Raw genomic sequence first — 72089 nt, 5'->3', positions numbered from 1 at the left:
CAGCAGTGTTTCTACTGGGCTTATACCCCAAAGAGATACTAAAGAAGGAAAAGGGACCTGTATGTGCCAAAATATTTGTAGCAGCCCTATTTGTAAAGCTGGAAAATGAATGGATGCCCATCAATTGGAGAATGGTTGAGTAAATTGTGGTATATGAATGTTATGGAATATTATTGTTCTGTAAGAAATGACCAGCAGGATGAATACAGAGAGGCTTGGAGAGACTTACATGAACTGATGCTAAGTGAAATGAGCAGAACCAGGAGATCATTCCTCAACAACGACACTGTTTGAGGATGTATTCTGATGGAAGTGGTTCTCTTCGATAAAGAGAGCTAATTCAGTTTCAATTGATCAAGGATGGACAGAAGCAGCTACACCCAAAGAAAGAACACTGGGAAATGAATATAAACTGCTTGAATTTTTGTTTTTCTTCCCGGGTTATTTATATCTTCTGAATCCAATTCTCCCTAGGCAACAAGAAAACTGTTCGGTTCTGCACACATATATTGTATCTAGGATATACTGTAACCTATTCAACATGTAAAGGACTGCTTGCCCCATAGAGGGGGGTGGAGGGAAGGAGGGGAAAAATCAGAACAGAAGTGAGTGCAAGAGATAATGCTGTAAAAAATTACCCTGGCATAGGTTCTGTCAATAAAAAGTTATTAAAAAATAAATAAAATAAAATAAAATATAATGTTTGTGCTTGTTAAAGTCATTACCATATAACCATATTATTAAAACTGAAATAAAACAAAATACAATTGATGGGAAAAGTCCCTAAAAACCCGACATGTCAAGGGAAAAAAGAAACTTATTAGAACCATTTGTTTTTATGTCAACATAAGTAGTATTAGGGACATGTTTATGGTCCCACTGTTGCTGAACATAGAAGACATGAACTCAGGGATAATGGCTTAATGTCTACCCCTAATATAACTGGTGGTTATGGATGTTCCATTAACTTGTATTTTAGGGTTTTGAGATTTCCTCTTGCTGCTTTGGACTTTGGAACAGAAAATATAGTTTACAGAGAAAAATAATGGGGCAAATAGGAAGGGCCATTACAAAATAGGACTCTCAAAAACCTGCCTCACCTCAATATGAATCTACTACTTATAAAATGAGACAGTTGATCAATAAATCCTCAATATGAAAAGACTGTCTAACACATGTTCAGCATTGTACATAAGTCTGTTAAAAGTACAGAAATAGAAAAAAATAACACCTGACTTGTAGTATTTTACATTTTGTTGGGGAATAAAGGGTAACATGTAAGTAATAAAATGTCAAGATATAAAATAAAATGAAATTAAGAATCAAATTATATGATCTTTTCCCTCTCCTTCATACAGGACTCTAATTGTCTATCCCATGGATCTAGAACACAAATTTTTCCTCTCCTTTCTCCCTACCCCTACTTTTCTTCTAGCTTCATTTTAAACTCCACATTCTACATGAAGCCTTTCCTCACTTCCCTCAACTTCCAGTGCTCCATATTCACCATTAGACTATAAATTCACTAGAGAACAATGACTATTCTCACTTTCCTTTTTTCATATATTACTTCACACACTGCCTGACATATAGTAGATGCTTAATAAATCCTTCTTAATTGATAGATGTATTATAGACTGTAGATAATGAAGCAAAGAAAATTGTGGCCAGTGTTTGAAGTAGTTAAGGAAAGCTTCATAGAGAAAAGAAACAGAAATTTCTCAAAGAAGAGGGTACATTTAGGTGTTCTTGCTCTTTTTTTTTTTTTTTTTTTTTTTTAGAGATCATGAGCATTCACATGGGCAGAGTGATGTAGTTATCAAGTGTAATTCATAAAGGTCCTGCACCCAGCCCATGTGAATTATGTGATTCATAAAATCCTATCTAAAAATTTCTCATAAATTCACAGATTTTAAATGTTCCTAGAATTGTTAGATCTTTAATGGAATGAATACTGCTTGCTTTGCAAGATGAGTGACATTTCTTAGTAGATAAAGAGGGGAGCCTCAGAGTCAGAAACACCTAGATTCAAATAATCTTCCTGTTTTCAAATCTCAGTATGTTATCTTTTTGACATCTCAACCCCTTTTCTCTCTTCCCCCAAATTCTTTGGTACTGATGATATAGAACAGGTGTTTATGTGTATATTTTAGTATAAGTTGTTTTTGACCAGAGTTGTTTATGGCAAAGAAATAACTAGTCTGGTCCAAAATACACAAAAGTTTGCATATTCTTATAGCTGGTGTGATGTTAACTCTACTCTAAAGAATTAATCATTTGGGGTTCTGTCTTTTTACATTATATTTTTATTCCCTTTTAAGAGATGTCTAGCAATAAGGGGAAAAAACACATACCTAGTTTTGCACCAGGTATAAATAAGGCAAGTTAGCAACTAAATATTTTCCCTTGAAACATCTAAAATATACAACCACCTATGTTCAGATTGTTAGTTATAGCACTTATAAATCAGAAAGATTACTTACTATTTGCTGACATGTATTTTTCTGACATCTAAGTACTTCACAAATCAACTTGCTGTATACAAATCAAAAATTATTGAATTACCATAAAAAATATCAGATGCTATATAAAATGTCACTTAATGTCAGGATTGGGATGAGGAAATAATTTGCCTCATTAATTTAATTAAGGAAGGAGGTAACCACATTATTTGAATATACTTAAAGTAGTTTAGTGCTATTTTTAATAATAATTCCATTGGATTTTAATTAGGAAACTCATCTAAACAAAATTCCCCCCCCAAAAGAGATATATGAGCAATGTTTATCAAATAATAAGATTTCTTCATTATTACAAGTAATTTTTAAAATAATTTTTATCTTCTATTTTAGAATTTAGAATTTCTTTTATTATCTTTGTCCCTCTTCCATTTGAAGGCCATTCCATATAGCAAAGAATACTTAAAAAAAAAAAGTGAACAAAACATGAAAAAGTCTAAAAATGCAATGTACTATACCTTTGGACCTCTAACTCTGTAAATGAATGGGAAATGGGTGGCTTCTCACAAACAGTTCTGCTTTATATAAATTCACATTATGCAAATTAGACTTCATGTAAAGAATTCTGAAATAAATCTGTATTCCAAAAATACACCTATGTTAAATTTACAATAGAGCACTGTATTTGCTCTCTTCCTCTCCTTTTCCCTCTCCCTCTCTTTCTTCCCCTCCCTCCCTCCTTTCCTCTCTCTCTTTCCCTCTTTCTCTCCCTCTTTTCTTCTCCCTCTCTCTCTCTTCCCTTCCCTTACTCCTTTCTTCTCTCTATCTCTTTCCCTCCCTCTCTGTGTCTCTGTCTCTGTCTCTCTGTCTCTCTCTGTCTCTCTCTGTCTCTCTCTGTCTCTCTCTGTCTCTCTCTCTCTCTCTCTCTCTCTCTCTCTCTCTCTCTCTCTCTTTTTCCTGCTCCCCAGTTAATCTTCTAGGCCACCTTATCTCCAGGCCCAAAAACCTTTTTTACAAAAGAAACTCCTAAAATTATCCCATCCTAATGAAAACTTAAGAATGGATGGTCAGAGATACCAGCACCAGATAGGGTGCTAAACTAGAGATCTCTGGTGTTGAGAGTGGAAACCTTTGCCTCATTGTCTATCTCACCTCTCTCTGAGCTGGGACAACAAATTTGTGCTCATCGCCAGGGGTCTTTTGACTTTAGTGTGGGAGAATCCTCCTTCCACTGCATGTGATCAAATTCCTGTCTATTTCCTTCCTTCTCTTCCCCATTTCCACAGGCAAATCTGTATTACATACAAAATGCTTTACATAGAGGTCTGTGAAAAGGTCCACTTAAAATAAAGCAAGAACAGTCTGCATATGCTTTGGAGTCATGCTTATTCGTTTCAATTTTGTTATATTCACTTTTGATTATTTTGTGGTTTTCTCTCCATTTACATTGCTCTGATGATTGTTTATATTTTTTTGTGAGTCAACTTATTTCACTCAGTATTAGATTATGTATATCTTTCTTGTTGAAAGGTATTTCCATATCTTACAACACATTAATATTCCATTAATGTCACCCATTTTGTTTAACCATTTTCAATCTAATTTACTTCCAATTATTTGTTATCACAAAAAGTGCAATTATAAATATTTTAATATTTAAAAATTTTAACTAATTAAGTATAATTTATAATGTTTAATGTTTTTATTATTGACTATTTTGGTATATAAACTTAATGTTAAGAAAATGGGCATTATAAATATTTTAATTGCATAATTTCAAATAGCTTTCCAAATTACTGTTACACAAGTCCACAAACAATGCACTAGTGTGTCTATCTTCCCTTGCTCTCTTCAACATAGATTATTTGCAGCTCTTATCATGTTTGCTTATTTTCTGGGCATGAGGTGAAACTTTATAGTGCTTTTAATTTGCATCTCATTTATTTTTAGTGATTTAGAGCATTCTAAATATAGAATATATGATTGTTAATAGGTTACAATTTTTTTTTGACAACTGTTTGTTGCTATTCTTTAATAACTTACCTATCTACTTTTGGCTAGACACACACACAAGCAAATAGGCTCATGTATGTATTCATATGTATCTAAGAATTCTCATTATATGCTAGATATTAAAGTCCTCATCTGAGAAATGTGACATAGAATTTTTTCTTCCAATTTCACCCTTCCCTTATATCTTAGTTGTATTGAAATGGTTTGTGCTGAAGCTTTTGAGTTTCATACAACCTAAGTTCTTTCTGTTTCTTTTTTGGAATTTCTATCTCTTTTATCTCTTGTTTGGTTAAGAATTCATCTAACACAACTCTGTGAAAGGCATATGGTCTGCTTTTTTTCCTATATTTTTATAATGTGACCTTTAATATTAAGGTCAAATATACATTTTGAACTAATTGTAGAATATGAGTAAGTTGTTACTCAAATTTCTTCCAGACTTTTCCTGTTTTCCTCAGTTTTTATCAGAAATTCTTTCCTTAATAACTTATGTTTTCCAGTTTATTGAAAATTCTGTTAAAAGCAACAGTTTCTGATTCTGTTCTGTTCATTCTATTTTTAAGTGAATATAAAAGTTTTGATAACTAGAAGTCTGAAAATTATATTGATTCTTCTTCTCTGCCTTTTTTCATCATATACAATCTTTTGTCACTCCAAACAATTTTTTAGATTCCTTTATCAAGTTATGGAAAATATCAATTTTATCCTCTTAACTTATCTTAATATCTCTCATTTCTTTTTCTTGTGTGAGTGCTATTGCTATTATATCTGTAATTATAGCTATTAATCAGAAGGTGAGTAGACATCTTTGCTTCATTCTTATATGCAGTATATAATTTTCTTTCTCCGTTTTCATCCTACCTGGTTTAGATATCAGTATCATGTCTGTGTCATAAAAGGAATTTGGTAGGACTCCTTCAATCCCTATTTTTTTCAAATAGTTTATATAGCATTGGAGTTAATTGTTCTTTAAATGTTTGGTAGAATTCACATATAAATCCATCTGGTCCTGGGGATTTTTTCTTTGGGAGTTGATTAATAGCTTGTTCTACCTTCTTTTTCTAAAATGGTACTATTAACCAATTTACTTCTTCCTCTCTTAATATGGATAATCTATATTTTTGAAGGTATTCATCCATTTCATTTATCAAGTTTATTGGCATAAAGTTGGGCAAAGTAATTCCTAATTATTGCTTTAATTTCCTCCTTATTAGTGGCAAGTTCTCCTTTTTCATTTTAAGACTAACAATTTGATTTTTCTCTTTCCTTTTTCTAATCAAATTTACTAAGGGTTTATCTATTTTGTTGTTTTTTTTTTCATAGAACCAACTCTTAGTTTTATTTATTAATTCAATAGTTTTTTTTTTTAATTTTCAATTTCATTAATCTTTCCTCTTATTTTTAGAATTTTAAGTTTAATGTTTGAGGGTTTTTAATTTGCTCTTTTTTCTGGCTTTTTTAGTTGCAAGCCTAATTCATTGATTTTCTCTTTTTCAATTTTAGGGAAGTAGACCCTTAGAGATATAAAATTTCCCCTTTTTACCACTTTGGCTACATCCCACACATTTTGGTATGTCGTCTCAGTATTGTCATTCTCTTGCGTGAAATTATTGTGTCTATGATTTGCTGTTTCATCCATTCATCCTTTAGGATTAGATTATTTAGTTTCCAATTATGTTTTGGTCTATTTTCCCCTGGCTTTTTGTTGAATGTAGTTTTATTGCATCATGATCTGAAAAGGGTACAATTACTATTTCTGCTTTTCTGCATTTAATTTTGAGGTCTTTATGTCCTAATATGTGGTCAGTTTTCTTATAGGTTCCATGAACTGTTGAGAAGAAAGTGTACTCCTCTCTCCTTATTTAATTTTCTCCAAAGATCTATCATACCTAAATTTTCTGGTATTCTATTTACCTCTTTAACTTCTTTCTCATTTATTTTGTAGTTTGATTTATCTAGTTCTGAGAGTGCAAGGTTGAAATCTCCCACTATTATAGTTTTGCTGTCTGTTTCTTCTTGCAGTCTTTTAACTTCTCCTTTAGGAATTTAGATGCTATAGCACTTGGTACATATATGTTTAGTATTTCGATTGCTTCATTATCTATGCTACCCAAGATATAGTTCCCTTCCTTCTCTCTTTTATTAGATCAACTTTTTGTTTTTGCTTGATCTGACATCATGATGGCTGCCCCTGCTTTTTTGACTTCACCTGAAGCAGTAGATTCTGCTCCAGCCTTTTACCTTTACTCTGTATGTATCACCCTGCTTCAAGTGTGTTTTCTGTAAACAACATGTTGTAGGATTCTGGCTTTTAATCCAGTCTGGTATCTGCATCCCCTTTATGGGGACGTTTGCCCCATTCACATTCATGGTTAAAATTATTAATTCTGTGTTTCCTATCATCTTATTAACCGCAAATTATGCTTTTCTTTTTCCTTTCCTCCTTATCCCCCTCCCCAGTATTAAATTTGTGAGCACCACTTGCCTCTCACAGTCTTCCCACTTTAGGATTCCTCTTCCCTCCTTAGACTCCCTCCCCTTTTCTTAAACCTTTCAATTTTCTAAACCTTACAATTTCTGTATGTCCTTCTATTTAGCCTACTCCTTCCCTTTTTGCTTTTCCTCTCCCACTTTTCAATGAGGTGGTAGCAGTTTCTTTGTAAACGAAATATGTCTAATATTTTCTTTTTGAGTCAATTCTGATGAGAGTAAGATACACACTATGTTCATCCCCCTCCTTTCTTTCTCTCAGATATAATAGGTTTCATTTACCTCTTCATGATATGTAGTATCTCGACTTTTCCCTTTTCACCAATAGGTGATCTATGAATTCTTTCAAAGGCTATTTTATCTTCTGTTTCTATAACATCTGGGCAGTTCTTTTTAATGATTTCCTGAAAAATAGTGACAGGCTCTTTTTTTCATCATGATTTTCAGGGAGTCCAATAATACTTAGGTTATCTCTCCTAGATCTATTTTCCAGGTCTGTTGTTTTCCCAAGTAGGCATTTAACTTTTTTTTCTATTTTTTCATTTTTTTGGTTTTGCTTGACTTATTTTTGGTGTGTTCTTAAGTCATTCATTTCCATCTGCTCAATTCTGATTTTTAATGAATTATTTTTTTCATTTACTTTTTTATTTCTTTTTTTAATTGTCCAATTGAGTTTTTAAATGAGTTGTTTTGTTTTATGGAATATATTCCTATACTTTATAGCAAAAATTTATTTTTCAAAGACTTTTTTCTGCTTCTATTGTGATAATCATGTGATTTTAGATGTTTTTAGATGTTTTTTGATATTTTGTCTTTAATATAATTGTATTAATCCCCCTATGGTTGAACCATCTTTAAATCTCTGTTATAAATCTGACTTCTTCCTATTTATTGAATTATTGGATAAATTTCTGTGGTTTCTTTAACATAATTTTATTTTTTTAAATTTTAATCTATATTAATTAACAAAATTGGTCTACATCTACAATTCTCCTTCTGAACTTTGTCCTTCCTCATTTTTTTCTATATTTGGACTATTTACCTTATAAAAATGGTTTGGTAGAATATTTTTATTTCTGAGACTAGTTTATTTAATATTGATACTGATTAATCTTTGAAAGTTTGATAGAATTCTTATGAATCTATCAAGAGGAATAGTCTGTGGGGTTTGTTTTTCCTTTACAACTAATCCTTTTTTTGAGATTAGGTGGTTTAAGAAGTTTATTTAGTTTTCTGTGAGCTTAGGTATTTTATATTTTTGAGGGTATACTTTCTTTTTTTGTCTTCTCATTTCTATAAGCATACGCTTATGTATGCTAAGTTCTAATTCTTTTTTATTTCTTTGTTGTGACTTCACTTTGTTCATGTGCTATTTTTTTGACTTGATTTTCTGCTCTCTTCTTTTTAATCATATTAGCTAAAGTTTTATCCATTTTGTTAATCTTTTCAAAAGAACTGCTTTTAGTTTTATCATTTCCAGTCTTTCTCATTTCAATGTTATTAATTTTTCCTCTAAATTTCACTATCTTTTTTTCTGTGTTTCTTTGGATTTGCTTAATTATGTTGGATTTTTATAGTACATATCCATGTCCATATGATTCTCTATAGATGTAGTTCAGAAGGAGACATGAATGGATATCTCTGGATCCTCTGTTACTGATAGGGGAAGCACAAGATGATTGTCAGAAACTGGTTACTCTACTCTCCTCGGCATCTAGAAAAAGGATACCAAGCTATGTTTATTTGCTGACCAGCCCTCTCTCCAATACTTTTAGTATAAGGGGGAAAAAAAGTATGGTTCAAGTCGTGCTCCTCATTGCTATCCCTTAATAGAATAGTGCTCCCAAGATATATATCAAAGATGTGAGTCTCTTCCCACCAAATACCATTTCCACAAATAACATAATTAGATGATGCCAAAGAAATCCATTTACATAAGTTAAGAGCAAACAGAAATCAGAGAAAGTGGAAAGTATTAAATAGATCAGATGATGGAGAGAGTGAATGAATTTTCCCATTGGGAGCAAGTTATTTCAGCTAAATCAAGAAAGAGCAAACCTGATTCACCCAATGGGAAAGTTTCACAAATTTCTTGTGTAATAAGCTGGGAAAAGTTATGTGATGAAGGTTCCGACCCTTCTCCATGTTGGCTTCTGAGAGTCTTTCTCTCTCTCTCTCTTGGATCCTGAAAGGAATCTGAAAGGAAGTGTCATTTTTATTTTTAGTTTTAGTTGAGGCATTTAGGATTAAATGACTTGCCCAAGGTGACACAGGTAGTAAGTGTTAAGTGTCTGAGTCCAAATTTGAACTCAGGTCCTCCTGACTTATGGGTCCATGCTCTATCCACTGCACCATCTAGCTATGTTATCATTTCTTTTGAAAATGGAAGATCAGAATCTCTTCTCGGAAGCTCTAAGCACTTTCCCCTTCAAGTAGTCTAAAAGAATTAAGTAATTAATCTCCATCAAAGAAAAAACCTCTTTGAGTCAAGGGATACACTAACTTTACAAAATGCATATTTGGTTTATTAACATTTTTTCCTTTTTCTTATTCTATATATTTCTTATTCTATATTTTTGGGGTGTAGTTTTCACCATAAGGACTGCTTTAGGCACATTCCAAAAACTGTCAATTGTTTCATCTTGTCATTTTTTTGTACATTTTTTTTTTATGATTTGGTCTTTGATACATACATTCTTTAATATTTCATTAATACATTTTCATTTTGTTTCTGTTTCTTCTTTTTTGTATTCTTTGAACTGATGATTATTTTATTGCATCTGTAAAAGCTGTATATTGTGTCTTCTTTTTTACATTACTTTGCAGTATATCTGTCTTTTAGTACACAGGAAGTTTTAAAAAGTTAAAGTGGAGCTGAAAAATTCTGTAGTAATTCTATTTAGAATAAGATCATAAGTCTTATCTAGTTTCTCCAGCATTTAATTTTTTTTATGTTTTCTTTATTATCGATCTTATGTTAGATTTGATCAAAATTTAAAAGAGGGTTATTAAAGTCCCTGCTATAATTATGTAGCTATTAATGTCTTCTTGTAATTCATTATTTTCCTTTGTGAATTTAAATGCTAAGATATTTGGATCATATAAATTTAACATTCACACTGTGATAGTTATATGGTATATGGTTCATTTCATTATCATTTAATTTCATTATTCATATCTTTATGTAGTCTGATAGCATGATTTCAACTCCAGGTTTTTTGAATTCAACTGCTCTATAGTAAATTTTATTCCTGCCCCTAATCATTATTTTGTGTTTTTCTTTTTTAGTTGTGGTGTTTTGATATTTAGATTATGTTTTTTTGGTTTGGTTTTGATAAGTAAAAAATGGTAAGTTTTGTTTTCTTATCTAATTTTCCACTTTTTTGTTTCATTAGATTTTTTTATTTCAACTATTCACTTTAAAAGTTAAGGTTGTCAGGTTTACTTTTTTCCATTTGTCTCTACTATTCTTTTCTGAATTATGTATGTTTTTGTTCTAATTCTGTAAAAAAAAAAAAAAAAAAAAAAGTCCTCTCCCACAGGTTGCCTTGGTTGTCTTCTTTTATTCTCAAGTCCCTTTCCTCCTGTCTCTATTTTTGGAGTTTTACTTAGCTAATTATGTTTTTCATTTTTTTCATTTTATCTACTTCTTTTTTTCATGACCCAGGAAGGAAAGATTCAAGGAATAAGCCAATAAATAAATGAGTCAGCCCCTTGATTATGTACATAATTTATTGCCTTTCCCCCACCTTCTCATTCAAGTAGTTAAGTAAAATTCTCCATTCTCACCTACTTCAACATCTTCTTTTTTTTTTTTCCTTTATCCCCAAATCCTCTGGACCTGGGGTTAAGGGACGAAGTGGAGCATTCTATGCTTGTTGCAATGTAATGATATGGTATGGGCAGCATCTAGAACTTCTGCTGTCACAAGCAGGGAAAATTGCTGAGTGATTTCTGATCACAAGCCTCTGACTTTCATTATGTAGTATGTGTGTGTGTGTGGGCGGGTACTATTGCATATTAGAGATTATTGTTTCAAAGGATTGCATTTAATTTATTTCAGATGGATTTTTAAGGATAGGAGACGGAAATGAGGAAGGGAGAAAAATGGAACATAAAAGTGTGTTCACAAAAAATGAATATTAGAGATTAGAGATTCTACTTGTTTATTTATCAGGTTGTGTTCATGGTTTGTTGAAACAGCTGCAATTTCTCTAAGTCTTGCAAAACATAAATTTTGGAGAATTTTTAAAGGATGTGAGGAAGGGAGAAACTGTCTACTTCACTATGTAGTTGGCCATGTGACCCAGATATGCTCTAATTCATTGAATAAAGAAGACTGGTTTTATTCTTGCCAACTTTATCTAGAGAGTTCCAAATACATATGAAAATTATAAAGAGGGAAAAGACTGTTCCTTTCCTTTCTATCCTGATTGTCCCATCTCATGGTTGTGGGGATGGGAGAGAGAGAAAGGAAGAGACCACTGAGGGATGAGTATATTCCCTTTGAAACTTTGTCTTATGTCAGACTTGCTGTGCTTGTTAAAAAGAAACAATCACATTAACGTCAGATAAAGATATTATATAGGTCTGCTCTGGGGTCACTTTTCCTAACTAGCAGATAATTTTAATAACTACTTTTCTGGGAAATAATATTCCCACATGTGTTATTTTGAAGTAGTGAATCTCTAATGGTAAAAATCTGAGGCCAGATTTCATTATTCATAAAGTAAAAGTAATCCCAACAGTAGATCAGCAGTGTGGATAAAACTGCCTGAACAAAGTGAAACCAAAAACAAACCCAGAAATTTAAGATTCAAAGAAAGTTTATTGAGTTTTCCAGCAAAGGGGACTAGTGTACAGGGCCAGAGACTCCTCAAAGGAACAAAAGGACAAGGATTTATAGGTTTTAATTAGGCAGGCAGGGTAGAGGGCACCTCTTCATTGAATTAGGCTTCTTAGTGGGGGATTAGGGATAAGAATGGGGGCGTATAACAGAAATGGCAATTGATTGGGTTAGCTCTTTCTCCTAAACCACAAAAAGGACTGTTAGCTTACTTGCTGTTTTAGCGGAAAGTAAAGTTGCAGACAAGGTAGAGAGAGATGAAATACAAACATCACTGGAGAAAGATAGGAAAAACTGTAGACAAAGTGGATTTGCTTCAGTTTTCTTGGCTACCTATAGTAGTACAACATCTTTCGAATTATATCAATTATACATGTGGCTTTCTACTCTCTGTAATAAGAAAATATTACTGAATAGAGATAGCCATAGTTTGGCAAATCACTTTTCACTTTGTTGTGAAGGAAAGTTATCGAGCTCCTACTGTCTAACTTTCTTTGTGATCTTGGGAAAGTTACTTTCACTGAGCCAGTTTTTTATTCACAAAAAAGACAAAGATAAGGTACCTTCCAGATTTTAAAGATAGAAATGTCTATAGGGGGAATTTCATTTTTACTCTTCTAACCTTAAAGATTTTAGACAGCATGCTTATTAACCTGCTTAATAACCCAAAACTTGCCTTCCCACCTATTTTCCAACTGGATACTTCTGACAACCTTTATGACATCTCAATTTGAATATCTGGCACTTAACTCAATGTCAATATGCTCAAAATATTCATCTTCTCTCTCAAATTAGTTCTCTTTCCAAGTATCTCAGTTCTATCTATCTATCTATCTTTCTATCTATCTATCTATCTATCTATCTATCTGTATCTGTATATATATATATGGAGATCTACATCTATTACAGATATATATCTTTGTCTATCATTTATCTATCTATCTATCTATCTATCATTAATTTTCCTGGTTTTGCTTATTTCACTGTGAAACTATAGTGATTTTTCTCCTTTTTACTCTTTCATTCTTTTCCTTCATAACTGCACTTATCGTTATCTTGCTTCTCTAATTTGTAGTAATTTTGAGTAGAATATCCTGTTTCTTTGTTTTCTTTTGGGGAAGGTAACCCAAAATTTGATTATATTCAGCTTGATTACACTATCAGATTCCACTTTTCTTTGATTTCTTACAATTAATAATACTACACCATTCCAAGTTATTTTCTTTATTTGACTTTTATTTGGATCATTGAGGGATGGTAGGGCACTGAAATTCTACATATTGAAACACCATACAACTTTTAAACTTGAGAATGCCTTTCTCCTAGTGATCTGTGATGCATATCAATATTTCATTTTGTTTCTGGGTGAATTTCTTGCTTTATTTGCTATAGCTTAATATCTAGGTTTTTATAAAATCATGATTTCTTTTTTTTCTGAGAGACATATGATGCTTAAATTATCTTGATGTATCCTGTCTTTAATATCAATTGCTTAAACTTATATAGAATTTACATGTTCATCCAGATCTATTGTCTTTTGTGTTCTACTATTTTTTCTTTCATCTTTATATTTTTTTAGTTTAAAAAGTATTATTCTCTTTGTTTCTAATATGTCAGAAAGATTCTGTCATGTATTTTAAATTGTTTTCCTTAGTGAAATTTTTTTCTTTTCTTTTCTTTTCTTTTTTTTTTTTTTTTTTTTTTTTACTGAGGCAATTAGAGTTAAGTGACTTGCCCAGGGTTAACAACTAGAAAGTTTTAAGTGTCTGAGCTCAGATTTGAACTCAGGTTCTCCTGACCAGGGCTGGTGCTCTATCCACTGCACCACCTACCTGCCCCAAATTCTTCTTTTAAATTTCTCATTCTGAATCTAATTTGCCTCATAATTTCTATCTTAAGATTTTTTCCCCTTTTAAATCATCCAGAATTAATTGTTTGCCATTGTTTCATTTTTTTTTGGGGGGGGGGGATTGCTACAGAATTATCTAACTCTCTTGCACATTAGGATGTTTTGCTTTATTTTATTTTATTTTTTAAAGCATACCTTTTTCCACTGCCTACTGCCTTTGAATAGTTTCATGCCTTGTTTTTCTCCCCACATTCCTGGCCTTTGTTTTTTTCCTGTTGGAAGGCGGAGTCTCATTTTCTAAAACGTAAAAAACAAAACAAAACAAAATACCTAGAGAAAGACTGATTCAGCTGATTTTATAATTCACATTTCCATAGACATGGAAACATCTGCATTTCTATCTGTTTTTGCCTCTTTGTTGCCTTTATCCTCTGAGAGTTGTACCCTCTTTCTTTCATTTAAGTGGAAAGAATCAATGTTTCCCATTTTATTATATTATTATAGGACATATTATATGTCCCCCATTATTATTATAGTATTACATATACATATTATAGGACACTGGAAGTTCTAAGTCATTATTATAAGGGTAAAAATAGGGGATATTCTGTCTGAATCACAAATTTACTGCGTTATTTGCTCTATATGCAGAGCATGTGGGAGAGCAAAGCATATAGAATAAGATTTTGTTAAGTGAGAAGTATGTTCTACCTTCTGGCCTAGATTTAAAAAAAAAACATATTGAAACCATCCTAGACACTTGAATCTAGGCTAAAAGTTCAACTGGTGATATTGCTTCCTACACTCCTGAGTGCAAATAGATATGAGATTTTTAACTAATACTAAATAAGTACTTTGTTAAATATCATATATTCTACAAATCTTTCATTTTATTCCACTTTAAACTTAAGTTATCTGAGGACTGGCCTGATTTAGACATGATCCACAACAGAGCTTTAGGGTTCAGTCTAGTCAATTCTTCAGTGAGGTCTTTAATATTTAAATTAATGACGACAACTAGCATTTGTATAGCATTTCTGTATTTGCAAAGCACTCTATTGTAACCTAAGGATGCATGAGATTGATGAAATTGATTCATTCACTACAAGACAGCTCCATAATTGGGGGGCTCCGAAGGAAAAAGTGGGAGAAAAGACTTCTAGGCTGCCTATCAAATTGATGGTCTACAGAGTCCTTATGCTGACCTCAGTGCTTTATGTATGTGAAAACTGGACAGTCTACTAGCACCATGCCAAGAAATTGAATTGCTTCCATTTGAAGTCTTAAGATTCTGGAGATCACCTAGACAGATAAGGTACTGGACATTGCATTTCTTTCATTAACTAAATTCCCAAGCATTCATCCTCTACTACAGAAAGCACAAGTCTGATGGGCTCCTCAAGTTATTCAAATGCCATTGAATGACTATTTTTACAGGGAAAACACTCAAGGCAGATGCTGCCATCATGGTCAGAGGAAGAAATACAAGGATGCTCACTGAAACTTTGGAATCAATTGTGAGACATGGGAAGCAATAGCAAAAAATCACCCAGCACAGTGTGCCCACATTATAAAAGATGTTGTTTTATGAGTAAAGTGGAATGGGAGTAGCTAAAACTAGATATGAAATGCACAAATTTAGAGACATACCTACTCCAAATGTTCATATGACTATTTGTGCCCAAACTGTGGTACAACCTTCTGAGTTCCTATTGGTCTGATCAAAGGCCAGGAATGTGGGAAGAAAAACAAGACATGAAATTATTCGAAGGCAGTATGCAATGGAAAGAGGTATGCTTTTTAAGACAGACAGAAATCCTGAGGTGGAATTCTGGTGCTTTTGTTCTCTTTCTGTATAATCTCGACATTTGTGATCCTACTTGAGAAGGGACACCAACCAACTAACCAGTGTATAAAACAACTCTGCAAGTTAGGTATATTATCATTCTCTTTTTACAAATGAAAAAAAAAATCAAGAGTAAAATTAACCTGCCCAAAACCATGCAGGTATCCAGCATCTGAGGCAAGATTCAGAATCAGATCTTAAGTGCAGTATTCTACTATGTAGATTAGTTGTTTTCATATGTGACTTTTTTTCTCTTGTTATTTTGTTTTATTCATTTGCTCTTCTCCTCAAATATTCAGTCATAATATGACTCAGAAATACATACATTACTGTTTAGTGGAAATAGATTTAGATAAAAAAAAAAACTTGAGATGGAATTCTGGTGCTTTTGTTCTCTACCTGTATATCCTTGACCAAGTATTTAACTCTTCTGGACCTCAATTTCCTCATCTTTAAAACAAACATATTGGACTAGATTGTCTCCAAGATCTCTTTCGACTCCAAATCATAACTACTCCTTCCAATCTCATTCCCCCTCTTTTTATCTGTAGCCAACACTTTGTCTCTATCTGTCTCTCTCCTCTCCTTTTTTTTCTCCCTCTCCTCCTTCTCTCTCTCTCCCCCCTATCTCTCTCTGTCTCTGTGTCTGTGTCTCTGTCTCTCTCTCCCCTGTCTTTCTCCCCGACCTTCTCCTCTTCCTCCCTCCCTTTCTCTTCCTTCATCTCTCCTTTCCTTCCTTTCTCTCGCTCTTCCACTCTTTCTTACTCTCTTTCTCTCTTGTATGCTTCCTCTTTCCCATCTAATTTCAAGATATTGCAATTTGTGTCTTAGTCTAGTGCTTAAGGACTTAAGCATGACTCCCTTTGCTTATTTCATCAAGTACAAAACTCTTCATGATCTAGTTTTCCCTTTCTTCTAAAAACACAGTAGTCATTTTCAATTCTTCGACTTTTGTTATTTTTGTAACTGTAGCAACCTCCATTCTTGTTCCTGCTTAGATAAATCTAATTCATCCTCCAATATTTAAATAAAGTTTCACTTCCTGAGGACTTCTGCTATTCTACACTATTGCTAGCAATTAAAATAGGGGCAAAGGAATACAACTGAGACTTTATACCAAAAGTAAGATCTAAAAACCTCTACCCACATATGGGTCAATGAAGAAAAAATATTTAGAACAGCAATTTAGTAAGTACTATTTTACAATGATTATTCTGATCTATCCTGTGGGAAAGTTATGATGAAATACATGAAATTAAATAGAGGTAAACAGAGAAGAACTCGGTGAGACTTCAGGGACTAAACTTAACTGATATGGTTGTCCTTTGTATCATTACCTTTGAAGTCTGACCGTTGTGGCTGATGATAACTTTTTTCTTTGTTTTAAAATTTTAATGGTATTTTATTTTTCAAAATACATGTAAAGATAGTTTTCAACATTAATTTTTGTAAGAATTTATGTTCCAAATTTTTGTTCATCCCTACTTTACCTCCCTCTTCCCCAATGTCTTAAGTTAAATATGCACAATTGTTTTAAACATTTCCATATTTCTCTTATTATACTAGAAAAACCAGACTTAAAGGGGAAAAACCATTGAGAAAGAAAACAAACAAACAAAAAAAACGGTGAGATCCATATTCAGTCTCTATAATTCTCTCTCTAGATGTGGATGGAATTTTCCATCCCAAGTCTAATGGGATTTTGAATAATTGTTATTTACAATTGGGGGGATATAAAACATTTACCATTATCTTTTGCAATTATTATCTTAGCCAATCTAAGAAGTGTAAAGTGGCACCTCAGACTTGTCTTAATTTGCATTTCTCTAATCAATAGTGATTTACAGCATTTCTTTTCATATGACTAGAAATGGCTTTAATTTCATCTCAAAATTGTCTGTTTATATCCTTTGACCATTTATCAACTGGGACATGACTTGTATTCTTATACATTTGGGCCTGTTCTTTATATATTTAAGAAATGAGGCCTTTTAAGATGACAGTTGGGAAATGGCTGAATAAGTTATGGTATATGAATGTTATGGAATATTATTGTTTATAAAAATGATCAGCTGAATGATTCCAGAGGGGCCTGGAGTGGACTTATATGAACTGATGCTGAGTGATATGTATAGAATCAAGAGAACATTATACACAGCAATGATAAGATAATATGATGATCAATTCTGAAAAACTTGGCTCTTTTCAATAGTGAGGTTGATTCAGACCAGTAACAATGCTCTTGTGGAGAGAGCCATATGTACCCAGAAAGAGGACTGTGATGACTGAGTATGGCTCACAACATAGTATTTTCACCTTTTTGTTATTTTTGGTTACTTTTTTTCTTTCTCATTTTCTTTCCTTTTTATTCTGATTTTTTAATGCACCATGATCATTGTGGAAATAAGTATAGAAGAACAGCATATATTTAACATATTGGAATACTTGCCATCTAGGGGAGGAGGTGGGAAAAGGGAAGAAAAAAAAAGATGGAACGTAAGGTTTTGCAAAGGTGAATGTTGAAAACTATCTGTGCATGTTTTAAAGGTCCTATCTTGATCTTTCTCTCCTATGAATTCCTGTTGCATTATAAGCCAATACCATATAGTATAAACTACTAATAGACCAATAATGTCTTCTTATCCTAATTGTTTCAAATTTTCTTGATGTGAAGAAGCATATAGGCTTTTTTTTAACTCTACAGTATCCAGAAGAATCTGATATGCATAGCAGTAGTTCAGTAAATGTACACTCTTGATAGCAATTTGATATTCCTTTTGGTTGATTAACTGAAGATTAAAATTCTAAGATATCTTTGTGAAGAGACGCAACTTCCTTCCAGGGATCGCTGTCAGAAAAACCTCAAAGCTTCGATTAATTGAAAGATAGTTTATTAGAAAAAATTTCCCTTATCCCTATTTTGTTTGATGATTAGTTTGGGTGCTGGAGTTTTTTGTTCTGTTTTGATCCCATTTCCAGGTTTTTTTTTTTTTTTTAAGTCGAAATAAAGTTTACATTTATAACTCTATATAATTACCTATCACATTAAACATTCAAAATTATGTTGACTTATTTCAGAAATTGACCCAAAAGTGACAATGAATTTTATTTAGACCAAGAGGGATGTTCAATTGAGCTCTTGTAAAAGTCTATGTAGTAAACATACCTCTGCATTTGATAAATGTTTATATATCAAATTTATTTATATAATGTACAAGCTTCCTGGGCACAATTATAGTGTTTCAATTATACTTTAACATTGCTTACAAGGGTTTAGGCAGTGTTTTGCACATAGATGGTGATCAGAAAACTTGAATCAAATAGGCATATTTTGAAATTTATGGAACTTTATGAATAATCATCCCTGACAAAAGACTCACCGTGTATTTCTTGGAATATTATCTGTACAATATACAATGGTGAGAAGGTTAGAAAATTAAGAAAGGTAAGTGCTTAAGTTAAGTGGAATGAGGTTCTCTATTAAAATCATATCTCCATTCTGTTTCACTGAATGTCACTAAGTCACTGAAGTAGAAAATGAAAACATCTCACATTAGACCTTCTTTAGGAGGTCAGGTCTTCAGTATACTCAATTTCTCAATCGATATATTCCCATATATTCTATGGTTTGGAGAGAGAGACTGGACAAAGAGATGAATTCTTGCTATAGATTCTAAAATTTCTCTGAATCCTTTAGATGCATCCAATGAGCATGCAGCATGCCTCAATAAGCAGCAAAATGCTTGTAGGTTAGTGAATAATTCATTCCTTACAGAGAAAAGGTCACAAAGCAGTGGAAATAAACTTGTCAGATTTTCCTTGAATTAATATCAGTCAAATAAACTTCAGAAGAAAATATAGGCTAAATTGTGGCACTAAGAAGCTGCAATGATGCCATCACATCATCTAAATAATAAATAGGGGAAAGACAAGTAAAATCTTCAAGTAACAGAAAGTCTCCTAATATGCCCAGGTAGATGGATGTCTTAATTGATCCTCCATTCTATTTTTTAGATTTCTGCCACAGAATGGAAAAGAACATACAGTTTATACTTTCAAGAGTAGCAATATGGCAAAGCAACATGTTGGCAAGAAAAAAAAAGAATATATATGTAAATCTGAAATCACTAAAATAAGTCAATACCCAAACACGTTCTTTCCCACTTTTCTAAGTATTATTAATAACATTCTTTCAAATCAGACACGGAAGATCTAGCTTTTTTATATGTATGTGTACACACACACACACATACGTTTACATATACACTAGTAGGAAGAATTCTAGAATTGAATTTGAAAGACCTAAATTGAATCTGATATATTGTCATTTTAAGAGAGATAAGAGGACAAATTGTTTTATTATCTGTAGGCCTTATTTTCTTCATCTGAAAATTGGGAGAGATAAATTACAATGATCTTTATGTTCCCTTATAGGCTATGGTCTACATAGTCTTTAGCACTCTTCTAGACAGCATACAAGAGGAAACAAAATACAACTTCTCAAAAATTGCTACAATCTTTTTGTATCAAGTCCCCACCCAGAACACAGAAACACAAGTCTTTTCTTCCCAAAACTGCTGAGTAATACCCCTTTAATAATTTTGTTGTTCTCTAACTCCCTACATTATATTAAACAAATAGAAATAATATTTTTTGTTTGATTTTCCCCCCAGCTATCTGACAAATCATGAAAAAGTGTTGGAATGATAAGAACCCAGGTATCTCCTAATTAATGTAGTTCAGTGTGGTTGAAAACACTTATTCTTAATGCCTTGATGAGGAATGGTCAAAAAAATCAACACGGCAATAGCACATTACCAATAAAGATAAAAGAGTTAATATGAAATTAAGAACCATAATAACAAAATAAGTCAAAAACTGTAATACAGCTCTCAATATCACATGGATTTAAGCTTATGTTGGGCAAACTGGAACCCTGAAAAAAATTCCATGCAGTAAGAAATCTGATATATTTAGTGCTTAACATAAATTAGCTCTATTCCCCACCACACTTATTTGAATGATCTATGATTCATGTATATGTCCTATACCAATGAAGATTTTTAAAAAAATAAAAAAAAAACCTCTACCCTGTCTTTCTTTCAATTCATGTTCATGATCAAGTCCCTTACAATGTATCCAATATAGTGTAGAGTATATCTCCTGTTATATTTTCTTGATCACTAATATGGTATTGAAGGTATCCATCCCATTTACTTTTCTAGTCATATACATCCTTGGTCATTCTTTTTATGAAACTTCTGACATGTAAGTTATCACAGTTGTGTCCAACTTAAGAACCCCCATGCATTATTCCATTCTTCTTTGAATTGCTTGTAATTTGCATTACTTTGAAAGACTACTGTTAGAGAACATTACCAGAAGAATTGATATTTAAATAAATTAGTTTTGTCCTATCTCAAACCTAATTGTTATGACTGAACCAGGGGCACTAAAGTAAAAGCAGAATGAAGTCCCAAAGGCATAACAATATACATAAAAATATAGGAAGCCCCCCAAAACACATAACCTTTAGCAAAATGGATCCATTCAGCTCTTCTGATACCCTATAGTGGATGATGATTGTACACTCACTCAGCCCCTGAATCACAGATGTAGCAGATCAATTCTCTGCTGCTTGTGCTAATTTTAGCCTGCCAATTAGCACCAAGAAATAGGTCCTCCATCAGCCAGTACAATTCCATAGGTGGAACCAGTTATACCAAATGGAGAAGTTTGGAACGCCGTGGATTATAATGTCCGGACTAACTCTTGGAGTGTCTCAGGATCAGTCAGAGTCCTGATCAATCAAAGTCCTTGGTCTTTAGGGGAAGAAGTTGTTATGGGCCAGAACTTGAAACAAGGTACTAAGTGGAATTGAGGAGACAATGGTTAAATATAGGTTAGCATTGATTTAATTCTATAATAAACAGTGGTTTCCTACTGATATAATGATTGGTTTATACTCAGTGTGGAACATATAAGAGGAACTCACAGCCACATTCATTCATCCCATCTCATATCATCTGGTGGCAGGCTCTCCTCCTTCACTTCTCCCTTGAAACCAAGACTCTGGAAGGCCTCCAGAAAACTAACTGAGCCTCAAGTGAAGAAGATAAGACTTTGAAAGAGAAAATAAAGGATTTGGACTCTAACACCTGCCTGTACTTGTGTTGATTACTGAACTGAACGGAAGGTTGCTCTAGAGACCCCAAGAAAACTTAACCAAGGAGAACATTTCATTTTGGTGCCTGAACATGGGACCAAGAACCTACATCTGTGAAATTAGGATGAGTACAAAAATAGACAAGGAAACTTTGTTAAGGGCTAAAGTAGTATTCCAGCTAAAATGGGACAAATATTTAGAAAAGACATTTCTCCATCAAAAGGAAAATGTATTGAAAGCTTGGTCAGACTGATAAAAAAACAAGGTTTGATTGTAACACAATCAACACTATCTATGAAGCAGCTTATGAAAAGATTACAAAAAGCACTGGTTAAGGCTAAAAAAGGACAGGATATATTTTATTTTTATTTAATAAATGCATATCCTGTAATTGAAGAGCTTGACTCTTTGGGTCAACACAGGAGAAGATACACTCCTTTTGATCTGGAAAAAATTAAGGATTTGAAAAAGGGTTGCACTCTTTATGGGGCTACATCATCTTATGGTAAGATGTTATTAGAGAATTTGGCTTATGAAATTTTAACTCCCAGTGATTGGAAATCTATAACAAGCACATGTTTAGAACCTGGACAAACTTGTTATGGCTTTCAAAGTATAGTGAATTATGTAGCATTCAAGCCCAACGAAATAAGCAAACTGGAGTTACTACTCCAATCACCTTTGACCAACTAGCAGGTGAAAGTCAGTACTCTGACAAATTCATTATGTTTTCATTCAGGACAATTAATTCAGGACAATTAATTACCCCATAGCAGTGTATGAGCAAATTGCTACTGCTGCTATAAAAACTTGGGGTACCCTCCCAGTCTCCCAGTGTGTGTGTGTGTGTGTGTGTGTGTGTGTGTGTGTGTGTATATATTTTTTTTTTGTTAATGTCTACAAGAATATGCAATAGGTAGAACATTACACATAACCCTTTATCTAAAACTCTCTTTGAATGAAGAAGTATCAGTGGAGGAAACAGGAGACAGAAACACCCAGAAAAGTCTAGATATTGAAAAATTTTTTCCATGTAGAGTTAAGTTGAAGATGACCATGAGAGATTTGCCTTGAAAATTATTCCACTAATACCAATTTTTGGTCACTTTGTGTGAAAATTCTTTGTCCAGTCAATTCATTTTTATCTATGTAACTTGTATAGTTTGGAGTAATATATTTTTCTTTCTTTTGATTTTCTAGTACTTTTTATTAAAATTGTTTTTTATATCAATTGTTTCATTTAATTTTTATTTTATTAGAAAAATGAAAAAAAATAACAGAAAAGGAAAACAAACAAACAAACAAAAAGTCCAGAACATTGTTGTGTGCCTAGCAGAACATCAGGAAAGATGCAAAATATATAACATTAAATTTTCAGTTCAAGAATGGATATATAATAGCAGAAGAAATTATATTAATGAATATCTTTTGTTTCCATGTAGATTGTTCTTTTGTTCTTTGCAGGTACTTTTTTTTGAACTTTATTCTTTTCCTTTCTCTCCCTCCCAAACAGAAAGGGCATATTTATGGAAAAAAAAATACATGTGCCCCTCCATACACACACACCCCTCTTTCCTATCCTTGCTCTTTGATTTAATCCTATTCCTTAACTTGCCTTGCTATTAACTTTCCCCAGTTTAAGAATCTTTCCTCTTGTCTTCTTCCCCCAACTTTGCTTTCCCCTTCATTCATCCCTTTCCCCTTATTTCTTTATAGGTTTTTGAGGATGCTGTACCACTTTATGATATTGCCTTTATAATCCATTCCCAATGTGAGTAGGTTTTCAGAACTATGAGCTCCCTTTTTCCCTCCAGTTCCTCTGTCTACTCTTCCTTTACATCTCATTTATAAAACATAATTACTATTTTGACCTTAATCCTCCTCTTATCTTTCTTCTTAACCTCTCTTATTGCTGATGTAAATCTTAAACATAAGGTATATATTTTCCATATTAAAAAAAACATAAACAGGGGCAGCATTAATGGGTGTAATGCATAGAACACCAACCTTTAAGTCAGGATGAGCTGAGTTCAAATCTGCCCTCAGACACTTAACACTTGCTGGCTGTGTTTACCCTGGGCAAGTCACTTAACCCTCATTGCCTCAGGGGGAAAAAAAAACAAACAATTTGTCCATGTTAAGTTCCTTGAAACTTATCATTGGTATTGACTCTTATATGTTAATTTTTCTATTATGTTCCAGTTTGGTTAAAGGTCCTGAAAATCTGCAAGTTCATTGAATGCCCATTTTTTTCTTCATTCATTATGAATAATTTTGTTTCATATGAATTTTTTGGCCACAGGCATAGTTCTTTTGATTACCATATGACTCTAGGACCTGTGTTTTGTTTTGTTTTGTTTTTTTGTTATTGTTGGTGCTAAATCCTGTAAAATTCTAATTGTAGCTCCAGCACATTTGAATTGTTTTTTCTTGCTTTTTGCAAAATTTTCTTTGATGTTGGCTTCTGAAATTTAGGAATATGCCTATGTGTTTTCCTTAGAGGATCTCTTTGAGGTGGTGAACAGTGGATTTTTTCTATTTCTACTTTCTCCTCCCATTCTATAACTCCAGGATCATTTTCTTTTATTATTTATTGTATTGCATTATTGTCTCAAAATACTTTTTTGGGGGGTCACAACTTTCTGGTAGTCCAATTATTCTTATATTTTTTCCTTCTTGATCAGTTCTCCACATCTGTTGTTTTCCTTATGTTTCACATTTTGTTCTATTTTTTTTTTTCATTCTTTATGTTGTTTTGTTATTTCTTGGTTTCTTATGACTTCACTGGCTTCCCCTGACCAATTTTAATTTTCAAAGTAGTTTTCTTCTTTAAGCCTTTTTATCTCCTTTTCTAGTTGGTTAACTTTTTTTTTTTCATAATAATTTTGGGAGGGTTGGATAATTTTTATTTTAGTTTTTCCTCAATGCCTTTCATTTGATTTTTAAATTCATTTTTTGATTTCTTCTATGAATTCTCTTTGGGAAAGGAGTCATTTCATGGTACTCTCTAGGAGAAAGGGTTTTTTTTTTTTTTTTTTTTTTTTTAACTGTAGTGTAATACTCTGAAGATGAACCTCAGTCTTCCCTGTTCCCACAGTAAGTTTCTATAGCTGGGTTGGTTTTCTTTGCAGATTTTTTTTTTTCAATTAAGAAATGTTAGTGTAAGCACCTCTAATCATGGGGTGGGGTGGTGATCCCTCCAGCTTCACCTTCAGCTCTCCCATCTGACCTGAAAGTCCAAACCAAATGCTCTCTCCTCTTTCAAGTGCTTGCAGCCAGCAGCATCCCTCCCCTTCTGACTCTGTACTCACCTGATGTGCTGGCTCCTTCTTGACAAAGGCTACTTCTCTGAAGCACAGTTGGGCTTAGAGTTCCCAATTATTCAAGATTCCCTTGTTAAGTGAACAAGGTAGTCAAAGTTTGACTTAAGACTCCCAACTCCACAGCAGTCCAGAAGGTAGAAGTTCTTGTGATTCGTCCTGAAACTCCAACCAAACTCAAGTCACCCCAGGATTCCCTACTTGGTGGTTCTGCAGAACTAGCCTGGAGTATTTGCACTTCCCAAGAATTAATTCCTGGCCTGGGGTCTTTCTCTGGTAAGGAAGACCCTTGCTCTGCCCCAAGTTTTCTTGATTTTTCATCAGTCTATGTTTATCCTGAGATACCAGTTTGATCTATTTGTGGGGAAAATCTGAAGGGCTTGAAATTTATTGACCTACTCTTCCATCTTCCCAGAATCCTTGCTCATATCAATTGTTTCTTGGCTGAATAAATGAGAACAGGAACTTGCCCATAAGCAAGAAAATCAGAATGACTCTGGAGGTAGGACATATTGATGACTATAGTTGTTCTGTTTCCAATGACAGATCAGGTGCAAACAGAGAGGTATAAACAACAGATTGAGTCAGGACATAGTAATAATTTGTGATAACAAAGGGGATAATTCAATAATTCTTGAAAGTTTGCAAAATACAAGCTTATTCATTGTGTAAGGTATGTAGTAAGAGCTGCTATTATTTTAGTTTTATGGATGGAGTAGCTTAGGCTCAGAGCAGTTAAAGTGTCCTGGGAAACATATCTAAGAATGATCAGAAGAAGAGCAGATATTATACTTTTCCCACAATACTACAAAGCCCCAACATATACAGAGTAAGCCCTATTATTCCGTTGGTAAAGAACACTCCCCATAACAAGATTGGTATTCTCTTCAACTTTACAATTTAAGTGACTTGCCAAGGATGACACAGTCACTATGTATCAGAAAAGTTGGACACTAACCTAGGTCTTCCTATTTCCAAGACCATATCTCTATATTAGATTTTTTTTAAATCTATCTCCTATATATGATTGAAGAGACATTGATAAATGTAATCAGTTGTATTTAAAATTTCTGATGATATATTTTGCTTGGCACTGATTTAATTTTACCAAAATAGGGGAAAAAAGCCTCTTCTCTCAGAAGGGTTTTAACATCAGGTTATGTTCTTGTTTGACTAATAGCTTTTAAATGAGGGATAAGGGTAGACTGTATTAACTCAGAGTCTTTTCCAATTTTATGACACATAATTAAATTATTCTAGTCACATAAAACTTTTGAGGGAGAAAGGCACGGAGTTGTGCAGGTAGGAAAACAAAATCCCTTTTAAAATAAATGCCTCATTATTGATTTAAGAAAAGAAATCCACTAGATTTTATAGTTAAAGGTTTTTTTTTTAAAAAAAAAAAAGCATCTCACTTTCCTTTCACAAATATGACAGAAGAATGATGCAAATTATACATAAATGTACAGAAGATTTATAACCTAGGTGATAGAATCAATTAACTCAGGTAAGGAAGATCTCAATTCCAATCCTGCTTTACAAACTAGCTCTGTGATACTAGATAAGTCATAACTTCTTTCAGCCTTAGTTGTATTACTTGTAAAATAAGGATAATAACTTCACAGGGTTTTTTGACAATCAATTGAGATAATATAGGTTAAGAGTTTTATAATCCTTGATGTGCTATATTGTTTTAGCTTTTACTACTAAAATTGATCAATTTAACTATCTGAAAATTCTTTTGAGCTTATTCTAAGAGAGGAACCTCTATTCTGAAGCAAATATAAAACATTTCCCTCTGTCTGCCAGCATAAATCATTGCCTCTTTCACGGTTACCAGTTATATAATTATGAATATATAAGAATGAGGGTGTCTTTGTGTTATTTTCATTATTATTTATAAAATTTCAAACATCAAATGATGTAAGTTTTAAGACACAGTCAAACATAATTGATCCAGACCAAAATTTTATTTTCTATAATTCCCAAAAGGGGTGTCACATCACACTACTGACTTAGGTTAAGCTTACAATGTGCTAAAAACCTAGATCTTTCAGAACAGCAGTTGCATGCCTTCCTCATCTTAATCTTGTGAAATTGATTTTTTATTTTTAAGTATAAGAATTTACACTTATTCCTACTGAATTTCCTCTTAACAGATTCTGCCCAATAATCTAATTGTCAAGATGCTTTGTAACGTTACTATCTATCACTACTTTGGGGAAATTTTATAAGTGTAACATTTATCCCTTTATTATAGTTTTTGGTTAAAAATACTAAACAGTACACTGCCAATGAGAGATTTCTGAGATGTATTAAGGATCCTGTTACTTTGAAATTGAATAGGTACTTTTTTAATTTGGTCAACCAACCAGTTTTGACTTCATCTGACTATATTATTGTCTAATCCATATTTCTCCATAACTTTCATAAGAATGAGATATGGTCAACTTTAGCTCTAGCATTCCCTTCATCTATTAGTTTAGTAATCCTATTTTTTTAAAGAAATGAAATTTGTCTAGCATGCCCTATTTTCAAAGAAGCCATATTGGCTCTTTGTAATCCCTAAATCTTCACCATCTCTTCAATGATCCAATTGTGAACCTCTCCAGTAATACAAGTCAAGCTAACTGGACTATAATTGGCAGACTATTCTTTCTTCTTTTGAAAATCGATCTTGTGGTACCTCTCCAATTTCCCCTATCTTTCAAATACTACTGACAGTGGATCAGCAATTACATCTGCCAATTCTTTTAGGACTTACAGATGTAGTTTATCTGAGGCAAGTGATTTTAATTTATCAAGGGCAGCGAAGTGCTCTCTTCTAGCTCCTTATTTATCTTGGGAATTAACTCGTTAGTCATTTTTATCCTATGATTTCCAGTGCAAAGGCCACTCTCTTTCAATAGAGGAAAATAGAAAGAAAATAATTGAGGACACTATCTCTTGTTATATTTTCCCCCTTTAAGCAAAAGTCCTGGCACTTCTAAGCAAAAAGTCTTGCCACTTCTTTCTCTCTCTCTTTCTTTCTTTCTTTCTTTCTTTCTCTCTCCCTCTCTCTCTCTCTCTCTCTCTCTCTCTCTTTACTGTATACCTCTTTAAAAAAAATTTAAAAAAAAATCTATTTGCTACCCTTGTCTTTGTCAGGCTCAGTTCATTCTGAGTCTTAACACTACTGACTTTTTATTTTCAAAACTCTGTAACACTCCTATATTCATCTTTATTTTTACCTAGTCTTGCTTTCCATTTTCTGTGCCTTTCTTTGTAACATCTAATTTGGGTGGTGAATTCCTTGTACATCCTCACTGATCTCTTTAGACATATCCCATTTTCCTCCTCAATACGATTTTCCTTTATTTCTTCTGAACTTCATTCCTGAACATCTTCCATCCTTATAGACCTGACTTCTCCTACAATATTTTGCTTTATGAAAACTTTCCTATCATATCTCAAAACATATTGGAATCTGTTTCCCATAGTCTAAGGGAATATCACAGTATATTCCTATTTCCTTTCTTTTTATGACAAATTCTAGCATAAAGTCATTACTTTCCTTTGAAGATTATCATCATCAATAACCTCTTCCAAAGAAAGCACTTCAGTTTCTCTGACTTCCTCATATCCAATTTTTTTACTTGCAATAAAATTCCATTAGAAAATTTGTACAGAACTTCCCAAACAATAGGTGTTTATTTTCTTTCAAATTGTTACAACAAAAAACAAATAACTTTTCTTGTTAACTTCAGCACTCAGATTATTATTCCTCTCTTAACCTATTCCCTATCACTTGCTGTCACCCTGATTGATAAGTCTCCCTACTGAGGACCTATATGAAAGTCTGATGCAAGTCTTTTATCCTTCTTATATTTGTCTGTATCTCCATTTCCATATATTAGTTATCACCACAGTAAGACCTTAGACGTCTTTATCAGTTAAATTTGACCTCTAATACCAATTTGCTGTGCCCCAACTCTGACCACCTCCTTTTTACTTAGTACACCTTCTATTTTCACACTTCCCAAACCATTGGTTTATCAGGGTTTCTAATTGCTCGATGTCTATCAATTATTTACCTAAGTACAGTGGATTTCCTGTAAATTTGACTTCCTGGGCAAACCATTTTAATTTTTCCCTCACTAATTTTCCAGATTCCACTGGAATTTTATGGTACATATCCCCAAGCCTAAATGGTGGGATATTTTCAGGGTTTTCTGCAGTATAGTTCAAGAAAAATTGGTTCAATATATGTATACTCTATAGTTTCTTTGCTACCCTCAATCTTTCTTTTCCAAATTATCTGATACTTGCTTATGTCCACTACATGTCTTGCATTGTTACATAATGGGTGTATTATATGATTTTGCATATGTTTGTCTTTTCTGCCTAATTACATATTAAGAACTTTGAAGATATATTTTGACTTAAAAATAGGTGACAAGTACTTTCCCTCTGAATTCTGCAATAGATAATCTGACTACTATTACTTTCATTTTACAGAAAAAGAAAATTAGGATCAGAGTAATAACACAATTGTGTAACCATGAATTAAAAAAAACTAAACATCAAAATGAGAATTTACTAATTTATAGACCAAACATGGTAGTTCTTTCCTAAGGGTGCTGTTGTAAGGATGAAATAAGGTAACATTTGTAAACTACCTTGCAATCTGTAGCTTAATGTCAGCTTCATTGTTTTATATTTTTAACTTTCAAAGTCACATAGATTGAAATGACAGGATAGGGCTAAGAGAAATATACTGTATGTTTTGATTGAAATTCAAGGATTTTTTTTCCACTAAATTATATGGCAATACTAGGAGAATCCCCAATCTGTCAATCAATCAACTGGCTCCAAAGCATTTATTAAATATCTACCATATATCTGGGGTCTGTTTTAAGCTCTGTGGACACAGACATTATAAAGTCAAGCCTCTATTTTCAAGAAGTTTTACATTCTGCCAAGGACAAAATATTGGAAAAGTCCTACCAGTAGCTTTTTGAGTAAGATATCTTACATTACATATCTTATGATCCAACTTTCTCCTTTTACAAGGGAGGACCCAGATAAAAATGTGATTTGAGGCCACAAAGCCACAGGAACACTGAAACCTGAACTGGCTTTTTCAGGAGCCATGGTTTCTACATCAAGACTAACTGCATTTTCTAGGTCTACCCATTTACTCTTTTTTAAAGACTTGGATTCTAGCCTCATTAAAGTAAATAAATTGCACTTACAAATTCATCAGATCATTCCTTTAAGAGGTTCCCTGAGTTTATTCTACTTGGGCCTTAATTTTAGTTTACTCAAATGTGAAATTAGGGAGTTGGACTAGCTGACTTGAGGTCTCACTGGGAATTTTCATCTATGCCAATTCTTAATCTCAGATTTTTTTTTTTTATAAAAGACAGATACCTGTATTTCAGAATAATAGGTTTCCTTTGAATTCCTATGTATTTTATGCATTTGCAAACATTATTTTAAAAAGGGATCCACGAGCACCACAAGCCTTCGAAAGGAGTCCCTAAAACACACATAAAAAAGGTTAAGAAGCCATGCTCTACTCAAAGAGGCATCATATAGATTGTACAATGTTTTAATATTGACTAAAAAGCGCACACACACACACACACACACACACACACACACACACACACACACCTGGAGATAACTTGAGTCAATGAATTCTAAACGAACTTCTCTGAGCAGTCTCCTGGCACATCTACTACTCCGCAGTGCAGCTTCATTATAGAGTGGTTCAGTTTCCAGCAAGGGAAAGGCGGGAGGAGGCTTCCAGAGACTCATACATGCAGCCGCATTAAGTAGTTCTGGTTCCCCTCCCAAGAAGGCGGAAGGAGCGCCGCCCAGGCCCTAGCACGCCTCCCGGACAAAGGCGCGCTCACCTGCCGGCCCGGTAATTCACAACAGCACTAAGTAAAGGCGCGCGCGGAGGATTCCGTTGAGGCGGCGGCGGCCGCGGCGGGGAGTGAAGCGGCCCCGTCACGCGGCCGCGGCTGCAGCATCAATAGAGGCGGAAGGGACGCCGCGGGGCGGGGGTGGGGAGGGGGCGCCCTCGAGGCAGAAGGGGCGGAGAGCGGCGTGAGGCGGCCGAGGTGTGACAGGCGGGGGAAAGCACCTCGGTCTCCAATCCCGGGCCGGGCAGGATGGAACTTCGCCCTACCGTGAGCAACGGCTACCAAGTGCTTCGCAACGAAGAGAATGACCCGGAGTCCCCGGCCTTGGAGCAGCCTTCCACGTCCACGCAGATCACACCCCGGCCGACGCCGACGCCGACGCCTTCGCCTTCTGCCCCCGCACTGTCCTTCTCCAAATGGAGCCCCTCCCCGCCACCCTACGGCCTGGGCTCCCCGGAGGTGGAGACCGCCTCGGAAACCGAAGATCTCTGCGAGCCCTTCCCCGTGCCGCCCCCCTATAGTGTGGCCACGTCTCTGCCCACCTACGACGAAGCGGAGAGGGCCAAAGCAGCTGCCCTGGCCGCCAGCGCCGTGGCCTCCGGGGAGCCCACGCAGAGAGAAGACGACTTCGCTCCCAGAGACGACTCGACCGCCTCTTCGGACTCAGACCAGCTGCGGGTGGGCAACGATGGCATCTTCTTGGTGGCCTTCTTCATGGCCTTCATCTTCAACTGGGTCGGCTTTTGCTTATCCTTCTGCACCACCAACTCCATAGCCGGTAGGTACGGAGCCCTCTGCGGTTTCGGCCTCTCTTTGACCAAGTGGATCCTCATCGTCCGGTTCTCTGACTACTTTACTGGATACTTCAATGGACAGTACTGGCTTTGGTGGATATTTCTTTTGATTGGCCTCCTGCTTTTCTTCAGAGGATTTTACTGTTACCTTAAAGTCAGGAACATGTCTGAAAGGTTGGCCACTGCCAGTAGAACAAGATTTATCTTCTCGAATTAAGAAATGCATTGGGCCAGTCATTTGTTTCCTCTGATCTGTTTCCACTGATATCTCCAGATGATCTGTAATTCTCCAACTTAATGGGATGGAAGACTACTAATAATAGAAGATGGAAGAAATAGAGGCTTCAAAATAAATGACAGGGTGGTTGATGCTTAAATTTCAGTTATGTTAATTGTCTTAAACATTTTATCTTTTGGTTTTTGCTTTGTTTGGCATATTAGCTTAGTTAAAAGGGAGACCTGACATTAAATACCATGATATAAATGATGGAGGAAAAATGCAGTAAGACTTTGTTAATAAGAAAGTTATACTAAAGTGAATGTTAAGTCTTTTATGATATGTGTAACTTGTTGATCGTATAAAGGAATGGTAATCATAAGTTATATATCCATATATATATAAAATACTTGATACTGCAAAACTTGTTGAATTTTTTTCTACATTATCAGATAATTTCAGATTAATTAGGTCAACTAAATATGCTCACTTTAATGGATTCTAATCCATATGATAAGTATGCATATATAAAATAATGCATATATGTATATAGATATGTGCATAATTGGTTTTTTAAAAAGTATTACTAATTTAAGGAAGTTTATGGGAGGGATTAAACTTGGTCCAAGGTGTTGTCACACTCCAAATGTAGCAATAAGTATGCATATATATAAAATATAACATATATATGTGTGTGCATAATTGCTTCAAAGAAACTTGTAATATTAATTAAAGGAAGTTTGTGGGGAGGGGGATTTAACTTGGTCCAAGGTGTTGTCACACTCCAAAATTACTTCCATGCATAATTTCTTTATCATTTTCCAAAGAATTTTGTCCAAATAGTCTCCTCTAACTTGGATTCCGGTTATTTTTAATATAATAAAATCCATATGTATGTATTTACAACTCTTGAGGTGTTTAAAAATAGGACAATTTTTATGAGGTTAAAGGTATTTCAAATGGTCTTTTCAAGAAACATTTTTGTGATAACGTTAACCTAAAAAAGGTACTCACTTTCTAAATTTCTCCCACTATATTTAAAAAAAGTTTTTTTTATAGCGACAGCTATTGATTTAATCAATTCTTTGTAAAATTATTTTTCTAAGTTAATTAGCTTTTTTCAATTAAAAGTAATGTTTTGAGTTCTAAATTCTCTTTTCCTCCCTTCCCCCTCCAAGACAGCAAGCAATCAAATGTAGGTTATACATATACAAATATGTAAAACATTTCCTTAGTAGTCACTTTGTACAAGAAGACTTGGATGAAACAAAGTAAAAAAATAGCATAATTCAGTCTTTATTCAAACAATATCAGTTCTTTTTCTGGAGACACATAATATGTATCATTAGTCCTTTGGCATTGTTTTCAATCATTTTATTGCTGAGAATAAGTCATTCACTGTTCATCAAATAATAATGTTTCATCAAATGTTCTGTTTCTACTTATTTTGAATCCGTTCGTGTAAGTCTTTCCAGGTTTTTCTGGAATTACCCTGCCTGTCATTTTTGATATCACAGTAATACATAGCTTGTTTAGCCATTCTCCAGTTGATGGATTTCCCTTTATTTCCAATTCTTAGCCACCACAAAAAGAGCTATAAGTTAATTCACTCTTTAAGAATCTTCTTTAAAAAAAAAAAAAAAAAAGCCTCTTGATAGACTATACTACAATCATTTCCTGCCCTTTGGTAATTTTTATTTTATTTATTTTCGTTAACACAGAACTATATTGTTAATGTCTTACTGCTTTACAGTGATGCAGTTATTTTAAGAAAATATCTTCTATATCAAGAAGGTGTAAAATCTCCAATTTTGATACCATTTACTTATATGCTATATACCACAGTTTAAAAATAGATCATTTTAACCACTGCTGTCATAAATGGATTTCAGAAACTAACGCACTTTGTGACTTCTCAGGAATTTGTTTAAAATTACAATTTTTACCTAACAGCAAAAAAAGATCAATGATTTTTTTTTTAAATTAAACTACTTTGATATATCAATATGAATAATAAAGTGCAAAAATAGGTCAATTTTTTTTTGATGATGTTGTTGTTGAAATAATAACTAACCTCAAATATCCTTGAGGAAAAACAATCATTTTAACTTGTTTTTGTGAGTTAAATTTTTCTAGATTTTTTTTTCCATCTTTATTGAAGTGGGGGGGGTCATAAAAGTTTGAAGAATTCAAGTTAATTAGAACCAACCATATCTTTGAAAACTTGAGGTAACATTTAACATGCCTTCTGGGAAGAGAAAAGTTTTAGAAGGTTTAGCTAGAAGGTAACATTTATATGGCTTTCCAAACATCTTTGAAGGGATGGTATTTGCTTTAAATCTTGCCTTGTTTCCACTACTGTATGAGCTCTACTCCCACATACTAGACTAGTTCTAAGATGATTATACAAAGGAGATCACTCAAAAGTAGAAGCCCTGAAATTATCTTTGTGTGATGGTCAGCAACTTATTACTAGGCTTTTTGTGATTTTCATGGACTTACTGGTATTGGGATTTGAAAGTGGAGTGGTCAGTTTATAAAGCACATCTGATCAATCACAGAGGTCTAAATCACTTTTTATTTTAGCAACTTGTTTCAGTGGATATCCTAAATTAGTTGACAGCCCAGAATACCAATTAGAGGTTTAGATGGAGCTATTTTAATTTAGGTTTTTATTTGTTTGTTTTTTAATAAAGCTGTTTTCAAAAAACATGCATAGATAAAATTTCAAGATTCATCCTTGCAAAACCTTGTATTCAAAAATTTTCCCTCCCTTCCCCTCACCTCCTCCCCAAAACTGCAAGTAATTCACAATATATTAAACATGTGCAATTCTTCTATACATAGCTCCATAATTAAACTGCACAAGAAAAATCAGATAAAAAATGAAAAAGAAAAAAAAAAGCAAGCAAAGAATAATAAAACAGTGAAAACACTGTATCGTGATCCACACTCAGGTCCCACAGTCCTCTTAAGTGCAGATGCCTCATCACAAGACAATTGGAATTGGCCTGAATCACCTCATTGTTGAGAAGAGCCACATCCATCAGAATTGATCATAACACAGTCTTGTTGCCATATATAATGATCTCCTGGTTCTGCTCATTTCACATAGCATCAGTTCATATCTCTCCAGGCCACTCTGAAATCATCCTGCTTATAGAACAAAACAATATTCTATAACATTCATATACCATAATTTATTCAGTTATTCTTCAATTTATGGGAATCCACTCAGTTTCCAGTCCTTTGCCACTACAATAAGGGCTGCTACAAACATTTTACGTACGTGTGGGTTCTTTTCCCTTTTTTTATGATTTTGGGATACAGGTCCAGTAAAGACATTGCTGCATCAAAGGGTAAGCACAGGTTGATAACCCTTTGGGCATAGTTCCATATTACTCTCCAGAATGGTTTGACCAGTTCACGATTCTGAGTGGAGTTATTTTAATTAAACCAGTCTATCAGTTGACATGAACAATTCAATAATTTTATTCAGTTATCACCCCATGGGTTATGAAGGCAAAAGTGAAACTGCCCCTGCCTTCAAAAATTTATGAGATAGTGTTAAAAGATGAAAAGAATGAATATCACAAACTGATTAACCTGAGCAAGTCAATTCACTTCCCAACCTCATTTTCCCTCAATTGTAAAATGAGATCGTAGAACTAGTTTACCTCTAAGGCACTTTTCTGCTTAAAATCTAAATCTGATTTCTCATGTTTGAGATACCCAGAAAGTAAAGTGATGACATTTTTATAGAGTTCAAGAAATCCGGGCTACCTATATAAATAGATTAGGAAATCATTCGAATGAAAAATAATTGAGCCCATGAAAGGAGATTAGAAAAAAAGAGAGGGCAGAAAGTGATTGGTGGTCTTTGAGAAAGCAGTTTCAGAAGAATTCTGGGTCTAAAAGTTATAGGTTCAAGGAGCTAAAAAAAGGAGTAGGTGTTGAGGAAGAAGAGATTAATCTTTCTAGGAACTTGGCAGTCAAATGAATATAAATTATAAGATAATAGCTTGGGGTGACAAGGTCTAGTGAAGGAATTTTAAAGACAAGCACAAAGACCTGAACATTTTTGCAGACAGTAAAGAATAACAGGGTGATGTCTTGACTCATGCATGAGTAGGATTTAAGTAAGTCAAAGTTGCACTTTCTTCTCGAGTCATCAAAATCCAATGGCAAAACAAGTCAAAACAACTAGCAGTGATCTAGGACTCAGTGGGTGACTTTGGCCTCTTCAGTATCTAACCAAGCTCTAAGCATTGTACATCACTAGCTTGCTACTGGAGAAAACTATTCTAATTTGTGCATTCTGCCAGGGTAAGTCTTTGCATGGTTGGGGTAGACACCCCCTCAAGTCACTGAAGGTCTGAGGCCTATTAGTTACTCTCAACCGATTTAGCCAGTCTGCCAACAGAGTTTACCAGATTGTGGCCGCTGTACATGCTACAGATTCTTGCAGTCACAGGTGAGAGTTGGATAAGGGGGACATCAAAGGTGGATGAACAGCCCTGAAAAGAGCCCAGCAGGTTCTCATATCAGAGGTTCTAATCATCTCTAAGTACCCCATATGCACCAAGAAGAATGTGGTAGAGAATAGGTTGAAGATGAAAGAGAAGGAATAATTGAAGGGATTGTATTCAGGAAGAAATAAGAAATAATGTAATCCATCATCAGCATGAGTTGACTAGTAGTAAAAACAACAAAAACTTTCATTTCAGTTGGAGGAGTTTTATTCAATTTTATTTTCTTTGACATTTCTTTCAGTCTCTTCCAGGGATGTACTAGCATCAGTTTGTATTAGTGTTCAAAAAACAGTTGTTAAAATTTCAGTGCAGGCATTCACAACTCAGAAATCACGAATTCCTGCATTTCAGGATCTGATTTATTGTTTTGTAATTATCTAGGCTTAAGATGTGATGGAAAAAAGTTAATAAAGCAAACTAAACTTAAAAGTGTGGGGGTCAATTTAAATGAAAAGGAGCAGGTAAAAAATGACTTGCCCAATTTTAGAACTAGTAAAATTTAAAAAAAAAAAAAAAAGAACTAGTAAAATATCTCAGCTCCTTTGTGTCCAGGCCCAGTGCCACTTAGCTGCCACATGATCAGAATTATTTTCTGTATTATACAATAACCTCCTAAAAGTTTACATCTCCTTTTGCCTTATTCCTCCTAAACTTATTTTTCATATTCCATGTGACTGCTAGTTCCTACCTACCTGTCTATTCCATTACTCTCCAGGGCCAACATCCCTGCACTGACTTCATATTCTTTCCTTCCATGTCTTATCTCTGTAGTTAAATCATTTCAGTTTTACACTGCTCATCCTTCTTGAATCCTTCCTTCCTTCCTTGTTTTGTTGAAGGTTCATGCCTTGTTGAATCCCAATTTCAGAATATCATGTCATTCCCCTTCTGGGCTCCTTATCACAATACTTGCATAATTCACATAATAAGGCTGGCTGGATCTACCAAAAATTTCTGTTATCTAAAAAAATGTGGCTGTAACTGTATCAAGGCAATCATTTTACTCTCTTCTATATTGATTCTATATATAATTCCCCTAGTAGATGTTCCAGACCTTCCCTTTTCTTCTTAATTGCTATATAGTCTTCTCCCCCATCAATAGACTGTAAGTTCCTTGAGAACAGAACCTATTCCAATTTTGTAATAACTTCTGGCTTATTGAGACATTCATTCATTTATCTAGATCTTTATAAATTTCTTGGATATAATTAGAGCATTCTCACCATATAATTGAAAATTGTTATTTTTAAGTAATTCAGTTGTTCAGTTATATAACTTATAGTACTTCATGAGAGTATATATCATCATTGGAAATATGTTGCAGCTTACTTGTATCCACTGTGTATTTTTTAATCACCTTTTGGGTGACCACAACTTTGAACTATCTTTGATATTCCAATGTCTGATGATCCCCAATCTCATATCTCCAGCTAGTTTTCATATATTTCAAAATGGATATCCAAGAGAGATCTTAAATACAATATGTTCAAAAAGGAACTTATCTTTCTCTCTGAACCTACCCTCATTCTTCCAATTTCCTTGTTACTGTAGAGGCTACTGTGTAGCCTCTAGTCCCTGAGGCTTATAGCTTGGAAATTGACTAGAATCTGGACTTTTATTTTACTACCACTATCCCTTTTCCAAGCAGTTGCCAAGGTTTGTCAATTTTGCCCTTTTATTATCTTTCAAATATATCCCCTTGTCTCTTCTGACACTGAAACCACTCCACTGTACACCTTCATTACTTCACATCTTGATTACTTCAATAGCCTGCTGGTGTGTCTGCCTGCCTGCCTCAAGTCCCTCTCCCTTCCAATTAATCCTCCATTGAGTCACTAAAGTAATGTCTGATCAACCCTTAACTCTTTTAAACTTCAGTAATTAGTTTATAACTTCAGTAGCTTCCTATTGCCTCCAGGATAAAGTATAAAATACTCTGTATGGCATTTGGCTCCCTTCATAACTTATCATATACTTTTCTAATCTTTTGGAAGATCTTTTCTCCTCAATTTGTATTAATTTATGCAATGACACCGACATCTTGATAGTTCTATGAACAAGATACTTCATCTCTCAGCTCCAGACATTTTCTGGCTGTCCACTGTATCTGAAATAGTATCTCTCCCCCATTCCAATAATGACTTTTTTGGCTTCCCTTTAAATTCCAACTAAAATTCTACCTTCCACAGAACACCTTTCTCAATTCCTCTTAATTCTAGTGTCTTTTCTCCTATTATTTTCTATTTGTCAAGTTTATAGTTTCATATATGTGTGTGTGTGTGTGTCTGCATGTTTTTTCATTAGATTATTGATTATTGGCAGGTAACTATTGATTTGCTCTTTTTGTATCCCCTTCTTAGCACAGTGCCTGACACATAATAATTGCTTAACGAATATTGATTGATTGAACACATTTTAAAAATGAGGTTTTTTTCCTGCCAAATTTTAGTTTCAGAGAAATCTACAATATGATCCTGTAAATGTAAGCTACCAGAAGGTAATGACAGCTTTTGCCTTTTTGGTTTTTGTATTTGTATTCCTATTATCTACCAGAACACCTTGTTTACTAGGCACTTAATAAAGTCTGTTGCATTGTTGAATTGAATTCCACCTATTTTCTTCTCTTCTCAAGTCTAGCACATTATCCAAGGTCTGCCCTTTCCATTCTATTGAACATGACAAGACAGTATTTTTCATCCTATTTGTTTTTTAAAATATGAATTATTAAGTTTCCTTTTTTGTATAATCATGAAGTAAGCCATCAAATGTTCAAGTGCATGTTCTAATCAGCATCACTCACAAACAAGAATATTTGGAGAACCTCATTGTTTTTTCATTTGGATCTTATTTAGGACATCCTCAATGATACTGGTCTTTAATAAATAAACCTCTGTTTATGACATTAATGATTTGATAGTTATATAATAGAGGTATTGATAAAGAATTATTTGGGAATGTAACAATAAACAATTTCTGAATAATAAAATATAAACACACTTTGGCTTTGTATTCTCTGTACCTCTAATTTAATTGTATATATATATATATATGTCAATTTCCCTTGAAATCATTATTAAAATCTGACTTCCTTTCTCATATTTTCATCTCAGGGATATAACCATTATATTTCAGGTCATTATCATAAAGTTAAAGTGCTTATATATGTTAGTAGCACTTGATTTTCATTCATTAATATTTTTAAAGAAATTTATCAGTTATTTTTTTCCTATTCTTTTTTACATCTTCTATCTTCCCATCTATGAGTTCCCTCATAAAGAACTGACTCTCAATTCTTTTAAGTTTGCAGTACTTCCAGTACAATTTTCTTAGTATGTCCTTTCTCTGGTCCATTTATTCTTCCAGGTTATATTTTTTTAAACTGCTGTTTTGACTTCTTCATATATCATATCAAAGACTGAAATGTTAAGATCCAAATGTGTTAGTTCCTCACATTACTTGTACTTGTAAAAATAAATCATCATAGAAACATCAAAAATTCTTTCATTTTCTATTTTTTTCTGCATTAATTTTTATCTGTGAATTTACTCAGATAAATCTCAGACCAGATTTCTGCCAACTTCATTTCATTACCACTGTTTTTTTATTTTTTTAATAATTTTTTTATTTTTTTAATATATAATATATATATATATATATGTACAATTAAATTAGAGGTGCAGAGAATACAAAGCCCAAGTGTGTTTATATTTTATTATTCAGAAATTGTTTATTGTTATATTCCTAAATAATTCTTTATCAATACCTCTATTATTAAAAAATGCAACAGACTTTATTAAGTACCTAGTAAACAAGGTGTTCTGGTAGATAATAGGAATACAAATACAAAAACCAAAAAGGCAAAAGCTGTCATTACCTTCTGGTAGCTTACATTTACAGGATCATATTGTAGAAAATTAATTTTTTATAATTGTATACTCAATCTCCTATACAATTTCTATAGGACTTTACAAAATATTTTCTTTTCTAAGTCATTGTTATTTTGGCTGCTTTGTTTCTCAGACTGTCAAGGAAATCTCATGTTTGCTGGCTTTAGTTTCTGGTTTTGTTTGTTCTCTTCATTTTGGTGATAGATTAGCATCAGTTAGGTTTTGCTGGTAATTTTGTTCAGTCAAGGACTTTTTACTGGCATCAGCATTTACTTTCAATTTTCTGCAAGTTTTAGAATCTAATTGATGAACACTGATGAACATTCTTAAATAATTTATGATAGGTAATTTTTTAAAGTACAACTCTACCAACAATGCTTTTTTAACTCCTGCAGAAATTTATAATAGTTGATGTATTATAGAAGTATTTCTTATAGATGTGCTTGTATGCCCTACTTTTTTGACTTATTTCTGGAAAACTTTTTCATTAAACTCTATGTATTTTTAAGCTTCCTAAAAACAAAAACTAATAAACACTTAAAAACTCTGCATACTATTCACCTCTGAAGTAAAGTAAAATGCTTCATGTTTTTATATTAGGGTGACTATCATTGCAAAGATAACTGAATTCTGTAATTTACATTCTCTAGTGCAAATTTACTTTAAGTATCTCTTGAATTTGTAATAATTGACAACTTTTTATGTGTTATTTGAAGTGAGATGTCAGTTTAGAGTCTTGATTTCTCTATTGTTAGAAAAGAGGTCAGGTTTGTTGGCCAGTAATAATAGTAATTACTAATAAATATTAGTAATAGATTTATATAAATGGTAATGGGGAAAGGATTAAAGAATTCTAAGATTCATAGAATCACATTTTAAAGAGATTTTCTAGTTCAAACCATAACTGACCAGGAATATCCTCTGTAACATACCAACAGGTGATTATTCAATTTTCATTTGAATATCTTCAATGATGAGGGATGTACCCTTTACAGATACAAACCATTCCAATTTTAGATTGTCTAGTAAGGAAAATTTTCCTTACTTCAGTATTTTAATAATTGAAGGGATATTTGATGTCATTAATATAGGCATTGTGCATTATTCTTTATCTTCACTGTAATGTCTTCAAGTGTCCAATAATATCAAATCAACCCCTTTTTCTAATATTGGATAACCTCATTTCCTATGTTTCTGAGATTAATGGCAACTGTTTTGCACAACTTCATTGGTAGTAAAGTAGAAAGAATTTTACATTTGGACTCAAGAAGCCTAGTTTCAAATGCTGGATTTGCCACTTAATACTTTTGTGATCTTGGAAAATTCACATTAGTCTCTCTAGGCCGTTGTTTCTCCATATAAAATGAGAAATAACTGCTTCTAAGATCTCTTCTAGTTCTAAATTTATGTCCCTATGATATCCTTTAATCTATACCTAAAAACCCTCCTTTATATTTTTATCTATTCTTCCCTCTTTTGCTTTTAACCTCTAAGGAAAAGATATGCCTACTCCTTATCAAGACTCGTGTTCCTAATTTTATCCATTTTTTTTCTTGTTTCATAGGTGGCCCCACTGGTCATTCTGTCCCTCAGTTTTATTTTTCCTCAATCTATTAGACCCTTTTCCAGTACCAACAGATAAAAAAATATATAAAAAGTAAAATTTTCACCTCAACATAATCTATATGCAGACAGTTCTTTAAGACTAAATTCAGCCAAATTAAACTGCTAGCTGTTTATAAATTTATATAAGCTATATACCATGTCTGTATTGTAATATACAGTCTCCTTACCCTATCAGAATATGTTCTTTTCTTTAGGATTCAGATCAACTGCCACATTGTATGCAATGACCTCTCTTATCTTCCTATGTGTTCTTCCTCCTAAAATTATATGTATTATAGTTGTCTCTGTACATATTACACTATTCCTATAGGATATAAGCTATTTGAGGATAGAGAATATTTCGTTTTTTAATATCACTCTCTCTGATGCCTTTCATACAGTGGGCACTTAAGAAATACGTATTTGTTGAATTGAATAAATTAATTAACTTTGGGTAGTTTGGGTAGTTCTAGTAGTTAGTAGAAGGTTCTCAAATAGAACTGTGGGCAACCAATTAGGATATTACTTATAGAGGAGCAAAATAAGAGCAGTTTTACAATATAATCATGTATATGTATATATAAAACAATAGAAACATATATTTACATGTTATTAAATTAATATATAACATAATACAATATAATTTTATAAGCTTTTACTTTATGTATGTATATATCATAATGCAAGAAAAATCTGCTCCTCCAGTTATACCTCTCTATTTTTTATGTCAAGTTACATGTGTTAGAATAATTTATAAAATAATTATATATATATATGAAACAATATCAACATATTTGCATGGATTAATATATAGTACAATGTAATTTTATAAGATTTTACTTTATATGAATAGATATTTCAATGCCAGAAACATTTGCTTTTCTACATATACTTCTTTATTTTTAATATTCAAGTGACATGTTAATAGGAGGGGTCATAGTCTCTAGTGGAGACAAATGTATGAGGTATAATTTTTAATTCCAGGAAATCTAAGTGTTAAATTCTTCTTAGGGTGCACCACCATAGATTAGTCACAGTGCTTCCTTATTTGGAGTAGAATCTGAATTCTGATTAACCATCATTCAAATTTTATCATCTAAAATAAAAGCAAATCATTTTGCATGTGACAGATATGTTTTTAGCTATTTTAAGGCAGTTCCCATGCATACCTTAGCTACCAATTTTCTATCTCACTTTTTATGTAACTGTTATATATGTTATTTTATTTTGTTTTTTTTTAAATGTATTTTCTATTCTTTTCCCCCATCCATGAAAAAGAAAGGAAAAATACTGTAGCAAAATATAAATGGCCAAGCAAAATGTCTACATTGGCAATGTCTAAAACTAATATTCTGCATCTTGAGTCCATCTTCTGTCTGGTAGGAGGTGGATAGCATAGTTCATTATCAGTGCTCTGAAATTATCATTGCTCATTATTTTTTTCAATTCTTAAAACTTTGTTACTGTACAATTTTGTTGTGATTGCATATCTTGTTCTCCTGGTTTTGCACTCTTCATTCTTCATCAGTTCATTTAAGTCTTCTCAGGTTTCCCTGAATCTATTTCTTAATAACACAAGAATATTCCATTCCATTCCCATATTTTAGTTTTTCCAGGCCATTTTCCAAATGATGGGCACTCTCATTTTAATTTAGTCACAAGAAAAAGGGTAGCAGTATTTATATATGTTCAAAAAAATATCTTCAAGATTAGTTTTCTTTTCTTCAGAACATGCCCATAATTTCTGCATATGACTGTATTTACATTCCCAATTGAAAGAGGCTTGATCTCCACTTTTTTGGATGCCATCATCACTTAGTATTGATTCTATTACCCAATTTAAGTTAAAAAGTATACTGACATTTTAAGCACAACTCTAAGCATTTATTTGTCAGTCTTGACAAATATCTTACCTAAATTCATGTTCTGTCCCCAATTTTAATCCTACTTTATCTCACTCCAATACTTTTACCATTATCCTGTGAATGATTTACACAAGGCTAATACTCTCACATAGTTAACTATTAAATAATCCAATAAACTAAAATTAATAATAGTTCCCTTATAGGACATATTTGGAATTTGATAAGGGATTCTTGAAGCTTATATCCAGAAGTGTGCTGTTAAATATTTAATAATAACAGAAAAAATATACTTTTAACATACATTTAAGTTTAATCATCAATATTTATATTTTTCTCCATCACTTTGTTAAATCTAGAAATTAAAAAGTCAAGTTTGAGACTGATGATTTCTGATGTATAAATCCTCACCCTGAAAATTTAATAAGTATCTCTTATGAGCCAGTTTTGAGTTGGCTGCTATACTCTTTTGTTTTATAACCTTTTAATAATCCTATGACTTGAAAAAAGAAAGGAATGAACTTCTTATGGTAGAATGACAGTCAGTGAGATTCATATTTTCAGACATATTGTCTATGTATCTTCAAATCACAGCTCACAGACATAGGCCTATTCTATCTGTATGGATGTCTAACTGCATATTTGTGTACCTTATTTCAAATATGTAATTGATTCACATAACACCAAGTGAATGGCAGTCATACCACAGTAGGTTGTGATTCTGTCAGGTTTTTGAGCAAAGCAGAATAAGAGACAACTATTTAATGATTTTTATTATACACTTTTTATTTACAAAACATATGCATGGGTAAATTTTCAACAATGACCCTTGCAAAAACTTCTATTCCAACTTGTCCCCTACTTCCCCCAACCCCCTGCCCAAGATAGCAACCAGTCCCATGCATGTTAAACATGTTAAAGTATATCTTAACTACGATACACACACACACACACACACACACACACACACACACACACACACCCATATTTATACAGTTATCTTTTGCACAAGAAAAATCAGATTTAGAAAGAAGGTAAAAATAACTGGCAAGAAAAACAAAAATGCAAGCAAACAATAGAAAGGATGGAAATGCTATGTGGTAGTCCACACTCATTTTCTAGTGTTCTTTCACTGAGTGTAGCTGGTTCTTTTCATCACTGATCAATTGGAAGTGATTTTGATCCTCTCACTGTTGAAGAGAGCCACGTCCATCAGAATTGATCCTCATATAGTACTGTTGTTGAAATGTATAATGGTCTCCTGGTTCTGCTCATTTCACTCAGCAACAGTTCATGTAAGTCTCTCCAAGCTTCTCTGTATTCATCCTGCTGGTCATTTCTTACAGAGAAATAATATTCCATAACATTCATATACTACAGTTTATTAAGTCGTTCTCGAATTGATGGGCATCCATTCATTTTCCAGTTTCTAGCCACTACAAAAAGGGCTATCACAAACATTTTTGCACATACAGTTCTCTTTCCCTTTATTAATATCTCTTTGGGATATAAGCCCAGTAGTAACACTTCTGGATCAAAAGGTATACACAGTGTGAAAACTTTTTGAGCATACTTCCAAATTGCTCTCCAGAATGGTTGAATCCATTCAGAACTTCACCAACAATGCATCAGTGTCTCAGTTTTCCCACATCCCCTCCAACATTTGTCATTATCTTTTTCTGTCATCTAATCCAATGTGACAAATGTATAGTGATATCTCAGAGTTGTCTTAATTTGCATTTCTCTGATCAATAGTTTCAATTTCATTCTCCAAAAATTGTCTGTTGTTATCTTTTGACCATTTATCAGTTAGGGAATGGCTTGATTTCTTACAAATTTGAGTCAATTCTCTCTATATTTTAGAAATGAGGCCTTTATCAGAACCTTTCACTGTAAAAATGTTTTCCTGGTTTATTGCTTCCCTTCTACTCTTGTCTGCATTTTGATTGTACAAAAGCTTTTTAACTTGATATAATCAAAATTTTCTATTTTGTGATCAATAATGATCTCTAGTTCTTCTTTGGTCATAAATTCCTTCCTTCTCCACAGGTCTGAGAGATAAATTATTCTATGTACTTCTAATTTATTTATACTCTCATTCTTTATGCCTAAATCATGAACCCATTTTGATCTTATCTTGAAGTATGGTGTTAATTGTGGGTTAATGCCATTTCTGTCACACTAATTTTCAATTTTCCCAGCAGGTTTTGTCAAATAGTGAATTCTTATACCAAAAGTTGGGATCTTTGGGTTTGTTAAACACTAGATTACTAAAGTTATTGACTATTTTGTCCTGTGAACCTAACCTATTCCAGTGCTCAACAAGTTTATTTCTTAGCCAATAGCAAATGTTTTTGATGATTGCTGCTTTATAATACAGTTTTAGATCTGGTATAGCTAAGCCACCTTTATTTGATTTTTTTCATTAGTTCTCTTGAAATTCTTGACCTTTTGTTCTTCCAGATGAATTTTGTTGTTATTTTTTCTAGGTCATTAAAATAGTTTCTTGGGAGTCTGTTTAGTATAGTGCTAAATAAATAGATTACTTTAGGTAGCATTGTCATCTTTATTATATTCACTCGACCTATCCAAGAGCACTTATTATTTTTTCAATTATTTAGATCTGACTGTATTTATACAGAAAGTGTTTTGTAGTTTTGCTCATATAGTTTCTGACTTTCTTTTGGCAGATAGATTCCCTAATACTTTATATTATCAACAGTTATTTTATTTTATTTTTTTAAATTTTATTTAATAATTACTTTATATTGACAGAATCCATGCCAGGGTAATTTTTTTTATAACATTATCCCTTGCACTCGTTTCTGTTCCAATTTTTTTCCCCTTCCTTCCTCCACCCCCTCCCCTAGATGGCAAGCAGTCCTTTATATGCTGGATATGTTGCAGTATATGCTAGATACAATATATGTTTGCAGAACTGAACAGTTCTCGTGTTGCATAGAGAGAATTGGATTCAGAAGGTATAAATAACCCAGGAAGAAAAACAAAAATGCAGATAGTTCACACTCGTTTCCCAGTGTTCTTTCTTTGGGTGTAGCTGCTTTTGTCCGTCATTTATCAATTGAAACTCAGTTAGGTCTCTTTGTCAAAGAAATCCACTTCCATCAAAATATGTCCTCATACAATATCGTTGTCGAAGTGTATAATGATCTCCTGGTTCTGTTCATTTCACTTAGCATCAGTTCATGTAAGTCTCGTCAGTCCTCTCTGTATTCATCCTGCTGGTCATTTCTTACAGAACAATAATATGCCATAACATTCATATGCCACAATTTACCCAGCCATTCTCCAATTGATGGGCATCCATTCATTTTCCAGTTTCTAGCCACTACAAATAGGGCTGCTACAAACATTTTGGCACATACAGGTCCCTTTCCCTTCTTTAGTATCTCTTTGGGGTATAAGCCCAATAGAAACACTGCTGGATCAAAGGGTATGCACAATTTGATGATTTTTTGGGCATAATTCCAGATTGCTCTCCAGAATGGTTGGATTCTTTCACAACTCCGCGAACAATGCATCAGTGTCCCAGTTTTCCCGCATCCCCTCCAACATTCATCATTATTTTTTCCTGTCATCTTAGCCAATCTGATAGGTGTGTAGTGGTATCTCAGAGTTGTCTTAATTTGCATTTCTCTGATCAATAATGATTTGGAACACTCTTTCATATGAGTGGTAATAGTTTCAATTTCATCCTCTGAAAATTGTCTGTTCATATCCTTTGACCATTTATCAATTGGAGAATGGCTTGATTTCTTATAAATTTGAGTCAGTTCTCTATATAGTTTGGAAATGAGGCCTTTATCAGAACCTTTAACTGTGAAGATGTTTTCCCAGTTTGTTGCTTCCATTCTAATCTTGTTTGCATTAGTTTTGTTTGTACAAAGGATTTTTAATTTGATGTAATCAAAATTTTCTATTTAGTTCATCTTTGGTCACAAATTTCTTTATCCTCCACAAGTCTGAGAGATAACCTATTCTATGTTCCTCTAATTTATTTATAATCTCGTTCTTTATGCCTAGCTCATGGACCCATTTTGATCTTATCTTGGTATATGGTGTTAAGTGTGGGTCCATGCCTAATTTCTGCCATACTAATTTCCAATTATCCCAGCAGTTTTTATCAAATAATGAATTCTTTTCCCAGAAGTTAGGGGCTTTGGGTTTGTCAAACACTAGATTGCTATAGTTGACTATTCTGTCTTGTGAACCTAACCTTTTCCACTGATCCACTAATCTATTTCTTAGCCAATACCAAATGGTTTTGGTGACTGCTGCTTTATAATATAATTTTAGATCAGGTACAGCTAGGCTACCTTCATTTGATTTTTTTTTTCATTAATTCCCTTGAGATTCTCGACTTTTTATTGTTCCATATGAATTTTGTTGTTATTTTTTTCTAGATCATTAAAATATTTTCTTGGAAGTCTGATTGGTATAGCACTAAATAAATAGATTAGTTTAGGGAATATTGTCATCTTTATTATGTTCACTTGGCCGATCCAAGAGCACTTAATATTTTTCCAATTATTTAAGTCTGACTTTATTTGTGTGGAGACTTTTTTATAATTTTGTTTATATAATTCCTGACTTTCCTTTGGTAGATAGATTCCCAAATATTTTATGGTATCAACAGTTATTCTGAATGGAATTTCTCTTTGTATCTCTTGCTGTTGGGTTTTGTTGGTGATGTATAAAAATGCTGAGGATTTATGGGGATTTATTTTGTAGCCAGCTACTTTGCTAAAATTATGAATTATTTCTAATAGCTTTTTAGTAGAATCTCTGGGGTTCTCTAGGTATACCATCATATCATCTGCAAAGAGTGATAGTTTGGTTTCTTCATTGCCTACTCTAATTCCTTTAATATCTTTCTCGATTCTTATTGCCGAGGCTAGTGTTTCTAATACGATATTAAATAATAATGGTGATAGAGGGCAACCTTGCTTCACTCCAGATCTTACTGGGAAAGGTTCCAGTTTTTCCCCATTGTATATGATGGTAACTGATGGTTTTAAATATATGCTCCTGACTATTTTAAGGAAAAGTCCATTTATTCCTATGCTCTCAAGTGTTTTTATTAGGAATGGATGTTGGATTTTATCAAATGCTTTTTCTGCATCTATTGAGATGATCATATGGTTTTTGTTTGTTTAGTTATTGATATAGTCAATTATGCTAATAGTTTTCCTAATATTGAACCAGCCCTGCATTCCTGGTATAAATCCTACTTTGTCATAGTGTATTATGCTGGGGATGATTTTCTGTAATCTTTTTGCTAATATTTTATTTAAGATTTTAGCATCAATATTCATTAGGGAGATTGGTCTATAATTTTCTTTCTCTGTTTTCAGCCTACCTGTTTTAGGTATCAGTACCATGTCTGTGTCATAAAAGGAGTTTGGTAGGACTCCTTCAGTCCCTATTTTTTCAAATAGTTTATTTAGCATTGGAGTTAATTGTTCTTTAAATGTTTGGTAGAATTCACATGTAAATCCATCTGGTCCTGGGGATTTTTTCTTAGGGAGTTGATTGATAGTTTGTTCTATTTCTTTTTCTGAGATGGGACTGTTTAGGATATTTACTTCTTCCTCTGTTAGTATGGGCAAGCTATATTTTTGGAGGTATTTTTCTATTTCATTTAAGTTGTCGAATTTATTGGCATAAAGTTGGGCAAAGTAACTCCTAATTATTGCTCTAATTTCCTCTTCGTTAGTGGCGAGTTCTCCCTTTTCATTTTTAAGACTAACAATTTGATTTTCCTCTTTCCTTTTTTTTAATCAGATTTACTAAGGGTTTGTCTATTTTGTTGGTTTTTTCATAGAACCAACTCTTAGTTTTGTTAATTAATTCAATAGTTTTTTTACTTTCAATTTTATTGATCTCACCTTTTATTTTTAGAATTTCAAGTTTAGTGTTTGACTGGGGGTTTTTAATTTGTTCCTTTTCTAGCATTTTTAATTGCAAACCCAATTCATTTTTCAGTCAAGCATTAGTTCAAAGGCTTGTAATGAAATGGATAGTGAGAGAAAGCGCGGAGCTTATACAGCTATGTGCCTCCTCTCCTCCATTTTAACCGGAAGTCTATCAACAGTTATTTTAAATGGAATTTCTCTTTTTATCTCTAGCTGTTGAATTTTGTTAATGATGTATAAAAATGCTGATGATTTACATGGATAATATTTTGTATCCTGAAACTTTGTTAAAGTTGTGGATTATTTCTGATAGCTTTGTAGTAGAATCTCTGGGGTTCTCTAAGTATACCATCATATTATCTGCAAAGAGTGATAATTTGGTTTCCTTATTACCTACTCAAATTCCTTTAATCTTTTTTTCATCTCTTATTGCTGAAGCTTGCACTTCTAATACATGATTAAATAGTAATGGTAATAGTGGGCTACCTTATTTCACTCCTGAACTTATTGGGAATGGTTCCAGTTTATCCCCATTACAAATAGATGCTACTGACTATTTTAAGGAAAAGCCCATTTATTCCTATACTCTCAAGTGTTTTTAATAGGAATGGGTGTTGGATTTTATCAAATGCTTTTTCTGCATCTATTGAGATAATCATATCGTTTTTGTTAATTTGGCTATTTATATAGTCAATTATGCTAATAGTTCTCCTAATATTGAACCAGCCCTGCATACCTATTATAAAACCTATTTGGTCATGGTGTATTATCTGGGGTATGATTTTCTGTAATTTCTTTGCTAATTTTTTATTTAAGATTTTTGCATTAATATTCTCTATAATTTTCTTTCTTTGCCTTTCTCTTAGTCCTGCCTGATTTAGGTATCAGTATCATGTCTGTGTCATAAAAGGAATTTAGTAGGAGTCCTTCATTCCCTATTTTTTCAAATAGTTTATGTAGCAATGAAATTAATTGTCTTTTAACTGTTTGGTGGAATTCCCATGTAAATCCATCTGGTCCTGGGAATTTTTTCTTAGAGAGATGATTAATAGCTTGTTCTATTCTTTTTCTAAAATGGGACTATTTAAGCAATGTATTTTTTCTTTTGTTCTTCTGGGCAATGTATATTTTTGTAGATCTTTCTCCATTTTACTTAAGTTGTCAAATTTACTGGCATAAAGTTGGGCAAAACTCCTAATTATTGCTCTAATTTCCTCTTCATTGGTGAAAAGTTCTCCCTTTTCATTTTTGAGACTAACAATTTGATTTTCCTCTTTCCTTTTTCTAATCAAATTTACCAACTGTTTATCTATTTTGTTGCTTTTTATTTTTTGTGAATAAAATCAGCTCTTAGTTTTATTTACTAGTTCAATAGTGTTTTTTTTTTTTTTTTTACTTTCAATTTTATTAATCTCTCCTTTTATTTTTAGAATTTCAAGTTTGGTATTTGATTGGGGGTTTTTAATTTGTTCTTTTTTTTAGCTTTTTTAGTTGCAAGCCCAATTCATTGATCTTATCTTTCTCTATTTTATGCCTCTAGAGTCTCTAGAGATATAAAATTTCCCCTTATTGCCACTTTGGCTACATCCCACAATTTTTGGTATGTTTTCTCACTATTGTCATTCTTTTGAATGGAATTATTGATTGAGTCTATGATTTGCTATTTCATCCATCCATTGTATAGGGTGAGATTATTTGATTTCTAATTACTTTTTGTTCAATTTTCCCTGGCCTTTTATTGAATATAATTTTTATTGCATTGTGATCGGAAAAAAATCATTTACTAGTTCTGCCTTTATGCATTTGATTTTGAGGTCTTTATGTCTTAACATACGATCACTTTTTGTATAGATTCCATGAAGTGTCAAGAAGAAAGTGTACTCCTTTGTATCTCCATTCAGTTTTCTTTAAAGATCTAGCTTCCCTAATATTCTATTTATCTCTTTAATTTTTTTCTTATGTATTTTGTGGTTTGATTTTTCTAGTCTGAGAGAGCAAGTTGAGATCCCCCACTAATACAGTTTTACTATTTCTTCTTGCAGTTGTCTTAACTTCACATTTAGGAATTTAGCTGCCATACCACTTGGTGCATATATGTTTAGTTCTGATTTTATTTCTTCATTATCTATGCTACCCTTTCACAAGATATGATTTCTTTCCTAATCTCTTTTAATTCGATCAGTTTTTGCTTTTGCTGATCTGAGATCAGGATGACTACCCCTGCCTTTTTTTTAACTTCACCTGAAGCATAATAGATTCTGCTCTAACCTTTTACCTTTATTCTATATGTATCACTCTGCTTTACATGTGTTTCTTGTAAACAATTATTGTAGGATTCTGGCTTTTAATTCAGTCTGCTATCTGCTTCTGCTTTAAAGGAGAGTTTATCCCATTCACATTTAAGTTTAAAAACCACTAATTCTGTTTTTCCTGCCATCTTATTAACCCCAAATTATACTTTTCTCTTTCCTTTTCCCTCCTCCCCAGTATTTTACTTATGAGCACTATTGTCTCAAGCAGCCTTCCTCCTTTAGAGTCTCTCCCCTTTTCTTATACCTTTCCCCTACTATTTCTGTTTTTTCTTCTATTTAGCCTATCCCTTCTCTTTTCCCCTTTAGCCTCTTACTTTTCTATAAGGTAAGAGAAGTTTTTCAGTGGAACCAAATGTGTCTAATATTTTCTTTTTGAGCCAAATCTAATGAAAGAATCACAATATTCTTCCCCCTTCCTTCTTTTCCTCAATCATAAAACGTTTTCTTTTCCTCTTTGTGAGATGTAATTTTCCTCATTTTACTTCTATTTTTCCCTTTTTCTGATACAATCCCCTTTCCACTTCTACTTTTTTTAAATATATTATAACAGTAAAATCAAATTATACATGCACTCTTCATGTATACTCATAACAGAGATACAGTTCTCAAGAATTCTTTTCTTTTTACCATTTTATGCTTCTTTTTAGTTCTATATTTGCCGATCATATTTACTGGTCAGCTCTGGTCTTTTCATCAGATATAAATGTAATCCACCTGTTTCATTGAATGTTCATCTTCTTCCCTGCAAGAAAGTGCTCAGTTTGGTGAGGTAATTTATTCTTGGCTGCATTCTTAGTTCATTTGCCTTTTGAATATCAGATTCCAGGCCCTTTCATCTTTTAAAGTAGAGGCTGCTAGATCCTGGGTAATCCTTATTGTGGCTCCTCGGTATTTCTTTTTCTGGCTGCTTGCATTTTTCCTTGGTCCAATAGTTCCGAAATTTGGCCATAATATTCCTTGAAGTTTTTATTTTAATTTTAATTTTGGAGTCTCTTTCAGGAGTTGTTTTGATGAATCTTCTGATTCTATGACATCCAGGCAGTTTTCTTTGATGATTTCCTGAAAAATGGTAGCTAGGGTCTTTTTTTCATCATGGTTTTCTGGAATTCCAATAATCTTTAGATTGTCTCTAACTTCCAGGTAAAGTTGTTTTCCCAATTAGGTATTTTACTTTTTTTTTTTTTTGTATTTTCTTTCTTTCTTTCTTTCTTTTTTTCGTTTTGCTTAATTGATTATTGATGTCTCTTTGAGTCATTCATTTTCATTTGTTCAGTTTTGATTTTTAGTAAATTATTTTCTTCATTTACTTTTTTTACTTCTTTTTATATCTGCCCAATTGACTTTTTAAATGAGTTATTTTATTCTATGGATTTTTTTTCCTTTTCAAAAATTCTGTTTTTTAAGAAATTATTTTATTTTTCTGTTTTCTATAATGTTTTTCTGGGAGTTGTTTTCTTTTTCCATTTTGTCAAATCTATTTTTAATGAGTTATATGCTTTTTCCATTTCACTAAGTTTATTTTGTGTTCCAAATGCTCCAAACCCTCTTGCAAAGGTTTCATTTCCTTTCCCCATTTTTCTTCCAGCTCTCTTTTAAGATTCTTTTTAATTTCTTCTAGGAGAGCTTTGTGTGGGGATCAGTTTATATCCCCCTTTGGGGCTTCATCTGGAGATAATCTGCTTTTACTCTCCTCAGGGTTTGAAATCTGTTCTTCTCTTTCACCACAAAAATTGTCTATGGTCAGAGTTCTCTTTGCTTTTTTACTCATTTAAAATATGTTAAGGTCTGCTTTTATGACTTGGGAGGTTTTCCAAGCTTTCTCTACAAGCAGCAGCTGCTGTGCTGGGTCAGTGCTGACTCAGTCCTGGTGCTGAGTGGGCATGGCTAGGTCTTGTGACATTCTGGCATTTTGGGGTTCACTATTGACCTTTTGTGTTTGTGTTGGATATTTTATAACTTCTATGCTGATCTGCTGGCTTGCAATCAGGGCAGAGTAACCAACACTGCTATAAATTCCTTCCTGTAGATTCTCCATCAAGCAGAGCACTCACTGCCCTGTGTCTGCACTGCTACTCTGACATCTGTGTTCAGCCTGCTTGCGCTTGACCTACCTCCCTCTTAGCCCAATTGAAACAGATCTTTTCTGGTGATCTTCGAAATGATCTGCTGGTAATTTGTTGCACACCCAATATTTGTGGGTCCTGCTGCCCCAGAGCTAATTCAGAGGCTGGATTTGCAAATTAGCCAGCATTGTGGGAGAAGTCAGAAAGGAATGTGTGTCCTCTGTGCCATCTTGGCTCCAGCCCCCAAGAGAGGAGTTTCCTCTCTTCCTCAAAGGTAGGATTTCAATGAAAACTTGAAAAAAGTTGGGAAACAGATATAAAGAAGATGAGAATTCCAGATCAGGTGAACAGCCAGTAAAAATGCCAGTAGTCAGAACACAGAGTATTCTGTATGAAGGCCAATGTTTCTGGATCACAGAAAATGTAATATGATTGGAAAGACATGTTGCCCTTGGGTTACAAAGGGCTTTGAATGCAAATAATTATGTTCCTTTGTAATCTATATTTTCCATTAGTTGATAAATTCATACATAAAGAACCAGCCCAGAGAAACTGAGATGATGCAGTTTCTTTAGAAAGATTTATTTCCATTGCCATCTAGGCAGACTCAGAATGACTTACCCTCTTCAGATGAATGTTTTGCTGTTGACCCCAGAATTTTCCATCACTTTGGTTCAACTGCATCTGACCTTAACTTGTCACAATTTGTCTTCTTAGCATATTGGACCAATCACCAGTAATTAGAACTTACTTTGGCCTTAGTAAAATGTCCTTGAAAGTTGACTGAGGCAATCATTTCAAAAATTATGTTTCCTTGAACCTATATCAGCTCTTGATTAATCTGATAATGTTCATAGAATGCTCATTAAGACTGCTCACCATAAATAACTTCTAAACATACATTCCTACACTGAACTAAGATGCTATTGTAACAATTTTATTGATAAAATCAAACATAACTTTCTATTAGTATTTCTTGAGTGATCCATTAATAGAAAATCAATTTTAATTTATCCTCATAGTTTCTTTCAGCCTATATTGATGATTACTAAATCATTTACCTCATTTTATACCACACAGAACCTTGATCAAATACAAAATAGTAATTGAGCACAACTGACTAAAATAGAACCAATAATCCTTGTTGAAGGTATAGGGGTGGGCACAGAGGAAGGAAGTTCACATTAAGTAATTATGGTAAACGAGTATTTGATGGCAAAGTTCATTAAGTGAGAGACAGTATGGTTTATTGGAATGGCATTTTTCAGTCAATTAATCAACAAAGATTTTTTAAGCATTTGCTATATTCCAAGCATTCTTTGAAGTTTTATGGTTCTAAAGACAAAAATGAAACTTCCTGCTCTCAAGAAATTTGCACTATATTGATGGAAATAATATATATTTATATAAGTAAATACAAATTTTAAACATGGAAGTATAAGTATTTTGAGAGGAAGGCAGTGGGAGTTGAGCATTCAGCAAAGCTATCACATAGGAGGTAGCATTTGAACTGCACTTTGAAGGAAGCTAAGGATGCTAAGAGATGGAGTAAGGAGAAAATGCATTAAACATAGGGACCACTGCTACAAAGGCAGAAGTTGGACTAGCAAGTAGTTAAATTTGTTTAAAAATAAAGAGGAATAATATGTAACAATACTATAAATATAGACTGAAAACAGACTTCAAAGTGCTTCAAAAGTACTGAGAAGCTATTGTTGTTTCTTGAGAAGGGGAGTGATAAAATCAGACCTGTGCTTTAGGAAAATAATAATTTTATGAGATCTGGGTTCTAACTCTGTTTCTATCATATATTTTGTAACTTTGTATCACTTTCTTACTCTGGGACTCAATTTTCTTATGTGCAGTATGGCATGCTTCTACTAGATTGTTTCTAAGTTCCCTTCCAATTCAAACTTTCTTTAAAATAGAATAATTTCTCTTGTTTATTTTATTCTTCCTAAGAAATGCAGTAATATTTTCACATATAGATCTATAGTTTTGTTGATAATTCTGTGTTTTGATCTTCTACTGTACTCAAGAGCAAATGTACTATAAACTGATAACTGTATATAACTATTTTTCCCCAAGGCAATTGGATTAAGTGACTTGCCCAGAGTCACACAGCTAGTAAGTGTTAAGTGTCTAAAGTCATATTTGAACTAAGGTCCTCTTGATTCCAGGATACTATTTCTATCCACTGCACTCTATCTAGCTGCTCCTAAACAAATACTTTTGAAAGAAAATGTTAAGGTTTTTGAACATACATTCATATAGTAGAAGCAGAGATTTGGAAATAAAAATTATTGTATATTTAAAACATGGAAAATCATTAATGTCACAAAATATATAAAATATAATTCTATTTATATTTGCATCTCTGTGGGTCTCAACTTATCATCTATAAAAGGGAACTCCAGCAAGAATCTGAACAGCACATAGAAAACAGTTGGAAAATTGATCCCTAGCTAGGAAAGTTTTTTTTTTTCCTTCTATAATTAATGTGAGTAAGGACATTTATCAAATTGTAAATTTCTTAATGGACATGTCCCATTTCTAATTGGAACTTCTAGATGGTCTAGAGAATAGAACCATTAGTCTTGAGTCAGGAAAATCTCAGTTGAAATCTGGCCTCAGACATTTACCTCCCTTTGCCTCAACTTCTTCAGTGAAAATTGGGGGAAAAATGATAATACCTCTTTCCTAGAATTGTGGTGAAAATTGAAAAAGGTAACACATGTAAAGTGCTTAACAGTGCATGTAATAAGCACTCATTTTAGTTATAATTATAATTAATAAGGATCCTTTCCAAGTCTAGCATAGGGCCATATACATAGGTTAGGCTCAATCGATATTTGTTGGATTAGATTGTAGTATTCTAGAGTAGGTGAAAGGTCTGCCCATTTGCATTGATCTCTAAAAATATTAAACTTGATGCCTCTAAGTTTTACTTCAGATCAGCTTAAAATGCAACAAAATTCACATATTATCTTTTCCCTGAACTCCAAAGCAACTAATCCCTATATTATTTCATACCAAATTTTGAAATTGTATATCAAAGTTATTTTATTTGTAATATATAGATTTTAAAATGAGGCAAAGGGGACTATACAGATGTTGGACCAATGATACTTCATTTGTAAACAAAGATTGTTAAATAAATAGAAAAATGTAGATATGGACGAAAGGAACAGTCTCATTTTCCTTTGCATTACTTTCTATGATGATAGTACAGTAGGATTCTACCATCCAAGGACCTGATTTAGATCAAGGAGACATATATTTGTGTACCAACTACTTATTGATAACAACACTGTACAAGTGCTCAATCTCTAAGGGGAAATGCAGGTAATACTTGCAGTAAGTATCTTATAAAGGCCATTATGGGGAGTGAATATAGGACTAGATTAAGAACTGGAAATGATATTATATGTCATTTATGCCAAATCCCTCTTAATATAAAGGAGAAAGCTCAAACTTGGAAAGATGGCTCACCTAGGTGATATAGATAATAAGCAGCAAGGGAAGATGATGTATTTGAAGTATATTGTAAGTCTGAAATGATACATAAATGTGAGTTACTGTGAAACAGTATGTGATTAAAACGTTTTAAATATTGGCATGACAAGAACTCTGAAAGAAAGGATTATATTCTCTTTCTTCCTACACTTTTCTGATATGCATTTTTCAAATAAGAAGCTTAAAGAGTTATCTAAGTTTTAATTCATGAGCTTTCAAGTACCTTAGAGAAGGAAGGTGAAGATTTAAAGCTGGCTCCAAGGAAAAAGGCCCTTATTCCTAATAAAATGATGGCCTGATTTGGTGTTTTACAATTGCCAGACATCATAAACACTTGAACATCTGGTTACCCTATGAAATAGCCGTACTGTCAGAAATCATTTATAAAACATAATTGTAGGGGAAAACAAATTCTTGATTTTTTGGAGGTAAGTTATTAAAACTTTCATTTTCCTGAAATCAAGGAGGATTGAGTTAAAGTTAGCAAACCATAAAACTAAGAAGAAAATAAAAGTACAATGAAGAAAGAAATAGATGATAAAAATTGACAATATAATTGATTTTTTTCTATGAAAAATGCATATAACTCAGGTGAAGAAAAAGGTCAGTAACTATTATTGCAGATACCTATAAAATGAAATGAGGTCTTTGGGGAGGTGACAAATATCAAGGACTTCCATTTCTATGTTCTATATAAAGGACAATTATACAATGCACCCCATGTTCAACAAAATAAAATCATAGGCAATGAAAATGTGTAATTTCTTTAAAAGTATTCTGTATGTTAAATTTTTACATTAGGGAGAGAGAGAAGAACCAGAAATACATTTTCTTAAGAAGATTGTGTACTATTCAGGAGCTATTTAATTAAGATGATTTCATTTGTGAAATAGGTATTTGAAGAACCTTTCCATCAATAACAAAATCCTTCTTTTATCTGTATCTTATTTCAGCACATCTCTAATAACATTGGCAAATATCTAGCTCTCTTTTTAAAACCTCACTTGTTTGTATTCTTGATTTCCCTGAACACCCTATTTTTTCAATATGGGAAAAAAAGGAGTGAGCTCAGCTGGAAGCATTCAGATAAACAGTACTAAGCTATATTTAATTATACATTCTCATTCCTTATCATCTTAATATGTGTTGTGAGTTGGCATAGGAGCAATACAAATTAATGTGGAGAAACAAAAATTTGCTTGGATGACTCTAAAAACCCATGCAAGAACTAGTATTAGGGACCTTTTCCCTGACTGTGAAAACTTGGTTACCTTATTGTATAAGTAATATCTGAATTCCCTCTATAATATATCACACTTTTTACTATTAAATATCCAAATACTAGAAGTAAAAATTCATATTTTATTCATATACAGAGTAATTCCATATAAAATATTATCATTATCCCATGTTTTCTGTTTCAAAAAACATGTAATATTGGCTTAAATGAAACAAACTTTGATCAGCCTCAGGAATGTAGGACCCAGTAATAAAGCTAGAAATAACTAAGGAGAAAAAGAAGATTGAAAAAATATCTTTAGGAAGTAAAAATATCTGTTCTAACTGAAGTTGAGACCAATCACCCAGTGATATAAGAAGTACTGATTAAATATCCACTATGTGCTAGCCACTGTGCTAGAAACTGATGATACAAATAGAAAAGTGAGATAATTCCTATAGTCAAAGAGATGACATTCTTTTTTTTATAGCTTTTTATTTACAAGTTATATGCATGGGTAGTTTTTCAGCATTGACAACTGAAAAACCTTTTGTTCCAACTTTTCCCCTTCTTCCCTCCACCCCTTCCTCCAGATGGCAGGTTGACCAATACATGTTAAATGTATTAGAGTATAAGTTAAATACAATATAGGTATACATGTCCATACAGTTATTTTGCTGACATTCTTTACTAAGGGGATACATTATGTTGGCAGATAAAAACAGGATATATTTTAAATGAATACACAGCTGATGAAAATGCAACCATTACTCAAAAGGAAGGCCTGGATTATAGTGTCATCTTCAAGGAGCCAGGTTTCATTGATAACAAGAAAATGTAGAAATGAGAGGGAGAGAGGTCTAAAATGAAGTGATTTATTAATTTCAGAATAGGAGTTACAAAGAGCACAATGCTGAGAGAGATCACTTACAGAGTAGAACATTGTGGAGTGGGATTAAAGTGACTAGGGATGGAGGAGCAGGCAGTAGAGATTGGAGAGGGGCAATTATTCTTTCATAGTCTGTCATTCAACATCACAGTGACAAGAAGGGTGAGAAGGTTTGATAAGCAAGTCCACACAGCATGTTAGTGGACTGAGATGAACTGCTTTTCCTATAGAAGATACCTAATAGAAAATAGTGTAGTCTAACTAGCCTTGACTACATCTCACCTCCCTACCTTAATGCCTGCTATATTAGGCTTCCATGACTCCCAAATAGGGCAATGTAAATTATAATGAGGATTTTAGAAGCCACCAGAAATCTCTCCATTTTCAAATTATGTGCCATTAAAAGTTTCTAAGAAAACCTCACTGCTTAAACTTCGCTGTCTAGTGTAAATAGAGCCTCTATCTCCACCTTTTGATTTCTTTTTTTCCTAAATCAGATTGCTATGCAGGAAATGATGATATTGCCATTTCATTTCATAAGAATATTGGCAGGATGGAATAAGATGATAAATGGAAAGACAAAATATGGGCATCCCTGAGCATCAAATAGTTCTCTTGATTTTCTAAGTAGTTTCTCTTCAGGGTCATAACAACTCAGATACTCTTACCCCATCATGACCTCTATTTTTAGGGCTCCTCTAACTGGCGATTAAAGAGGGGAAGCTCCCCTAGAACCTCCATTAAAGAGGGGTGCAGGAAGCTGGAGCCAAGATGGTGGAGAGGTCACGCACTTCATTCTGAGCTCCCCTACTATCCTCACTACTGATTACAAAATTCAGCCTCTGAAATAGTGCTTGACAGGTGAAATCCATGAATATTGGGAGTACAACAAATTACCAGCAGAAGATAATCTAGAAGATCTCCAGAAAAGGTCTGTTTCAATTGCACCTGAGAGAGGGTGAAAGAAACAGAGTCTAGTGCACACTGAGCAGATGGGGGCAGGTCTTGGTGGGTGGAGAATTTGCAAGGAGGACTCCACCACAGGTTGGCTGCTCTGCTTTGATTGCAAAGCAGTATATCAACAGAGAAGTTACACAAACACAAAAGATAAAATATACCCCAAAATGCCAGAGTTTCACAGGACCTGGCCACACACACCCAGAACCAGAAGTAACTCAGCATGATCACAGTACAGCCACTCTTCCTCAAAGCAGCTGTTCTTCATAGCCTGTTCACAGGACAAGCACTGTCCATCCCTGTACTGCAGAGGAAGCTGGGAACCTCCTTGTCCTAAAGGCAAACTTCAAGGTTTTTTTTTTTTTTAAGTGAGTAAAAAAGCAAAGCAAGCTCTAACTATAGATAGTTTCTACACAGAAAGAGAGCAGATTTCCAACCCTGAGAAGACAAATAGCAGACAGTCTCCAGACAAAACCCCAAAGGGGGAATATAACCTGATCCCCATGTAACAAGGCTCTCCTAGTAGAAATTTAAAAAGATCTTAAAAGAGAGAAGAAAAATGGAGAAAGGAGAGAGAAGCTCTCCAAGAGAGTAGGGAAAAGACATATAACTCACTAAAAGAAAGATTTGAAAAGGAAAATAACTCCCTGAAATATGAAATGGAAAAGATAAAGAAAATGGAAAAAGAAAATAACTCATTAAATTTTTTTTTTGAAATGGAAAAAAATTTCCATAAAACAAAACAACTCTTTCAAAAACTCAATTGGACATATAAAAAAAGAAGTAAAAAATAAAATAAAGAAAATAACTCATTACAAATCAGAACTGAACAAATGGAAATGAATGATTTGATGAGACATCAAGAATCAATCAAGCAAAACCAAAAAAAAAAAAAGAGAGAGAGAAAAAAAAAAAAAAAAAGAAAGAAAAAAATAGAAAAAAATGTTAAATATCTACTTGGAAAAACAACAGACCTGGAAAATAGATCTAGGAGAGATAGTCTAAGGATTATTGGGCTCCCTGAAAATCATGATGAAAAAATGAGCTTAGACACTATTTTTCAGGAAATCATCAAAGAAAACTGCCCAGATGTTATAAAATCAGAAGGTAAAATAGCCATTGAAAGAATTCATTGAACACCTTCTGAAAGAGACCCCAAAATAAAAACTCCAAGGTATATTGTGGCTAAATTTCAGAATTATCAAACAAAGGAAAAAAAATATAACAAGCAGCCAGAAAAAAAAAAAATTCAAATACCAAGGAGCCACGATAAGGATCAATCAGGATCTAGCTGCTTCCACATCAAAGGATCAAAGTGCCTAGAATCTGATATTCCAAAAAGCAAAAGAACTTGGAATGCAGCCAAGAATAAACTCTAAGTAAGCTGAGCATTTTCTTCCAGGGAAGAAGATGGATATTGAATGAAACAGGTAAATCCCATTTATTCCTTATGAAAAAAAAAAAAAAAAAACAGAGCTAAACAAAAAATTTGACCTTCAAATATAGGCCTCAAGAGAAGCATAAAAAAAGATAAAAAGAAATCTTGAGAACTCTATTTCTGTTATGGGCATACATAAATGTTAAATCTGGGCTAGCTGCCAGAGGCCTTAAGATTAGCCAGAGTCAGGATAAGTAAGAGTTCTTGGTCTTTAAGGGGAGGAGTGAAAGAAGCAGTCAAACTGCCAGGAGTTTTGCTAAAGATCTCTTCTCGATTCTGGAGTCCAGAATCTCCACATTTCTCCTCCTCCTCCTGCCAGCAAGTGAAGTCTGGCCTCTCTCACTCCACCCTCTAATCCTGGCCTACTATTATCATAACATCAACAAAGAGTAAGCACCAAACAGTGAGAAGAGCCATTTATCCAAAACATAAGCTAATAATCATTGTCTCACATCAAATAGGTAATTAGCCTTAAGGTGCTCACTTTTCTGATTCAAGTACATCTTTTCATAGTTTCAGTTTTTTACACATAAAGCTCATGTGTATAATTTGATTTTACTATTATAATATAAAAAAGGGAATTGGAAGTGAAAAAGGGGATTGTATCAGGAAAAGGGGAAAGTGGAGGTAAAAAGAGGAACATTACACCTCACAAAGAGGCAAAGGAAACCTATTATATCTGAGGGAATTAAGAAAGGGGAAGGAATATTGTGTGAATCTTATTCTCATTGGATTTGGTTCAAAGAAAAAATATTAGACATATTTGGTTTACAGAGAAACTTCTCTCACCTCATTGAAAAGTGGGAGAGGAAAAAGGAAAAGGAAATGGGTAAGCTAAATTGAAGGGAATACAGAAATAGTAAGGGAAAGATATAAGAAAGGGGGAGGGGTTTTAAGGGGGAGGGAGGGATTCTTAAGAGGGAGAGCTGTGTGAGGCAAGTAGTGCTTATAAATTTAATACTGGGGAGAGGGGTGAGGAAGAAAAGAAAGAGAAAAGAATAATTTGGGTTTAATAAGATGGCAGGAAATACAGAATTAGTAGTTTTATTCATAAATGTGAATAGCATGAACTCTCCCATAAAGCAGAGGAAGACTGAATCAAAAGCCAGAATCCTACAATATGTTGTTTACAGGAAACACATTTAAAGCAGGGTGATACAATATAGAATTAGGTAAAAGGCTGCTTTAGGTGAAGAAAAAAAAAAAAAAAACAAACAAACACTGGTAGCATTCTTATCTCAGATCAAGCAAAAAAAATGATCTAATTAAAAGAGATAAGGAAGGAAACTATATCTTGCTAAAGGGTAGCATAGATAATGAAGCAATATCAATACTCAACATATATGCACCAAGTAGTATAGCATCTAAATTAAGGAGAAGTTAAGAGAGCTGCAAGAAGAAATAAACAGCAAAACTGTAATAGTGGGAGATATCAACCTTGTGCTCTCAGAATTAGATAAAATAAATTAGATAAATCAAACCACAAAACAAATAAGAAAGAAGTTAAAGAGGTAAATAGAATATTAGAAAAGCTACGTGTGATAGATCTTTGGAGAAAACAGAATGGAGACAGAAAGTAGTATACTTGTTTCTCAACAGTTCATGGAACCTATAAAAAATTTACCACATATTAGGACATAAAGACCTCAAAATTAAATGCAAAAAGGGAGAAATAATAAATGCATTGTTTTCAGATTACGATGCAATAACTACATTCAACAAAAAGCTAGGGGAAAATAGACAAAAAAGGAATTGGAAACTAAATAATCTTATCTTAAAGAATGAATGGGTGAAATAACAAATCATAGACACAATTAATAATTTCACCATAATCCCCAGGACCAGATGGATTTACATGTGAATTCTACTAAACATTTAAAGAACAATTAACTCCAATGTTATATAAACTATATGAGAAAATAGGGAATGAAGGACTCTTACCAAATTCCTTTTATGATACAGATATGGTACTTATTGATACTTAAACCAGGTAGGATGAAAACAAAAAAAGGAAATTATAGACCAATCTCCCTAATGAATATTGATGCAAAAATCATAAATAAAATATTAGCAAAAACATTATAGAAAATCATCACCAGGATAATACACCATGACCATGTAAGATTTATGCCAGGAGTACAGGGCTGATACAATATTAGGAAAACTATTAGCATAATTGACTATATCAATAACCAAATTAACAAAAACCATATCATCATCTCAATACATGCAGAAAAAGCATTTGATAAAACCCAACATCCATTCCTATTAAAAACTCTAGAGAGTACAGGAATAAATGGACTTTTCCTTAAAATAACCATTAGCATCTATTTGAAACTGTTAGTAAGCATCATATGTAATGGGGATAAAATGGAACCATTCCCAATAAGATCAGGAAGCAAATAAAGGTGCTCACTATTACTATTACTATTCAATATTGTATTAGAAATGCAAGCTTCAGCAATAAGAGATGAAAAAAAAAGATTAAAGGACTTAGAATAGGCAATGAGGAAACCAAATTATCACTCTTTGCAGATGATATGATGGTATACCTAAAGAACCCCAGAGATTCTACTAAAAAGCTACGAGAAATAATCCACAACTTTAGCACAGTTGCAGGATACAAAATATTTCCATGTAAATCATTAGCATTTTTATACGCCACTAACAAAATCTAACAGCAAGAGATAAAGAGAAATTCCATTTGAAATAATTGTTGATAGTATAAAGTATTTGGGAATCTATCAGCCAAAGGAAAGTCAGGAACTATATGAGCTAAAGTATAAAACACTTTTCACACAAATAAAATCAGATCAAAACAATTGGGAAAATATCAAATACTGTTTGATAGGTCAAACAAATATAATAAAGATGTTGAAACTAATCTATTTATTTAGTGCTATACAAATCAGAATCCCAAAAAGCTATTTTAATGATCTAGAAAAAAATAACAAAATTCATCTGGAAGAACAAAAGTTCAAGACTTTCCAGGAACTAATGAAAAAAAAAAAATTAAATGAAAGTGGCCTAGCTGTACCAGATTTAAAACTATATTATAAAGTAGCAGTCACCAAAATCATTTGGTATTGGCTAAGAAATAGTCTAGTTGATTAGTGGAATAGATTAGATTCACAGGACAAAATAGTCAATAACTATAATAATCTAGTATTTGACAAACCCAAAGACCCCAGCTTTTGGGAAAAGAACTCATTGTTTGACAAAAACTGCTGAGAAAATTGGAAATCAGTATGGCAGAAACTAGGCATTGATCCACACTTAATACTGTACACCAAGATATGGTCAAAATGGGGCTCATGACCTAGGCATAAAGAATGAGATTATAAATGAAGAGGAACATAGAATAGTTTACCTCTTAGACTTGTGGAGGAGGAAGGAATTTATGACCAATGAAGAACTAGAGATCATTATTGATCACAAAATAGAAAATTTTGATTATAACAAGTTAAAAAGCTTTTGTACAATCAAAACTAATGCAGACAAGAGAAGCAATAAACTGGGAAAACATTTTTACAGTCAAAGGTTCTGATAAAGGCCTCATTTCCATAATATATAGAGAATTGACTCTAATTTATAAGAAATCAAGCCATTTTCCAATTGATAAATGGTCAAAGGATATGAACAGACAATTTTTAGATTGACACTATTTCTAACCATATAAAAGATGTTCCAAATCATTATTGATCAGAGAAATGCAAATTAAGACAACTCTGAGATACCACTACACACCTGTAAGATTGGCTAGGATGACAGGAAAAGATAATGATGAATGTTGGAGGGGATGTGGGAAAACTGGGACACTGATGCATTGTTGGTGGAACTGTGAATGAGCCCGGCCATTCTGAAGAGTGATTTGGAACTATGCCCAAAAAGTTATCAAACTGTGCATTCTCTTTGACCCAGCAGTGCTACTACTGGGTTTATATCCCAAAAAGATCTTAAAGAAGGGAAAGAGACCTGTATGTGCCAAAATGTTTGTGGCAGCCCTCTTTGTAGTGGCTGGTGTAAGGGTTAACAAGCCTCTAGGATCAAGGAATGCAGTTCAAGGCATGTGGGAGGACCTGAAGGATGAGAGGTACCGAGGCACAGATGAGTCCTACATGGAGGTGGGGCATAGCCCCAGGAGGCGGTGTCTGACCCCAGGTACCATGCCTACCTCCTTAGTGCTCTCAAAACCTAGCACACCTCCCTCCCTCTTCTTGGGCCAATCCCATTATGTCATGTTCCTAGAGGACCTCTCCCTTCTCCCAGATCCTCGGGGGGGGGGGGGTAAAAATATGTGCTATCTAAGAATAAAGTTCTCTTTCACTTCATCCCTACCTCCTGATAGTCTATCTCTATGTTATCCTGGTTGGTGCCTGAAGGAGGGTATGTGTGGCCTAGCCATGACCTCAATGGACCAGCATTAAGAATAGCTTAAAGGGGAGCTACAAGGTTAGGATAGAGTTAAGAGATGCTACAGTTGGAAACTGGAAACTGAGTGGCTGCCTGTCAATTGAAGAATGGCTGAATAAATTGTGGTTTATGAATATTATGGAATATTATTGTTCTGTAAGAAATGACCAGCAGGATATTTCTTTTTTTTTTCTTAAAACTTATTTTAATATCCATGTCTTTCATTTATTGGGTAAAGCCAAAACAGTCTGGCCAGGTTTAAATTACAAATTAAGACTTTTGTTTAAATTTTTTTTTTTTTTTGGTAAAGTAAATGAACATTTGGAGAAAGTAAAACCCATATTAACAAAGCACGTCAAAACTAGAAACCCACTTGGTTCTTCACTAGTGACCTGATCCACACCAGAAAAGGACAATGCACTCTGCTTGTCCTTACAGTGGGGTTAGATCATCCAAGGGAAAAGGTCTTGTCCCAGAACCAGATGACCTAAGTCAGCACCATCTTTGTCCCAGATACACAATAAGGCTGAGGGTGGGGAATCTATCTGCTCCTCCCTTTAGAGTGGAGGTAGAAAAAGTAGCAAATTAAGCTCAATAAGTCACAGTGGAGTTACTGTAGTTTCACTTCAAAGAAAATCTAACAATTCCAGGAGCCTGAACATGAAGACTTAACTGGTCCTGAAAGGAGTTAATTTTCTCTGAGGTTGAAGAGGGCAGACTTAAAGATGCAGCATTTTTTCTCCTCAAATAAAAATAAAGTTAAAAATGTTTTAAAGTAGAATTCCAGATCCAATCAAGTTAATCAGAATAGTTACTAGGATTAAATTATTGGAATAATTTTTTTTAACAACAATGTCTTTGCTTTCAAGTCTTTCATAATCCAAGAGGGCTTCCTTCCTTGACAGTTTACATTGTTTGTCAGGTACTTGCTGAAAAAATCCAGGCCAGAAGCAAATAATTTGAAAAGCTGTAAAGACAGGTACTAATGAAGACTCAAAGGATGCCTCCCATTGCACTGGCTTCACAAACAGTTCTAACTCAAGAATTTGCTATGATCATCCCATGGTGACTCTCCATAGTGAGGGAAATAAAGTGTGCCCTACAAATGAAAAAAACTTGCCAGCAGTGGCATCTCCCTGCTTCTCCCCTAAAACCTATATAAAAGAAACATGGGGTTTAAGAGCTCCAACAGAATATTTCAGAAAGGCTTGGAGAGACTTACATGAACTGATGCTGAGTGAAATGAGCAGGACCAGGAGATCATCATATACTTCAACAACAATACTGTATGATGATCAATTCTGATGGACCTGCCATCCTCAGCAATGAGATGAACCAAATCAGTTTCAATCGTTCAATAATGAAGAGAACCAGCTACACCCAATGAAAGAACACTGGGAAATGAGTGTGGACCATAACAAAACATTTCCACTCACTGTTATTGTCTACTTTCATTTTTGTTTTCCTTCTCCGGTTATTTTTACATTATTTCAAAGTCTGATTTTTCTTATGCAGCAAAATAACTATCGCTATGTATACATATATTGCATTTAACATATACTTTAACATATTTAGCATGTATAGGTCTACCTGCCATCTAGGAGAGGGGGTGGGGAGAAGAAGGGAAAAAGTTGGAACAGAAGGTTTTGCAAGGGTCAGTGCTGCATGCATATGTCTTGTAAATAAAAAGATATTATAAATAAAAAATGGGGTGCAGGCCAGCCATTTGTGTTTATACCCACCTAGCTTAATATAGTTATTGGTACCTAGTAGGTGACTAATAAATGTTTATTAACTGACATTTAAAGAATTAGTAGTGAAAACTTTTTGTGAGAGGACTTAGTCGAATTATTTAACTTTTCTGGGTCTCAATTTTCTTATCTGTCAAAAGAAGTAATTAAACTAGAAGAACTGTAACATTTCTTTCCATTTCATTTTTTTTTTTTTTTTTTGCTGAGGCAATTGGGGTTAAGTGACTTGCCCAGGGTCCCACAGCTAGGAAGTGTTAAGTGTTTGAAGCCAGATTTGAACTCAGGTCCTCTTGACTTTTGGGCTGTTGCTCTATCCACTGCACCAACTATCTTTCCCTTCCATTTCTTATATACTATGATTCAGTGAAATTGGTAATGATATTTTCAAGAATTTTTTTGACTCAGAGGAACTAACTGGAGCCTCCAGATTACTTCATTTATTACCCTGAGATATTTGGTCAAGCTAGACTTAAAACTATTTTGTAATTTTAGAAAAGCCAACACAAATCTGTGAAAGAAAAATTGGACTTTCCTAGAGTTGTCAGTCCCTGGCTCAATATTTAAAATATCTCTAAGCAAACAATAGATATGATTAGTATTTTGATGTCAAACTTTTAAAATGCTCATCATCAAAGCCCTTTCTTTGAAATCAAGAATTCTACTTTTTTGTTCTCTTCCATGAAAAGTTTTCATATTAAGAAGTCAATAAAGATAAATTAATTGTTTACTGAAGAAAAACACATAGCTCTAGCCATATGGTATTTAATTAAATTAATCAGGGGAAGAAAATATTGAAATATCAAATAGAAATTCAGCTGCCTTATCCAATAAATTCACATATAATTTGCTTGGCAGTGAGCCACCCTTCTTTGTATTTTCTCTCTATCCTTTCACCATGGACTATGGTAACTTTCATCTATATATGAAGGATCAAAGAATTCTAGAAAGAGACAGATATAAAGCAATAAAAAATAGTTTTATGAAAGTAGGTTTTCTAATTAAGGATTTGTTTATTTAAAAAAAATCTGGATGATAGAGCAGGATGATTGGTAGATGTGGAATCGGTGGACCTGGGTTCAAATACCAGCTTGGCAATTTGTCAGGTAACTTCCCTTCATCTGGGTTTTGGTTTCCTTATTTATAAAATTAGGTGGTTGGGGTATATAATCTCCAGGACTCCATCCCATTTTCAGTTTATAATACTGTGATAAGACATAGAAGCATTTGGAATCTGGTAAAGGCCGCCCAAAACAATATAGTGGGAAAACATTTTAGGTGTGATTATTCGCCCCCAATGAAGAGACATGGATTGTTATGGAGGTTCTGTCACTAACCAACTTGATCCTAGTGAAAATCATGCCATGAAATCTTAAAAATCCAAAGAGATTTAACTCCAGAATTTATATTGCAATAAGGGTACTTCACATAGCATTTTGAAACCAAACTTAAGAAATATTAATTCACTAATTAGGTTGAGGAGCAGTAACATATTTTTAATGACTATTGATCGCTTTCCTATGTTTCTAACATTCTTCCACCACCTGTTTCCTTCTCTTCCACCTCCTCTTCTTTTTCTTCTCCTCCTCTTCCTCTTCTTCATCTTCCTCCTTCTCCTCCTTCTTCTCTTCCTTTGTGTGTATATGTGTGTCTGCCTCTCTAGCACAATACATTTATTTCTCTACTTTTCATATTGTACCACATCTGACTGCTCTGCACACAGTAGTCACTTAATAATTCTATAACTATTTATTGAATTTAACTTAATTGGTTCTGAATCTGAAATGCTGTCAATTCTGTTTGTGTAATCCTAGATTGGCTCTAAGCATGAGCTCAAGTTCTATCCCTTTAAAGAAGCTGTCTCTAACCCTTAAGTCATTGTGATTGTCTTGGTATCCCCTGTACCTAACACAGTGTCTTGGGCAAAGTACGTACTTAATACATTTTGTATTAATTTGAATAAGTACCTACAATGGCCAAGGTAATAAATTGGATGTTGAACTGTTTTAGCTCTCTTTGTATCTTTCCTAGAGCAAAGTAAAGCAATATAATAGACATTCAATAATTTATTGATGATGATAATGTTATTTACTGCAGTCTGTCCCATGGAAAGGGAAAGACCAGAATCAACAGATCAATGTGGAATCAATCTTGTTACCTAATCATATCTGGTTTTTTAAAATGCTACTTAAGTATTCACATATATAGGAAAATGTTTCAAACATTTCAAAAAGAATGATGGGCTGAAATAAAAATTTCCCTCATACAAAGCTCTATTTCAAACTAGATTCAGAAATAGACAAGGGACAGCTAAAAGGGAATAGGTTAGAGAATAGAAAGGAGGATTTATCAATTCTATTGTCCTCTTATGTTCAGCTACTTACAAAAGAGATTATGCAACAGAGCAGTATTTCTGGCATGACTTTAGCTTAATGGAGGCATCCTATTATGTAGTTTGTTTGCTAAGGTAGAGGAAATAGCTTTTCCTCAATCTTGTAAAGGATGTACCAAAAGTCTTAATGCAACTATTAAATAATAATAATGATGATAGTAATAATAACCTATCAAAGCCTAAAACTACCTTGAGATTGTTATGAAACCCCTTATAAAACCTAAGTCATTTTTATTATTTTGCTCTGAATCCAACCCTGTTCTCCATTGAGCTTACTAGATGCCTTTTGGGCATCTCTAACTAGACATTTCACAGAAATCTCAAATCCAGCATTTCCAAAGAAAAACTTATTAGTTTTGCCCTTACTCTCAACCCCATTCAATCTTTGTCAAAGACTCATCATGATTCTAGTAACCTAGTTTGCAACCTGAGAGTCATCCATGGTGTCCCATTTTCCCCTTATCTGCTATCTAAATTCTTATTTAACCTTGTTGCTTTTACCTCCAAAATGTCTTTCACTTCAGTTCCCTTCTTTTCACATATATAACCACCCTGAGTTCATCCCTTCAACCACCCATTGCTGGAAGGTTGTATTAACCTTCTAATCGGTTCTCTTGCCTCAAGTCTTGCTCCTTTCCAATTTGTCTGCCACAAACTACCAATACAATATTCCCAAAGCACAAAGTGCATATCTGATTATATTTCAATCTTGTTCAAAGAATTCCCTTGGTTTTCTCTTGACTTTAATATAAAATACTAACTTTTCTGTTTGGCATTTAAAGCATTTCAGAATTCCTCTGACCTGCTTCTTCAAGCTTTTTTTCACAATGCTCCCCTTCTTATTTCTTATATCCTTTGGTTTGATTCAATCAGTCTCCTTTCTGATCTTCACACATGACATGATTTCACCTCTTTCATGTCTTTCCAAGGTAGTCTCCCAAGCCTGAGATACTCGCCCTTTTCATACTTGACATGATTTCACCTATTCCATGTCTTTCCAAGGTAGTCTTCTAAGCCTGTGATACTCGTCCTTTTCATAATTCCTCTTAAAATTATGAGTTTCTTTTAAAGCTCAGGTCAAGAGTATTTTCCTCTAAGGGGACTGTTCTGATCTTTTCACCAGCCAGTTTTTTTTTTCCTTTTCCACTTCAAATTACTTTCTTTATTTTGTATATACTTGATGCCTACTTATATTAATATATATTTTTCACTGAGAGAAGACAACTGTTTGATTTTTGTCCCTGTATTTCCAAAACCTAACTATGTCTATGGTGGAATCTTATGAAATGCTTGTTAATTGATTGATTGATTAATACTATATACTTGCTACTTTTCCCAGCAACAAAAGAAGCAGTAACATTAGATTCCCCTTAATTCTCCAGACTCAATTACCCTTGCTGTTTATGCT

The 72089-nt window shown here is 33.5% G+C and overlaps 1 protein-coding gene and 1 long non-coding RNA gene across 2 annotated transcripts; one reads left to right on the top strand and one right to left on the bottom strand.

Annotated features, from left to right (window-relative positions):
* Positions 1 to 13533: 13533 nt before the first annotated feature.
* Positions 13534 to 30894, bottom strand: LOC127537863 (uncharacterized). Its single transcript, XR_007947625.1, has 3 exons — positions 30648 to 30894; positions 30402 to 30510; positions 13534 to 13954 (listed from the first exon to the last, which is right to left on the bottom strand). It is a non-coding gene; the product is annotated as an uncharacterized LOC127537863 (long non-coding RNA).
* Positions 30895 to 31055: 161 nt separating this feature from the next.
* LOC127537793 (NEDD4 family-interacting protein 2-like) lies at positions 31056 to 32179 on the top strand. The gene has a single exon (XM_051961063.1). The coding sequence runs from the start codon at positions 31151 to 31153 to the stop codon at positions 31910 to 31912; it is 762 nt and encodes a 253-aa protein (XP_051817023.1). The 5' UTR covers positions 31056 to 31150; the 3' UTR covers positions 31913 to 32179.
* Positions 32180 to 72089: the final 39910 nt, after the last annotated feature.

This window comes from Antechinus flavipes, chromosome 5 (assembly GCF_016432865.1).
Source record: "Antechinus flavipes isolate AdamAnt ecotype Samford, QLD, Australia chromosome 5, AdamAnt_v2, whole genome shotgun sequence".
Taxonomy (NCBI): domain Eukaryota; kingdom Metazoa; phylum Chordata; class Mammalia; order Dasyuromorphia; family Dasyuridae; genus Antechinus; species Antechinus flavipes.
The sequence above is the reverse complement of the archived record's forward strand: the minus strand, read 5'-3'. Positions and strand labels throughout refer to the sequence as shown.

Coding starts and splice junctions, on each gene's coding strand:
- LOC127537793 (XM_051961063.1), top strand. CDS start 31,151: ATGGAACTTCGCCCTACCGTGAGCAACGGCTACCAAGTGCTTCGCAAC.